Source organism: Nuphar pumila, chromosome 6 (assembly GCF_984573655.1).
Source record: "Nuphar pumila chromosome 6, dmNupPumi1.hap1.1, whole genome shotgun sequence".
NCBI classification, from domain to species: Eukaryota; Viridiplantae; Streptophyta; class Magnoliopsida; order Nymphaeales; family Nymphaeaceae; genus Nuphar; species Nuphar pumila.
The window spans coordinates 34,329,969-34,402,057 of NC_143254.1; the positions used below are offsets into that span (position 1 = coordinate 34,329,969).

Consider the following 72,089-nt stretch of genomic DNA (forward strand, 5'->3'; position numbering starts at 1 on the left):
ATATGTGGATGATATTTTATTGGCTAGTAATCATTTGGAGTTTCTAAAAACTATTAAAGAATGGTTGTCTATTCATTTTGAAATGAAAGACATGGGTGAAGCATGCTTTATGCTGGGCATAGAGATAAAAAGAGATCGTTCAAAAAGACTTCTTTCTCTTTCACAAGAGTCATATATAAAGAAGGTCTTAGAAAAATTTCGTATGCAAGATAGTAAACCCATAGATACTCCTGTTGCAAAAGGGAATGATTTAAGTCTTGAGATGTGTCCAAAGAAATCTAAAGAAATAGAAGCTATGTTCAAAGTCCCTTACTCCAGTGTAGTAGGCAGCCTTATGTACCTTATGATGTGCACCCGACCTGACATATGTTATGCAGTAGGGTTGGTGAGTAGATATCAAGCTAATCTAGGACAAGCCCATTGGAAGGCTGTCAAGAGGATTATGAGATATCTTAAAGGCACATCGGATTCAGTTCTTTGTTACCATGGTGGTAACATGCGTGTGGTAGGCTATACTGACGCAGATTTGGGGCGGGGACCCTGATGAGCGTAAGTCTACGTCTGGCTATGTGTTCTTGATGAACAATGGTGCTATATCTTGGTGTAGCAAGAAGCAGACGTGTGTAGCCTTGTCCACAATGGAAGCTGAATTTGTTGCAGGCTCATTCGCAGTGCAGGAATGTGTTTGGTTAAGGAGATTCATCAAACATTTGAGACTCTCTTCTGAAGCAAAACTGCCAGTGACTTTATTCTGTGATAATCAAGCAGTAATTGCGTTTGCTAAGGATCCCAAGTTTCACAATAGAACTAAACATATTGATACGAGATGCAAGTATATGCACGATATTGTATCTAAAGGCAAGGTTGCCTTGGCATATGTTAATACCCAAGATATGGTGGCAGATCCCTTTACTAAGCCAATCAATAGGGATTCTTATGTTAAACATGTAAAATCTATGGGTATTTATAAGATTTGATATGCTAATGTTATTCATATTTTCTTTCTATGATCATTGTATAGCATGTTGCACATCTATATGAGTATGCTATCAGGTTTGAGATAAATTTTCTCACACGGATTTATCGCCTCAGACGCTGCTTGTGGACGGGCTGAGATGAGATGTAACAAAATCCAGGATTGCTGAATTAAGAAGCATGTCGGATTTTGGGGATATCATGTGATAATAACTCAAAAGAGTGGGAGTACAATGAGTTATGATATCCGCCATATATACGTATATGGGATACATCGCCCTAACCGGGTTAGGATGAGGTCTTGTGTATATTTAACTATATGGAGAGACCGACCTTGATATCTAAATGTCAAGGGTAACCTGGTTGACTAGATCTGAGGACTTGGATAGACATTGCATGGGAATGTGCATCCTAAAGGACTCAAGTTAGTTTCTCGGGGAGGAACTGAACTAGTAAAGATCTGTACGGCAAAGAATTTATGGTGTATGCATACACTCACTGGAGTGAGAAAGTCTTGCCGTAATACGTGAGTCATACCACGTATGTCGCACCATGACTATAAGTCGACCACAAAAGGAAATAAAGAATGATCCCTGCTTCTTCATTGTGTGAGTCCTTAATATATATATATATATATATATATATAGATATATAGATATATTTTGATGTCCTTATTGACTTTTAACCTTATTTTAAGGAGAAAGATGAGTGTTGCTACTTTAGCATGTTGCGTAAGACCATGTATGATTCAGTCTAAAAGAACATGTCTGGGAAAGCAACTTATTTTGATTCAAAGAATAAGAATTGGAAAGGAAGATCATTTGACATTTTCAGATTATGCACATGTTAAAAGCTAGCTTATTTTACCGCATCCTGGGGATGTTTGGGTTTATGATGAAACATGTGGCATAATGAAAGGCCTTGTCTAGCATAGCTTAGCACTATAATATGTGCAGAGGGATTCAGTATGCTAGAATATGAAAAATGTATTTGATCTAGGACACAGTGAGCTTCTTACTTGGCTTGTGTAGGTATACCTTGTGTTATCTTATTGTTTGCAGGTTTAGGCTATTATGTTACACTAACCGGTACATAATATGTCTCCACTTCCTAAGCTCACGGGTCGCACGGTCCATTTGCTAGTATGAATACCCGATGTTATTCACCATATGAACACGTTTGGTGTTCCTTCTTCTAAGATCTCTTCCCATCATGTGTGAGTGGGAGAATGTTGGGTTGGGTACCGGGTCCGCCCATGATGGGCAAGATCCAAACCCGGCCCACCATTTGAGGAGGAGACGGTTTTGGACACCGCCCACTCCTAAATTTTCTTAGGCTCTCTCTCTCATTTGGGTGTAACACAGAAAAAGAAAAGTGTAGCAAAAAAAATACAAAAGTAACAAAGTGAGAGAGAGGGGTTGTGTACGTTGGTTGTGATTGTGCACAGTGAGTGAATGTGCACAGTGGAAAGAAACAAGTAGAAGATGGTGACATTTGAGAATCGGAGGGCATTTGGACTGTGGATTTGTCGTTCTTGAAATTCCACTAGAGGGGGGTGAATAGTGAAATACGATAAAGATCGATAAAATAAAATGAACAGGCAATAAGGCAAAACACATAAAACACAGAATTTATACTGGTTCGGTCAATACCCAGACCTACATCCAGTCCCCAAGCAAACGACTTGAGCTTTCCACTATAACATCCGAGTCACCGGATAAATAGTACATCACCCTCTTCCTCAGAGGTCTTCTTCTCTCAACAGAGAAGGGGCACACCCTCTTCCACAAAGGTCTTCTTCTCTCAACAAAGAAGGACAACAGCCTCTTTCACAGAGGTCTTCTTCTCTCAACAGAGAAGGGCACACCCTCTTACACAGAGGTCTACTTTTTTCAACAAAGAAGGAATACAGTGAATGACAGAAAGTTACAATACTTCCTATAGAACCTTCAGAATGATATGAATGCACGAATGAAGGGTTCTCAGAATGTTCTGTTTGTCACTCAAAAGATACTCTTTGTCAAAGAGCTATACTTGACTTTTTCTCTTTTCTTTCTTTTCTTTTTCTCTTTCCTTTTTTTTTTCAAGACTCTCTTTTCAAATGATGAATAGGAATTTTTCTCATTGTAAGCTCACACGTCCATTCCATTCTGAATAGTTTATTTGAGTGTGTTTATATAGCTTTTTAAAAAAGTAGTCGTTACATTTTGAAATCGTAGCCTTTTTGAAATGTGAAATGTTATGTCATTTCAAAAACATCTTTAGAGAAATTTGAGAAAGCCTCTTTCCATAAAAGTAAAATATAGGGTACACTAGTCGTTGTAATTGTTTTAGGTAATACATATTTTATGTAAAAAGTCTATGTCTTACAATAGTACATTGAACGTTGGATTGTAGTTTTGTCTTTATTCTAATTAATGATTTGAGGTACATAAATACTTCTTTACTTTAAATGAGTGTAAGTACACTGAGTGTTTTGAGATATTTATTTGTACATAGTCATGTCAAGTGTTTTCTTTATGTTGTGGTTTTCAAAGTCTTTAGAGAGAATGAGGACTACAAGAAAGTCGACATTCTTGAGGAGGATATTAACAAGGATTTCTTACAGGAGGTATTTAATGCTATACAAAGAGAATGATGACTTCAAGTAAGTCGACATTCTATGGGTTTGTAAAAAGGTAACTAGAGTCTTTTCAAAAACTTTATTATATTTGTTTTCTTTGTGTAGCCGATTTTCATGTTTTGTCTTTTACCCATATTTGAAATCATTTCTTTAAAGAAGGTAACTAGAGTCTTTTCAACAACATATTATATTTGTTTTCTTTGTGTAGCCGATTTTCATGTTTTGTCTTTTACCCATATTTGAAATCATTTCTTTAAAGAATGTAACTAGAGTCTTTTCAACAACATATTATATTTGTTTTTCTTTATGTAGCCGATTTCATTGTTTGTCTTTTTCCTACATTTCTTTTCATGTTGTCTTGTATATGATGTAAGGTACAATTATTACATTTTGAAATCATGTCAAAATACATTTTTCATAAAGGGTTGTAAGAAGGTACAATTATTAGTTTTTCAAAAAGGAGCTTTTTGAAACTATCGTATACTTTTATGATATAGTTTTATGAATGAGTATGTAATATGCAATATGCATGTTCCTGAAGGTTCTGTTACATATGACTCTAAAGAAGAAAAAAGTCTTCATCTTGAGGTAGCCGATCTCTTCAGTTGATCTTTAGGAATGCATGGCTCATCAAGCTTTTTCTTCAAGGAGTATGATTGCACTAGTTGTACTTGAACAAGAAGTCTTCATCCTTTTTGGGTGAGATATCCTTGCATCAAATACTCGTTAAATTTATGGCAAAACATATTCAGTCATAATATAACATTTTTCAAGAGGACATATTATCATATCATATAAAATCAACTACGACAGTGTATCATATTATGTGACATTAAAACAGAGTTTCTCAACAGTTCTTTCCAAGTGAGGGCACGCATCCGTTGAGCAAAACGAGCATCAACGATCGGGGTTTTCCCGTTTCTGTTTCATCAAAAAGGTATGTAGCAGAACCTTCAAAATATATTAAGGTTAGCCAAGTGTTTCTCTCAATGGAAAAAACATTTATTTTTTAATGGTATTAGGTTTATTTCATAAGGATACTATAAATGTGTTGTCAAATTAATTTACTGTTCAAGGATTAGACAGATATGCAAGTAGTGAAAGAGATCCTTGTTAGACTGAATTAGTCGACTGTAATATTTGAATTTTTATTGAGTTTATACGTGGATTTTTAATTTGAATAGTGGAAAGCAACCGGAGACTAATTTCAACTTAGTTGAATTAATGTCCCACCAGACAAGAGGGTTCCAATAGGAGTCGACTAGACCTTTATTATTCACAATCCAGTATGAGGCTGGATACAAATCCCGTAAGCTGCCATCTTTCTTTCCAAAACATAATACGCGAGGCGTCACCTAAGGAGACAAAAAATGCATTTAGCCCACCCTTTCCAAATCTCGGATCCATTAGACCATTTTATACCCCCAAACCCATTCCGATGGCCAACCATGAAGATTGTATTTTGATCTAACCATCACAGTTTAAGGCTTGTCAAGTGTAACGATCAACCATATTCAGTTGATTAGGAGGGCTTTGTTCCAACGACCCACTTCACCGATTTCAAGCCCGCCTTCCTTTTGGGTTCTAGTAATGATATCCCATGACACCAAGTGCATGTTTTTTTTTTTTTTTTTGAGATTTTCCGGATCAAGCGAGAATTTGAAAGGCTCGATTAATTCGCTTGCGGGTTTTGGAAGGAATTTAGAACAATTGCACAAAATAAAATTGACAACATTATATTTTTACACCATATGGTACGGAATGTTGGGCTGCCAAGAGACATCATATTCAAAAAATGAGTGTAGCTGAGATGCGGATGCTTAGATGGATGTGTGGAAATACAATAAAAGATAAGATTCGGAACGAAGAGATACGTAAGAAGGTAGGTGTTGCACCCATTGAAAATAAGATGCGAGAGAATCGTTTACGGTGGTTTGGACATATTCGGCGAAGGCCTAATGATGCTCCAGTTAGAAGGTTGGAGAAATGGGAAAATATATTAGTTAAAAGAGGTCGGGGTAGGCCTAGGAAGACTTGGATGGAGATGATAGGAAAGGATATGAATGCTTTGAACCTCACCGAGGACATGGCGTTGGATAGAAATGATTGGAGGAAAAGGATTCATGTGGAAGACCCAAAATGAATTTCTTTTTGGTTCATATCGCTGACCCCAATTGTTTTGGGATGAAGGCGTAGTTGTTGTTGTTGTTGTTGTTGTTGTATATTTTTACACCAAGACAACCCAATCCAAAGTGCATTTCCTAGTAAATGAACCGTGTTGAATGCATTGATAGGTTGAAATTGTCCAAATAAAGCTTGCACCTATAAGATTCTACTAGGTACTCTCTCTCTCTCTCTCTCTCTCTCTCTCTCTCTCTCTCTCTCTCTATATATATATATATATATATATATATATATAGAGAGAGAGAGAGAGAGAGAGAGAGAGAGAGAGAGAGAGAGAGGCAACTTACTGTTAATTGCGCACCATGCGGTCTTCCAATGCACAAACTGAATAACTCTATCCGCAATAACTAACATATGCACGCATTATCCATTGCCTCTATTTCGGGGTCATGACATGCATCATGGTAGCTTTTCCCAGATGTCTTCCTATGCAAGATAGTTTTCTGTTCTCCTAAATGTTGGCCTTCATCTTTGAGTTTTGCCCACCTGATTCATCTCATTTAAGGATAAGCTATAGGGTACGTCTGAGAAAGCTCTCTACTGTTACATCAAACTGAAAGCCAGATAACAAGTCAAGCATGGAAGTGAAGAGACTCGATTCTACTCTTGTCAAGCCATCTTCAACAAGGTACATACAAGAGTTGGGAGAGATAATTCCATTGACCATCTTTGATCAAGCAGCCTCTTATCTCATGGTAAATGTCTTTTTGGCTTTTTCCCCTCCCACACCTAGCAATGATGCCATGAAACTAGCCCTAGCCCAGCTCTTGGCTAGCTTCCCCCTTCTCACAGGGAGACTGTTAATTGATGAACACAGACACCCTTGTATCATTCTTGATTCAGATGCATGTGTGCTTGTTTCCGAGGCTAACGTCATCGGGAACCTCACGGATCTTTTACCTATTGAGCCTACCCCCGAGCTCACTAAGCTGCAGCCAACAATTCCTGGCTTGGACAGGATCATGTCAATCCAACTTAATCGATTTGATTGCGGGGGACTTGTCATTGGGGTTGCTGCAAACCATAGAGTAGCTGATGGACAGTCTATGAGTAACTTCTTTGTTGCATGGGGCCAAGTCCTTAGAGGCTTGGCTATTGAGCCGGTGCCGATCCACAACCGATCGCTTTTCGCACCTAGAGACCCTCCTGTTTGTGAATTCCCTCACCAGTTTATAGAATTTGCCATGGACCGGAATCAAGCAGTGCCTAAGGTTGTTGCTGAGGAGTCAATCGTGAACTTAGTTGTGAATTACACTGATGAGTTCTTGAGCCAGCTGAGAGAGAAGGTGAGCCAGGCAGCTAGTCCAGCGTGCAGGCACAGCCTGTTCCAGTGCTTGACAGCACACGTGTGGAGGAAGGTGTCCCTTGCACGTGGGTTGGGAGAGATGGAGAGGATGAATGTGAGGATAGCAGTGAATGGGAGGCCAAGGCTGATGCTTCCAAATGAATTCTTTGGGAATCTAGTGCTGTGGTCGTATCCAACTGCTACTGTCAAGGACATCCTGCAGGTAGGCATTCTTGTCATCACTCTTCCCTTATTCCTTTCTTTTTTTTAAGAAACAGAATAATTGATGAAAAAACTACCAAATTTATCTTATGTGATTACATTCAACAGCATGCTTTATCCTAATGCATTACAAAGACGTACCTCAGGCGTATACATATGAGAACTGAACATATCAGGCCCCTTTTCTCGTTCTGCCCCGTTAGGCCCCATAGTTTGAAGTGGTTTATGATAGATCTGAACCGTTTGATATATTTAGCATGCTCGATTTAGTGGGAATCAACTCTTGGATCAAGTTTTTTAGACAAAAAAATTTGTAGTTTTATGAGCCGAGAAAAATTTATGCCTACATATCCATTGATTTTGAATCACCAGAAAAACCTGGATAAAGGTCAGATTTCGGTGATCCAAAAGGCGGTTCTCACTAAACTAAAACTATAGATCACATCTATGATGTTAGATGTGAGAAAAAATGTAAAAAACTATTATTTTTGAAGGATCCTAAAGGGGCAGAGAGAGAAAAGGGGAAGCATTATTACTATATATATAACTCATCTTATGCCCTTTAGTTAAAGAAATAAACAATTAGGATGTTTTAGCCTCTTTGTCTAAACAAATGTCAACTGAATGGTGTTAGGAATAAGTATGTTTTTAAAAGATAAATTACAGATTCAGGTTGCTAAATGTAATAAGAAAAAAGTTATATTGCTTTAGTAAATAGTTGATGAGCTAAGCAGACTTTTGTAACTCAGAAATTTATAGTGTAAAGTTTCTCTCTTTTGCTATGTTAGCATATTCGGACCCCAAATTTCCATGATAGAGTTGATCTGAAAAGTTATATATGCAGTAGATTGGTTTAAGTTTTCTCACTCGCATACTTTTCGATATTTAACAGGGGAAAACCCCGGTTCACTTGTGAGGCCCCAGAGAGAATGATGCCCTTCCATATGGTTATGCAAAAATTGGTGGGTCTGGATTTGGATCTATGTAAGAGGTGTTGGTACTGGATCCAGACTGTCGGACCTGGCCAACCATTGGTGAAAGCATACCCAGGTTCAATTTAGTAATTTTTTACACATATCTTATAGTTAACCTCAGTTACACCTACCTAGGTCTCTATTTGACAGTTTCAGTGAAAAGTTAGGTCTTGAAATATTTTTTCAAAAATACGGAACCCTTTTTGGAATATCCAGCAAAAGATATGTCTCGAAATGGAATTTTTTGAAAAATAAAATTTTGATCGGCTGAAATCCATTACATTAGTCAGATTTCATCCGATCGGAGTAGAAACTATATTCATTTTTGCCCATTTTTTATTCAAAGTATTAACATTTGTTCCTATAAGTGTCAATGTGGACTCCTTGCAATTAAATTACAGAGTATTGGTTTCCCTGCCCATAATTATTTTTAATTACTCGAATGAGAATATATATATTCAAGGTAACCGTATGCTTAATCTTGGGGAAATTTATGGACTTTTTCTTAGAAATATGAGAATTATGACTCCCAAACACAGATTTTCACTCTTCTTATGATACGTGGAATTCTAGAAGTGAATTACTTTGCCCCTAAGGCTCTCTTTTGGAGCCATTGTTGGGTTGGGAGCAGTGATGAAAACGATGGATTTGGCAACAACATCCTTGTGAGGACGATATTGCTGAAATCTGCCCATTTATAACGCCATCTTTCATCGATATCCATCTTCTCTCTTTTTCTTTTTCTTTTTCTTTTTATATCCCGAAGAAACCACCCCGGGCACGAAGACCTGGTCACACTGGCTCAGCCTGTCATACCTATGGTCTTCGTGACAGCAACCTAAATCTTTGAGGCTTGGACCCCTGACCCAGTGCCTATGCTACGTGTTGGCTTGCGCAGAGGGGCGACACCCATGAGAATCAGACCTTGATTGCCCGTCTAGCAGCTAAGGCCCCCACCCCACTGCGCCAACGACTCCCTTGGGGCATCAATCTTTTCTCTTAAAAACGAGATACCAATTGATCGGGATGACCGGGATTTCATGAATCGCCCATGGCTTCTCTCAACTGAGGCTCCCAATCAGAGCCTCGTAGGAGTAGGAAACGAGACAAGCAGCTCGTAGCTCGGATGATCAACTCATTAAAAGCTAGTTTACACTCAAAAATTTGGGAAGCAGATCAGGTCATGCTGAACATGAGCGTTTTTGCTCATGCCGACATCGTGGCCGTCTGTTTGCATTTTGGATGAATGCCACATGGTTTTGTTGACTTTTGACCTTTTTAAAATGCAAATCGGATGGCCACGATGTGGGCATGAGCAAAAAGGCTCATGTTCAGCATGACCTGATCTGCTTCCCAAAATTTGAGCTTGGCACCTCCAGCCGCAAGCTGCTTTTCAAGGTTAGACAAGCTGAGCATGAACAGAGGGTGAGACAAACATAATATACCACTTATGTCATTCACCATATCGCAACAGTAGTGTGGCTAGGAAACCAATCCATTTTATATGATCCAGTTCAGGCTAGCTTGGCGCCTTACCATGCTTGGCTCTTTACAAGCTTGGGTTTAGCTCAGCTCATCACGAGCTTGGTTTCAGCAGCTTAAAGAGCCAAGCTCCTTACCGAGTTCGTTTACTAGCCGCCGCACCCAATGCATTTCAAAACTATACATACAAAGCCCCTCAACTCCAAGAATACCACACTGAACTAAGTCTCCAAATGCGAATGAGACGATGTGCCAAGTCTTTCAGAGAGGGAATTAAAGTCGAACCAAGTAAATCTCCTGTATATTGGAGACTACATTGACTGTGATCCACTGATCTCTTAACTCATCTCTTATGTGTGCACAGCCAATCACATGACATTATTCCACAGACCCACAGAAACAGAATGTAGATCCCACTTGAAATGCTGCATGCTGCCATATGATTGGTTGTGTGCACACATAGGAGATGAAGTAAGAGATCAGCCACCCGGTTGGAGGGGCAGATCACGTGAAATCACATTCCGCACTTTGAGTGTGCCACTGTATCTATCCCAAAGATGGAGAGCGGCCAGCTGCAGCAGCACACTCAAAGTGTGCAATGTGATTGCACCTGATCCACCTTCACATGGTTGGAGCTTAAACGTGCTACCAACAACCTAATAGACTAAATTGATCATCTTTGTTGTTATGCAGCAAGACGGCCTGATACATGCAGCAAGAGTTGTCAAAGAAGCTGTGGGGCAGCTTGATCACAAGTACTTCCAGTCCTTCATTGACTTTGGTGTTTTGAGTAAAGGAGAAGAGCTATTCCCTGCACAAGACATGGATGGAAATCTCATTTCTCCGAACTTAGAGGTTGATAGCTGGCTGAGCTTTGAGTTTCACAGAGTCGATATCGGTGGAGGCGGTGCACTCTGTGCTTTCACTCCCTCTTGGATACCAGTGGAGGGGGTGGTGATATTCATTCCCTCTCCATGCAAGGACAAGGGTGGTGTCGATGTACATGTTACTTTACTTGCTAACCATGCAGAGAACTTCAGAAGGATTGCTCATTCCATTGATTGATAATCATCGTCGTCATCATCAATATATATTATCAAGTTGCATTGAGAAGGCTGATGACCGACAGCTTTCCTAACAGTTCATTTTTCTTGTTTCAAATGGGTGAAGGCAATGAAGAACAAACATTAGGTTGGAAAAAGATATCCCACTACATTGTTTTTTTTTTTTTAAACAAACCCCACTATGGATTGATATCATCATCATCATTCCAACCTCTACCTGAAGCTAATAATATGTATATACCCCAATTGAGACGCCCTGCAGTAGGCTAAACTTCTTTAATATCTCTTTGGGTAAAAGGCAATTAAAATAGCTCTTAATAGTACCCTATTACGCTTTCAAATAAATAATATTTATTATAGAGAAATGCTACGAGGACCCCCTGGAAGGTCGAATAGAGACGTGGTTAGGTGATGGGGCTGAGAGACGAGTACTTTACAAAAGTATTTAGGCCACACAAATCACAGAAATTCTCTAATGCATGTAGTGATTTTCTATGTAAAATACAAGCATAGGAAATCGCTATGCAAGCAACGATCTTCTGTGTAAAACACAATACACAAATTAAATACAGAAAATTGCTAAACACACAGTGATTTTCTGTGTTTTGTGTGGCCCAAGTACTTAATTTCTGAAGTATTCGAGCCTGATCACTAGATCTGCTCCGGGTTGAATAAGGTTTGTAATTTGCCTTTTTGACATCTTATCTTGACTGGATGACACGTTTGACCACATATTCGAAGGACCTTAACTCTTCACTTCATCTCCTACCCTAACAACCATGTGGCTCTTAGTCACACACCTATTATAAAAACTAATACTATTACGAGCCTCCCACAATGATCGAACAGCCATTTGAAAAGCCACAACCCAAGCCTTGAATATGGATCTATCATTAAAGGAATGCTTACCCCAGCGCCTTCGAGCATCTACAATAGAACTACTTGGTGTTCTCCACTGCCCAAAATAATTGACTTCTCCAAATTTTCTGCACCACTTGGCATTCAATGACCACGTGTTGGATGGTATCTGCGTTTGTTTTACAAAGATACAGCTTCTGTTTGCCGTTGCAACTCCGATTTTTTGAATCCTCTTTAAGGTTTAGAGGAGGTTTGCAATATCAAACCTAAGGGTAATAGCCGCTCTAGAATAGTTATACTTTATGTTGTTATGCAAAACCACAATGAAAATGAAGCAAACCACAAGATAAAGACGAAAAAACAAGAGAAGAAACAAGATTTACCTGGTTGGACACTCAGGCCTACGCCAAAAGAGGTGCAAGAAATCCATTAGAAAATGCAAGTAATTACAGAGACGAGATGCAGTGCTCTCAAAACCCTAATCCCAAATACACCTAAAACTCTCTTACCCCAACTCTCAAAAGGAAGCGGCTGTATAAATGACAAAGAGGTCAAAATAATAATATGTAAAAAAGAAAAAATTATCAAACTGGACAAGTCTATAACATATTTTCGGGGCAGAGCCAAAAATATTTTCAGGCCTAGTCCAGTCTCAAGCCTAATGACTTGATCCCTACGCTACCACCATAAACCCCATTGAAAATTTGCATTGTACGATCACCAAAATATTTTCGGATTCAATCATGGATCGAAGCAGGTACAAAATTCAAGATACCCACGAAGGATGTGTTCCCTTCCACATCCCTATGTCTTTTATGACATTGAATCTACTTAATTAATTGAGTAGGCACGTAAACCATCTTCGACAAGATTAGCCTGCATGAATCTTATATATTTGGATAAATCATATTAGCTACCTTGGTCCCTTTCAACCTGTGAATACAACGATTAGTAATAGGATTTTCAATCTTTCAAATAAAAGGCAGGTTTTTAATATAATGCATATGGAGGATGCATTTTGAAATTCATTGGACTCAAACGTGCGAACTCAATCCATCTCAGACATCTGATGGACAATTTTGGTATTTTTAAAAATTTTGATATTTGATTTTTATCTAGAAATGTTATTTATTAGAATTTTGAAATTATTTTTATTTTTTAAGATTTTTCAAATCTGATTAAATAGTCAAATTTGAATCTAGGTCTGAAAGCCTGTTAGGATCTCCTTTGGGCTACTGACGAATGTAAGCGGGATGTTATGGTAGTTGTCCTTCATTTTTATTTTTCTCTTGTAATCAGCTAACTGGATCTCCTTGGGCAGGTTGGATCCAGTTGGGTGTGTATTTTGAGGCCCCTAATCGTTAAACCCAAGACCCACCCATTTGGGGTCTTGGGCGGTGGATTAATAGCCCAAGGAGAAAAATGCTTCTCCTCCCTCCTTTCTCCTTTTTGGCTGCTTAAAAGAAAACCTTAGAAGGAGAAGGATGCTTTGTTTTTTTAGAAGAAAGAAGAAGAACAAGAAGGAAGCTTTGTTAGTTTGATTGATGTGGTTCCAATTCTGGAAGACCTTGAAGACCCAAATCCATATTCAAATTCCCAAGTGCTAAAACTTGTGAAGTCCACCCATACGGTGGCACCTCCTAACTTGTAGACCAAGTGGGGCCCACTTGTGGATCCCCCCTTCCTATTTCTGAGCTTGAAGATTCAGTGAGAGCCACTCAAGTGAGGCCCCACCTATTTTTAGAACTCCATGAAACGTCAGTAGAGGGCTTCCAATGCCTCGCTAAAAAAGGAGAAAGGAAGTCAAAAAAAGATTATATTTCTGGGGTCTCTAAAACTGAGAGAATCAGAATTAGAGAGGAGCCAAGTGGGACCCACCTTTCGGGGCATCCTTCCTTATTTCCAGAGTCTCCTAAAATTTATGCAAAGGGCTTTGAAGGCTCTTCAAGAAAGAAAAAATAAAAGCCAAGGGTGTTGGCTAAAAATGGAGATGAAGACAGCTATTTCTGACTTGGTCTAAGGTTAACTAGATTTAGCCTTACCTCAATTTTAGACTTAGAAAGTTTTAAGTTTTCAATTATATTTGCTTTTGTAACTTGTGTAAGCATTAAGTGCCCCTATGTGGCTTATATATATTATATATATATAAGGGTTTTGTTTCATGCTTGAAAATTAGACTCTTGCATCTCTCACTCTCTCAAATTTGTCCTTCCTCTACCACTAAAGGTGACCATCATTCTTGTAAGGTCTAGTTAAGATACATATAAATTATATTCTTTATACAACTAAAAGGCATATAATAGATTATAGACTAAATTATCTTGTAATTGTCAAGCTAATATATATGCATTCTTACCACTCTCCGTAAGTAATGTAAGCATTAATGAGTTTCTCTTGTGCATGCCACTTATTGCATTCATGTTCTCTTTCATGGTATCAGATTTTGATACATTAGCAATTGGCTCAACTCGTTCAAAAAATTAGTTGTTCAAGCACAGCTTGAGTCAAACTCGAGCTTGGCTCGGCTCGACTCCAGCTGAGCATTTTTTTAGTTTTTAAAAAAATTAATGTGTAGTGAAGACCGTGGGTTTCAAACTACCCAACTTCCTGGAAAAGTATTAACACTTTGCCCGTTTATGCAAAGTCTTCTAATATGTTTACCTTCCAAGCATAAATTATCCATATACCATATTGGGTGAATTATATAACTACACAAACATAGCTTATTCAGGCTAATCAAGCTCAACTGAGATTGCTTTCCTCATCAAAGCTAGCTCGTTTATGTGTACCGAGCTTGAGCTTTTGCACAATCTCAGTTCATTTTTCTACGCGAATGAGTTCGAGCCAAGCTTAAACAAGTCAAACTCGAGCCGAGCTCAAGCTAGCTCGGCTCGTTGTGCACCCCTATCTGCCGCCTCTTCTCCCTCCCCCTCCTATATATCTTTTGCTTCTTGGCATTCTCTTCATCTTCTTCTCCTCATCCACCTCCTCTTCATCATCGTCTCCTCCTCATCTTCTCTGCTGCTCCTCTGCCTCCTCTTCATTGCACCTCCTCTCCATTCACCTCTTCTTCATCCTCTTCTCTTGTACTCCTTCACCTCTCAAGTGTAAATGGGTAGATATGGATTGGATCATGTAAGATCCGAACCCAAATCTATATGCACCCTAAATTCTCTTTCTTGTTATCCAAACAATAGACATTTGGCCATTGAGGATTCTCTACATACTTCCAATGAAACCAAAACAAAACAAAAAGAATTATCTATATTAAAAATTCTCTGAATCAAGAATTATCAATCCTATGAGAAATCTCAAGAATTTCTTCTAACGCGCCCTAATCCAGCTAGATTTTATGATTTTACAATTTTACAATTTTACAATACAATTTCTTATATAAGGTTTTACACTAATAATCTTTGGAGCTTCAGCAAGGCTTCCTTGGATCTTTATAATATGGTAAGCCAACCACCCAACCCAAACTGATTTGTTAGTCCATTAACTTGCAAGTGAAAAATGGGTTAATCGCACATTTAAACAGGTTCAATAAGGCATAAGCTCATCTCAATTTGTTTAATAAGAATAACTCAATGATTTAAATTAATCCTTTCAAGAGGCCTTAATGATCATTAATACATAACCTATCCATTCATGTTTCTTTTTATGTCAATATCAGTAATGTAGTTCAGCAATAAAATAAATAAATCTAATTCCAAGTATAGGGTTGTGACACACTCAAATTCGAACGAACAAATTAAAATGTACAAAAAACCGTGCTTTTTATCTATTTAAAATATGCACATCGGTTTGATTGTGTTGTATCAAGGTAACCAATCGTCTTGCATCATATATTTGGATGGATCACTCCCTTAAAGGCTCATATGGATCTGAACCGAGTTCATTGAGGTTTGCCTTTGGTCTGACCCATGTGCATCTGAACCTAGTCCAATGAGGTATGCTTTGGGTCTGAATAGCTAAGCCAACTGTCAAGGGCTACATTCCAATATGCCTCAATAAGATTGAATTTGTTGCCCTTTGGCATGTCTTTAAACCAGGAAAGGTGGGCCTAGTAAGCAGAAAATGTCAGTGTAGGTGGTCCGTATATCGAGTCAGGTCTAGATCCAGAGTCGGCCCTAATTTGGATATCTGGACCCAAAATCCAAATTTCAAATTAAAATACTTTGAACATTAATTATCCCCAACAATAGTCTCAAATATCGTTGTATTTTTTAAAAACCACATGATTTTATCGTGATATTCTGAAAAGCAAATACCACCTTAAAAGACGCTATATTTTCAAACACCGTGTTTCATCCTACTATTATCACGTTATTAATGTGATACTTATATTTTTATATATTCTGTAAGCTAAACCCGAGAGGCGAGAGTACAAGTGATAGCCGCCGGAGAACGACGGAGCGGGTTCCGACTGTGAACCTGTGATCGTGTTCCGGCTAGCAGCAGTTTCCGGCGCCCTACTTCAGATTCCGGTGGCTCTTATTCTCATTGAGGTAGGTGGTAGCCCTTCTTCTTCCTTATCAACGTTGCTACAAAAATCGGATCATTGTTACCTTTCTGATCGACCACATACCAAAATCTTGAGTGATCCTATTTATCTGAGATTTTTATGGTGGTGGTGAGCCTTGATTCGACTTGGAGCAAGAGATGCCCCCACAGAACAGATTTTAGTGGATGAGTTCGTGTGCAAATTTGCTCTAAATCTTTGTGTTTTTGTTGGTGTTTCTTAGTGCTATTATCTATTTTTAGGAAATATAGTGTTTGAGTTCGTGGTTGGATCTGTATAATTTCACTTGTATGGACATTGCATTCAATGCAGCCTGTAAATTTTCGCTTGGTGCTTTCTTTCTTTTTTCTTTCCTAATGGTTTATTTTGTGTGTCGATTGTTTCGAGCCTGACAAGTTAGAACTAAGTTCTTTGTTTCGATGAGCTCCAAATTGGGTTGAGTTATGGCTTCGCTTATTGCAACGAACGGGTTGTGAATGTGTCGAGACAGAATACCTAAAGCTCACAACACCCATTGTTTGGTTTGATTCATTCAATAAAATTTTAGTGGAATTGGAACCCAGTTCTGCCAAAATTCTTCCCTTGTTTATTGATGAAAAATGTTTTATTGATTTGGACTCCAGATCCACTTGAATTCATAAATTGAAATTCACCCTGCTGGGAAGGGACGAATTAGCAGAGGTTTTGATTTTCATGTTTAGCTGGCCAAGCTTTTGATGTTCAAGTTAAGCTCGTCAAACAACATGGGCAGCTTGGGCTTGGCAGGTCATTACATTTAGCTCATCTTGCGTTTAGATTGATGACATCTGGTGGAATAAGCATTCCAACAAATTTCTATAAAATAGCAGGGCCTATCAACTCTTTGAATCCAAATACCCAGGGATTCTCATGGTTCCAAATTATGAGCTTTGGACCATCTCAAAACTGATCCGACAACAACCCTACATGAAAAATGGAAAACATTGATCTTGTGTCTCAGGTTGCCAAGAAGAGGAATCTTTGGAGAGCTCACCTTCTACCATGATTTCTTCTTCTCAGTCATCTGTCTGCATGTTGTTGATCAATAAGATAGCCAATCCACTCAAAGTCTTCTGTACATCGCGTGCTTTCTCCACCGTGTCTGCTCAAAAGCTAGAATTTGTAGTAGAGGAGGAAGAGGAGAAGCAAAATAAGAGAACGGAGGAGAAGGATGAGAAAGATGATGACAAAATCTATGTCCCCGCACCAGTTTTTGGGGGGTCTTCTGTGGCCATGACTATGTCCTCCATGACAGGTTCCATAATTGGGAAGAGGTTCTACAAGGAGGTCACCACCAGGTTGGCTGATGATGGGAATGGTTGGACTGTTATGCTTGATTACAAGACCCTCAAAACCCCCTCCAAGAGGCCTCTTAAGCTCCCAACCTTGGCATTAGCCAAGGCAGTTGCTGCTGAATGGGAGTACCAGGTTGGTTCTTTTTCTTCTTCTTTTCTTTCATTTGTTTTTTTAATCTGGTTTTGGTTTTTTGCGTTTTTAAGAAGCTTTTTGTGTTATTGCGGTTAAATCTTCATTGACTTGGCTTGCTTTAGTTTGTGGAAGGGGTACATGTTTATGATGAATATTTTTCTCTTGTTTGTTTGCTTATAGTAGCCGAATTGGTGGGAAGAAATTTTTTCTTTTTCATGTTTTCTTCTATCTCGTCATATTCAACTTTTTGTGAAAATTGAGTCCAAGAAAAATGGTTCTTTTTCTTTCTTTAGGTTTGCTGGATTCCATTGGTTCTCTTTCTTCGGGAGAAAATTTAGCTTAATTCAGAAAAAAATAAGTTGGATGTTCTTTCTTTCTAATTCTTACCCTTTGTGGTTAATTGTTTCCTTTTCTTATTTAAAATCATCTGATCAATGGTTCCCTTACTGTTTTAAGAAGTGGGGAATGACATAGTTTGTTATTTGATTTTTTCACCTGTAGTGTTATTTTCCTTTTTGGTTATTAATTGAGTTTTTGGGTGTAGGAAGCAGATGGTATCAGACCTTTTACCATGCCTTTCATGAAACTTGCATGTACTGCAATGGAGAGAGTTCCATTAACTCGACCTAAAGTGATTGACCATTTGATGAAAAAATTTCATCAAGATTTAGTATTTTGCCGTGCTCCAGGTGACAATGACCTAACAAGTGGACTTTTCGGTATGTGACCTCTGAAATTTTAGCTTTCTCCTTTCACCTGATATAATGGATAAATTTTCTGAGAGTTTTGTTGTAATGATTTCATTAAATCATCCTGTTGGTGATATCGGTTGAAGTCCTCTTCCAACGGTTTGATTGTATGGCTGTTTCGCTTTTATGGTGCAAAGAATAATATATTTGTATTTTCATATAATAAGTTGATACCAAATTGCCAATCTATGCCAGCATCCATAAATATTCACATTAATGTTCTTATATTAAAGAGTAAGTGTCAAGTCCCATCTAGTAATTGTCCTTATTTGATTCTAATAAATAAATAAACAGTAGGAAATGGAGTGAGAAATTTTGATTGGTTATCAGTGATGTTTTATTCATGCAGTTTTTTTATGCAATATTACCCTTTAGAAAGACGTCCAAATTTTTGGAGAAAAACTCTTTTCCTTTTGTAATTCATAGTAATCAATTTGTGCCGTTTGTATAGAAATCATGAAGACCCCAGTGAACTGACATCCATTTTGTTTGCCAGTTTTTACTCCATGCCATAATGGAAGGACAATCCAATGCACGAGAAAGGGAATGTTGGATTTAGACCAGAGTTACCGGAAGCACCATTGGCAGTGGGGGAAGCGCGCTTCCCTGAAGCACGTTTTGGAAGCATGAAATGTCATGCTTTCAAAACGCGCTGCGAAGTGTACAAAAAATTTGGGAAGTGTGCTTCCCAATTTATGGGAAGCGAGGGAGATCTTTTTTTTTTTTCCTCTTTTTTTGCTTCCGGTTTGCTTTGTAGGTCGCTTTCGGGACGATTCCTGGTTCGCTTCTAAGTCATCCCACGCTTCCCGCTTCCTAAAATTTTGAAAGTGCCTCACTTCCCGCTTCCACTTCACGAATCGCTTTCCACTCCTGCTTCCTTGACTGACAACTCTGATTTAGACAACCAAATATAGACTTATGCCTATATGCTACTGAAACCAAATAGTATAAGTGGGACACATTTTAATAATGATGAGGATGAGGAGGAATTAAGATTAATCACAATGAACAGTGTAGTCTTCAAACATGTCTCTTCACCCATAGATTGTATAAGTGCCTGAAAAACTATAGTAAATTGTCATACTCTAGCGAATATTTTGAATGCCAAAATAAATAATAAAGAAGGCTGATAGTCAAAGAAATCTTTAATTACTATTTATTAGAACGGGTCTTTTGATTTTAGAGCTGAACAATACCAAACAATATTTTGATACCATGCGTGTGGACACCAACCCATGACACAAGGTGTTACGCCCAAACTTTTTGCGTAGTTTTGCTTTTTACTAAGCCTGCTGAAAGCCCTGCATGGCTCACATGGGTCTTTCGGCCTTGTAATGTTTGTATAACTTTACATACCTGTAATTTGCATTTCTCTTAATGAGATTGTGATGCACGACACTATTGTATTTACCCCGCGTTCAATGAATTGATTGTTATTGAACGTTTCTCTCTCCCCCTCTATTTTCTCTTTCTCTCTTTGCTCTGTGTGATTGTTGCCTCCTTGTAATTGTGTGTTTGCTTGCAATACTGCCTGAGCACTTGTTGCTTCGAAAGATCCGTTGCGTTCACTTTTGGAACTCGCTAAAAGGCTTGTTGGGTCAAGGTTCCTCAACGCCGCACGGGCATCTGAAATTTAGCCTGTGACAAGTGATACCAGAGCTGACTTCACCCTAGGCATGGTGAAGTTTGTCGAGTCTCACTCGACCAAGCAACAATCGTTGATCATGGCTTCTGGAGATTCTGGTGTGGTGATATCACTGAAGCCAAAGAGTAAGAAAGGAAAGGGGACATGGATGTCTACCGCCGAAGAAGCTTGGGAAACTTGTTCGGCATACCCCACCAAGTTAGAAAAGATGGTGAAAAAACTCTTGCGAGAAATGCAAGAGATGAAGGATACAGTGTGTGAAGCCTCTCTCAGCTATCAAAAGCTCGATGATGAGCTCAAGATTGCGAATGAAGAACTCTAAGGAAGTATCGTGTTACTCGAAGATAGAGTAGACTCGATCGTTGTCGAGTTGGACACTGTGATGGATAAAGGGTAAGAATTAAATAGAAGAACCAGGCTCTGGAACGCAAAATTCTAGCTCTGGAACGTCGTCCAGCGACCTGCGGTTATGGTGTAGTCAAGACGTCGACTACTCGTTTGAAGGTTACCGAGCCCAAGAAGTTCACTGGTTCTCACGACGCCAAGGAAGTAGAGACTTTCCTCTGGCATATGGAGGAATTCCTCGAAGTAATCTTTGTCAAGGATGAAGCAGTTAAGGTTCGAGCCACCACGGCGCAGTTGGCTGATGATGCCATTGTCTGGTGACGAAGAAAACACACTGACATGGAGAAGGGTCTCTGCGCAATTGATACATGAGAGGACTTCAAAAGAGAGTTGCGAAGTCACTTCCTTCCGATGGATGCCAATTACTTGGCATACAAGAAGATGACAGGCCTGAAGTAGACTGGGTCGATCCATGACTACGTCAAGATCTATTCAGCCCTAATGTTGGAGATTACAGATAGGGGGGAGACAGACCGCCTCCTCCATTTCATGATAAGATTACAGCCTTGGGTGGAGCAAGAGTTGCGGAAGCAGAAACCTCAAGATCTTGCTAGCGCCTTAACTGCACTAGAAGTACTCTCAAAATTTTAGTGAAAACTTGAGTTAAAGGGAAGACAACTGAAAAAGATAATTTTTGAGGACAAAAAGCAGAATGATAATCGGGAAGACAAACAGAATGCCCAAGGGCAGAATCGTCAAGATAACCGAAACCGAAATTATTGGGGACGGTATGGCAGAAACAGGAACTACCGTGAGAATCACAAATGTTGAGAATAGATGGTTTAAGTTTAAATCTTCTTAGTTTGGAGGTTATTTGAAATTTTTATTTAATAAGGGACTTAGATGTAATTTATTCTTTTGGCCTCTCTCTATTTAACATAGAGAGCAACCCTAATTTGAATTAACGAGTTTTCTTGTGCAGCCGTCTTTCTCTCTCTCTCTCTCTCTACCCAGGGTTCGGTGTATCTAATCTTTCCTTCAACATGGTATCAGAGCTGCCGATCATGGGAGCGTGATCGTCGATCGTGATCAATCTTCGAATGATCTACACCAACGAAAAATTGTATATCTTCAAATTAGGTCAGTTGTTCTTATTCTGTGTAAGATTTGATAACAGATCTGGGATTGATGACCGAGATCTGTCATCAGATCTAAGGGGAGCAGATGTTTTGTTCCTGCCGTGATTTTATGTTGTTTGGGAGAAGACTTGTCGTGATTTCCTGCTATGTAAACCCTTGATCCCGTGAGTTCCACCTGTCATGATTTTTTGGGTTTGGCAGCTGATAACAGATTTTAGGTGCTGCTATCTGTGATCGAGATGTGCTGCTGCCGTGATTTTTGGGTTTGGCAGCTGATAACAGATTTATCGTGTCCCTTGTTAGCTGTCGTGAGATCTTGAAGAAATGAGCTTCTTTTTTGTTGTCGTGATTTACAACATCTGTCAATATGTTTTCAGCATCTGTTGTGATTCCCTGGTATCAAATTTCAGCATCTGTCGTGATTTCAGCATCTGCCGTGATTCCCTGCTAGGTCATGAATTTTTTTTTCATGCTGTGGTGATTTGTTTTCCTTTGCTATGAAAGAGTTTCAGTTGTGCTCATGTCGTGGAAACAGCAAGCGTGTTTCTCTGCTGTGTTGAAAAATATCTTGTTTATGTGAAAGTTTTTTTTTTGTCGTGGGATTCTGTGTTGAGTATAGATGCTGGTCGGGTTCTAGCTGATGCGTGATTGTCACACACGCTATTTTATGTGTTGCTAGAAGCCTGTCAAAAAAATTTTATCTCTGGTGTGGCTGCTGGGTTTATAAAACCTGCTATTCAAATGGGTAAATCTGATTTTTTTTGGCTGAAATATAATTAAATATTCAGTATGGTTGAAACTTCGAAATGTGATTCCAAAATTGAACATATTGGAGAGTATAAGGCTTTTGCCCATCCCTTCTTGTACGGCTCCTCTGTAAGGTTGAATGAAACTAACTATGCCAGGTGGTCCAGAACTTTTATGATGTCAGTGTCTGGACATCGTAGAAAACATATTTTGTTGGAAGACGAACCCAATGAAAAAGTGGGAAAATACGTTACTTGGGATGAAGATAATGACATAGTTATGTCATGGATCATGAATAGTGTTGAAACCCATATTGCAGATGGTTTAATTTACTATAATACAACCAAACAGATGTGGGACAATCTTAGAGATACGTATTCACAAGAGACTAATGTGAGTCGTATCCTGCAAGTCGAACAGGAGATATAATTTACAGCAGGGAGATCAGACCTTGGCTCAGTACTATGCATCAGTAAAAGCTGCGTTTGAAAGACTCAATGCTCACAGGCCTCTTTGTTGTTCGAAGCAGAAGGATAATCAAGAACATACTATGGTTGCTCGGTTTCTTACAGGCTTATCTTCAGAATTCTCTGTTGCAAAAGTCCAAATGTTGACTGGATCAGATGTATCTACTCTTGCTTATGCATACAATCGCCTGAGTAGACTTGCGATATCTCCTCCACAATCACAGCCTGTAACCCAGTCATCTGCTCTAGTTGTCTCCTCTGGTTATGGGCGTGGAAATATTCAGAATATCAGAGGACGAGGTCGTGGACGAGGTATGGGAGGTAGAGGAAAGCTTTAATGTACATTGTGTGGAAAATCTGGACATTTAGAAGATCGGTGTTGGGATAAACATGGCCGACCAACCTCTTCTTCATCAAAGTCATATGCTCTTAAAGCAAATGTTACTACTCTTGAGGCAACAAAGGTACAGAAAAATATCTCTGCTAGTGACAGTAGTATCACCCTCAGTCGTGCTAAATATGATGAGCTGATAGCTCTTCGTCCTTTGAGTTCCACCCCTCCTGTAGCTGGTGTTGCCTATTCAACCGGAAATCATCTTCATCCGACTGACAGTAAGTGGATTATTGACTCTGGTGCATCCAGACATTTGTGTGGAAATTCACTTGTTTTTTCAGATCTAGAGGATATTAATGCTCATCGAGGAGTCTCATTAGCCGATAGGAGTTCCTCCCTGGTTGTTGGTCAGGGAAATATTTTTATATCCTCCTCATTACAGTTGCAAAATGTTCTTCATGCTCCAAACTTTCCTCAAAGTTTACTCTCTGTTAGTTGCCTTATAAAAGAACAAAACTGTAGAGTAATATTTGATCCGATGGGTTGCCATTTTCAGGATTTGCTGACGGGGAAGAAGATTGGTGGATGCTATGAAGAAAATGGAGTTTACTACCTAAATCATCCAATGGGTAATGTTCATGCTGCAGTGGAACATTCATTCAGTCCTGTTTAGTGGCATCGTCGTCTTGGTCATCCTTCATTGTCAAAGCTTCGTTCGGTCTTTCCTCAAATTTCTTCCACCACATCATTTCAGTGTGAAGCATGTCAGTTGGGCAAACATCATCGAAGTTCGTTCCCTTCGAGTCAGAATCAGTCTAGTAATAAAGTTTTTGAACTTCTTCATGCAGATGTATGGGGTCCTAGTAAGATTCCTACTAGGAATCAGTGTCGATACTATCTAGTTATTGTTGATGACTTCTCTAAGTTGTCATGGGTGTTTCTAATAAAAGAACGATCTGAAGTTCCAAGTATTATCAAATCCTTAATTCTTGAAATAAAAACTCAATTTGAATCTATTGTCAAGATTGTTCGCACTGATAATGCTCTTGAGTTTAAATCAAAAGTTCTGTTACAATTTTACCAAGATCATGGCATTCAACTTCAAACTTCCTTTGCCTATTCATCTCAACAAAATGGGGTTGTTGAGCGAAAACATAGGCACCTGCTTGATGTTGCCCGGACCATTATGATTCAATCTAATGTTCCTGCGTTATGCTGGGGTGATGCGATTACCACTGCTTGTTATCTGATCAACCGCATGCCTTCTTCTTCCGTGGGTGATCAAATTCCATTACATATCCTAAAACTCAATACCCCACTCTTCTCTTTCTCGCCCAAAATATTTGGATGTGTTTGTTTTGTACACAAATTTGACCCTGACCGTGATAAATTAGCTGCTCAAGCTACAAAATGCATATTTATAGGTTATCCCAAAAATCAAAAGGGATATCGATGTTATGATCATATTTCTCGCCGAGAGTATGTCAGTGCGGATGTATCTTTCTTGGAATCCACTCTATATTACTCTAGTACCGGTTCTCCGCTGCAAGTTGATCCAGCTGAGTCTTTTACATTACCTATACCTCCTTTTCCTTTGGAATTCATGCCCTCATTACCGAACCAAACTTCATCCTCTTCCAGATTTCATAATCCTCCATTGGTATATGTGCGTAGAGCTCCACCTCCGCAAGTGCCTTCATCTTCTTCTTCCCCTGAGGTAAGTTCTACTGACAATAGTGATGTTCATGATGATGATAACAGGCCTATTGCTCTACGAAAGGGGACACGACAATGTATCTTATATCCCATATCTCATTTTGTCTCTGATGCTAGAATTGGAAATCAGATGAAGTCTTTTATTTCAGCCTTATCTGCTGAAACTATTCATCTGAACTATCAGCAGGCAGAGCTTGATAATCGCTAGAAGCTGGCTATGCAAGAAGAAATGGATGCTTTAGTATCTCAGCATACATGGGATCTAGTTTATTCCCCAGCAGATGCTGACATTGTTGGATGTAAATGGGTATATACAATAAAGTACAAATCTGATGGTTCTATTGAAAGGTATAAGGCCAGATTAGTAGCAAAAGGGTATACTCAGACATATGGTATTGATTTCTTTGAAACCTTTTCTCCTATTGCACAGATGGGTATCATTCGTCTTGTTCTCTCAGTAGTTGTTGAGCATGGTTGGAGCTTGTATCAATTAGATGTGAAAAATGCATTTCTATATGGGGATTTCTATATGGGGATCTATCTGTGACCGTTTACATGCAACAACCTCCAGGATTCGAGGTTGAGGGGGAGTGTCAGAAGGTGTGTAGATTGAGAAAGGCTATTTATGGCTTGAAACAAAGTCCTCGTGCATGGTTTCAAAAGTTGTTTGAAGTGATGTCACACTTTGGCTTTAATAGGTCAGCAGCAGATCATACACTATTTATCAAGAAAACTAGCTCTGGCATAGTTGTTATGGTGGTATATGTGGATGACATCATTCTTATAGGAGATGATGTGAAAGCTATTGAAACCACAAAGGCTCATCTTCAAAAACACTTTGTTACAAAAGACCTTGGTTCACTCAGGTATTTTCTGGGTATAGAAGTTGCCAGGAGCCGTGAAGGGATGGTTTTGTCTCAACGGAAGTATGTTCTTGACTTATTAAAGGAAACAAGAATGTTGGGAGCTAAACCAGCAAATATTCCCATGGACCATAAGGTTTAGTTGTTTGAAGAAGGGTCAAAATCGGTTGATAGCAAAAGCTATCGCTCCCTAGTAGGGAAGCTACTGTATGTAACTGTGACCAGGCCGGATATTGCTTTAGCAGTAAGCAAAGTTAGTCAGTTTATGGACAAACCAACTGAGGTACACTGGAATGCAGCTATTATGATTCTCAGATATCTAAAATCTTCTCCTAGAAAGGGGTTATTGTTCAGGAAAGGTGGAACTCTGGAGATAGTGGCCTATTCTGATGCTGACTATGCAGGATCTGTAGTGGATAGAAAATCTACCACAGGATTCTGTGTGTTTCTGGGAGACAACTTGATTTCTTGGAGAAGTAAGAAACAAAATGTGGTTTCTAGGTCGAGTGTAGAATCAGAATATCGGGCTATGGCCCAAACAGCTGTTGAATTGATGTGGGTTTGTATTGTTCTTCATGATCTTCAGGTGAAGGTTTCCTCTCCTATAACCATGATGTGTAATAACAAGGCTGCGACATATATAGCGAACAATCCTGTCTTTCATGAGAGAACAAAGCACATTGAGGTTGATTGCCACTATGTAAGAGATATGGTTCAAGTTGGACATATCACTACCAAATATCTAAAGTCGGAAGATCAAGTTGCAGATATGTTTACAAAACCCCTTGCTAGACCAAATTTCTCAAAATGTTGTGACAAGCTGAGCATGATTGATATCTATGCTCTAGCTTGAGGGGGAGTGTTGAGAATAGGTGGTTTAAGTTTAAATCTTCTTAGTTTGGAGGTTATTTGAAATTTTTATTTAATAAGGGACTTAGATGTAATTTATTCTTTTGGCCTCTCTCTATTTAACATAGAGAGCAGCCCTAATGTGAATTAACGAGTTTTCTTGTGCAACCGTCTCTCTCTCTCTCTCTCTCTCTCTACCCAGGGTTCGGTGTATCTAATCTTTCCTTCAACAACAAAAATGATGATAGAGAGTTGTTAATGCAGCTCAAACGGAAGACCCACCCGAGAACCAACCAAGGATGGGCATGCTACAAAGAGTATCATCGCTCAAAGAAGCAAGTGTTGGTATACCTTTGTCCAGCAAGGCGCTCATGTACGTGGATGTCATCGTGAACGGAGTGGCCACTCAGGCCATGGTCGATTCAGGTGTCACCCATAACTTCATCTCTCAAGAAGAGGCAAAGTGAGTGGGCTTAAAGTCCATGAAGAAGGCGAGCCACATGAAAGCGCTGAACTCAAAAGTGAAGTCAATCCTCGACGAGGCGAAAAATGTCACTGTTAAGATGGGAGATTGGTTGGGCACAACCAGTTTCTTGGTAGCCCCACTCGACGACTTTAAGGTGATCCTCAACATGGAGTTCTTGCGGGTGAACAAAGTCTCTGTCATGCCTCACTTGAATGTAGTGTCTATTATGGACAAGCGATGCCCATGCATGGTTGTTGCTCGTCTTGTTGACGCTTCGCAGATGCAGACGATCTTTGTGATTCAGTTGAAAAAGGGCATCAAGCAGGGTGATGAGACATTCCTGGTGGCCCTCCGTGAAGCCGAGCCCACAAAGCAAGTAGACATCCTGTCTAGTCTGGTCCTCGTATTGGAAGAGTTTAAGGAGGTGATGCCTCCCGAGCTTCCAAAGAGATTGCCTCCTCGAAGGGAGGTAGATCATGAGATTGATCTTCTGTCGGGCGCGAAGTCCCCTGCTATGGCCCCATATCGCATGGCTCCACTAGAGTTGAAGGAGCTACGGAGGCAGCTAGATGATATGCTGGCCTCTGGCATTATTCGTCCCTCAAAAGCACTCTTTGGTGCACCCGTGCTTTTTTCAGAAGAAACATGACAGGTCCTAACGGTTGTGCGTGGACTATCAGGCACTGAACAAGGTGACGATCAAGAACAAGTACCCTCTATCATTGATCGCCGACCTGTTTGATCTGCTAACCAACACCTGAGTGTTTTCGAAGCTAGACCTGCGATCGGGTTATTGGCAGGTCAGGATCGTAGAAGGGGACGATCCCAAGACTACGTGCATACGAGTTCTTAGTTATGTTCGGTCTGACGAACGCCCCTGCAACTTTCTCGACCTTTATGAACAAAATCTTCTACCCGTACCTGGACTAGTTTGTAGTTGTCTACTTGGACGACATCGTTGTCTACAACAAGAATTTGGAGGAGCATGTGCGTCACTTGCGTATTGTATTTCAGCTGTTGAAAGACAATGATTTATAGGTGAAATGGGAGAACTGCCTATTCGGGCAAGCGAAAGTGGAGTTACTGGGCCATGTTCTACGTGGCATGTTGCGGATGGACCAGTAGAAAGTTCAAGCCATTGTGGAGTGGAAGCCCCCCTCCTCTGTGTCGGAGCTGCGGTCATTTCTGGGACTCGCGAATTACTATCGCCGGTTCATTGAGGGGTATTCTTTGGCCTGTGCTTCTCTTATAGATTTGCTTCATAAGGATCGAAGTTGGGATTGGTCGGATGCATCTCAGACAGCCTTTGAAGAGCTGAAGAGGGTTGTTACTAGTGATCCAATGTTGAGGCTACCCAACTATACGAAGACATTTGAGGTCTACACAGACACTTCAAATTTTGCCATCGGTGGAGTGCTCATGTAGAAAGGGCATCCCATCGCTTTTGAGAGCCGCAAATTGAAGGACGTTGAGCGACGATATTGCGTGCACGAGAAAGAAATGACTGCAGTCGTGCATTGCTTGCGGATTTGGCTTCACTACCTCTTGGGATCTCAGTTCGTCGTTAAGACGGACAACATAGCCACTAGCTACTTCTAGACACAAAAGAAGCTTAACCCTAAGCAGACTAAATGGCAACAGTTCCTGGTAGAGTTTGACATGGTCTTAGAGTATAAGCCCGAAAAGATCAATGTCGTAGCTAATGCACTAAGCAGAAAGGCCGAGTTGGCGGCCTTACAAGAGGAGGAAACTTCGTCTGCTCAGCCTCAGAGTGACCTCCTCGATCGCGTCGGAAAGGCATCCAGTCTAATCCATCAGCTCAACACTGGTGACCCTAGTTCAACAAGGGAAAACCAGGAGATTCTAGATGCAAGACGGCCTCCTTGTGATGAAGGGCAATCGCGTTTTTGTACCACGATGGGAACCATTGCAGAGATTGGTGATCAAGGAGTGTCATGATACCCAATACTCAGGGCACTCGGGGCAATATCGAACACTCGCTTTAGTAGAGCAAGCCTACTACCCTCTTTTTATGCGGGATGACATTGAGGGTTACATTCATACCTGCCTGATCTGCTAGCAGGATAAGCCGAGTAATCAGAGGTCTGCATGACTACCCGAGCCTCTTCCTGTTCCAAGTCGTCCGTAGGAGAGCATCTCCATGGACTTCATTTTGGGACTACTGAAGGTGAATGGCTGTAGTTTGATCTTTGTGGTGGTGGATTGGTTTTCAAAGTATGTTATCTTCATGTCGATGTCGCCCACCGGTACAGCCGAGCGAGTCGCATGTTTGTTCGTGAGGCATGTTGTGACCAATTAGGGGATTCCAGAAAACATTGTCAGCGATCGCGACTCGCGCTTTACAGGAAAGTTCTGGCAGAAAGTGTTTCAATTGTTGGGGTTGGAATTGCACTTTTCAATGTCCTTCCACCCCTAGAAAGATGGCCAAACGGAGAGAGCCAACGCTCTTCTTGAAGAATATTTGCGATACTTTATAGGTGCAAATCAGAAAGACTAGGTAGACTTTTTGGACGTTGCTCAGTTCTCCCACAACCTGTAGAAGTTTGAATCAACTAGCCATAGTCTTTTTAAGTTGGCAACGGGGGAAGCAGCCCTAAACGCCGCACACTATCGCGACGAATTATAAAGGCAAGGCGCCACTTGCTCATCGTTTTGCTCAAGACTGGCAGGATCAAACAGAGCTGGCCAAGGTGTTCCTGCACAAAGCTGCCAAGAGGATGAAGAAGTGGGCGGATCAAAAGCGTCGCCCTGCGGAGTTCAAAGTCGTAGACCTAGTATTGGTCAAATTGCATCCCGAGAGAACCATGATCTTTCGGGGTCTACATCAAGGCCTCGTCTGCAAATACGAAGGCCCCTTTTCTATCATCAAGCGTGTAGGCAACCTCACCTACAAGCTCGAAGTTCCTCCGCACATTCAAACACATCCAATCTTCCACGTCAGTAACCTAAAGTCATTCCATGCATATGAAGAAGATAGCAACCGTAACCAGCCGACGCGAGCGCCAGCACCTCTCCGCAAAACTGATACAAAAGAAGTAGAGTACATCATGGATCATCTGTACAATCATCAAGGACAAATCAAAGAGTATCTTGTTAAGTGGAAAGGATTGCCAGAAGAAGAAGCCAGTTGGGAGAAAGCAAAGAACGTCCAATAGTTTCCCTTAGCAGTGGACAAGTATGAAGCATGGGCCCTGTCGTCGAAGACATCGACGGCTTAGGTGGGGGAGAATGTTATGCCCAAACGTTTTGCACAATTTTGCCTTGTACTAAGCCTACCGAAAGCCCTGCATGGCTCACACGGGTCTTTCGGCCTTGTAATGTTTGTACAACTTTACATACCTGTAATTTGCATTTTCCTTAATGAGATTGTGGTGCACGACACTATTGGATTTACCCCGCGTTCAATGAATTGATTGTTATTGAATGTTCATCTTCCTCTTTATTCTCTCCTCTCTCTACTCTATCTCTGATCTGTGTGATTGTTGCCTCCTTGTAATTGTGTGTTTGCATGCAATACTGTCTGCGCACTTATTGCTTCGAAAGATCCGCTGTGTTCGCTTTTGAAACTCGCTAAAAGGCTTGTTGGGTCAAGGTTCCTCAACCCTGCACGGGCATCTGAAATTTAGCTCGTGACACAAGGGGCATAGTCTATGTGTTTATGTTTACTCCATAAGTTTTACTGCAGACAACATGATCACCAAAAAGTTCACAAGAGTGTACTGATGTTTCACGTGGCCAAGCAACATGTTTCAATTTATGCTTCTCACCCATACTGTAGACATGAAAATCTGGATCTTCATCTTTTGTTTATGGCGCAGTAGCTTTAGGAGCTCGGTCATAATTCTTCATAGAGTAAATAAAGTTCCAAAAATCTTTTTCCTTGTATGGAAGATGACCATTCTCCACATTATCATCAATCTCAATCACTTCAAGTAAAACAATAAATAAAAAACACTCCACACCATACTCTCTCTCTCTCTCTCTCATATACAGATACAACTCTGCCCTTATCTTAAAATTGTATACATAACAACCTAGGTCATGCATATGCTAGTCCAATTAAACCTAGATAATGCTAATCCTACCAGCTTGAGTCTATAAATGCAGTGTCTTTCATGTTATTGATCCTTCCTAAACTGGTTCAACCGAACCTAGATCGGACCAATATTGGTCTAGCTAAACTCTCGTGAGGATGCTACAAGCATCACAAGATAATGCACACTTCTTTGCCATTTGGTCATACAGGTTATTTTGACCTCTGTGCAATTGGCATTTTTTCCTGCTTTGCATCTACTGGTGATTTCACATTATGCTCTCTGAAAATGGAAAATAATTTTCTTTAGATACTAAGGCATGTCATAGTTGTGGAATATATGATAATAATTCCAAGTTTCTAACCATGTTGTCATGCTAGAGTATGGTCAAACATACATAGTCCTTAGCAGTGAAATCATGAACTTTTGCAAGTGTACATGTCATAGCTATTTTAATTGATTAACATTGGCAGCTGTCTTTCTTTTTCTTAGCAGCTTTCAGGGAGTTGACCTTGTGAAAATAAAAAATGGAATGACAATGGAAGTTTCTGTTGTTTTTTTGTTTCCTGTTATGAATGCACCACTTATTCAAACATCATTCAACCTTGCGATTTCCAGCAGAATTGTTCCAAGCAGAGCCCCAAGTATTTGAATGTACTAAAGAATTAATCACCCTAAAAATAAATGTTTATTTTAGATGATGACTATGCAGTTTGTGACTTTTCTACCATTCCTTTCAATACTGGTCTATAGAATCTATTGGCTTGTCATACAGTTCACTGTTTGTGATGCTCTTCAGGAAATGCACACTGGGATCCGGTGCACACTTGGTTATTGTCAACTGCAGTTGCATCTGTTAAATGAATTATAGTTATCTGCTTCCCCTTCTGTGTTTTAGATATCAAAACCTTGATAAATACATGAAGATTGCCACCAACATGCACTTCTTTTAAATTGCATGTATTTTTTTTATTGATCGGAGTGGAGAAGATGAAATCAAATATGTAGCAGAACTTGACTTTGTCATTTGTGCCCCCGATGGCAAGAAATTTCACGGCTGTTAACTTTCATAGGAGCCAAGCTTGTTTTCTTTATCTTCCATATGGCATCTCAGATTTCTATTTGGAGAAATGATTCGATATTTTAGCATATGCTATCGTGCTGCCAGTAGCTATCTTGGTGGCATTTCACCTTATCTAGGAATTCAGTTTCTTAGCATATCCCAAAAATGGTCTTTCAGGAAAACTAGTAGTGACTTGTTATTTTCATCCAAAACCTGGTTTGCAATTGTCGATTTTCAAATTTTAGTATCTAGATTCTACCGCTACTGCAATTCATTTTGTATGAGAATTGGTAGAGGAGTGTGCATAGGATTCCTTAAAGTTTTGACATTTGTCTTGATAATGACAATGCTGCTGCTGCTGCTACTGCTACTGCTATTGTATATTCTTTTTGCACACATTGCTTAAACATTAGTTTTTCACTGTTTCACCATCTAGAATAACAATTGAGCTTACAACAGAACCTAGAAATTGGTTTTTGTTATAATCAAATATCCATTACGTATTGCAGAAAAACAAGTGGAGGTAATAGATCCTCTGTTTGATTGGGTAGAAAAAGAGTTTGGTTCCAGGCCTGTTGTATATACTAGCCTTTTTGGTGGAAAACAAGATGTTGGTCTTAATGCTGCTGTTGAAAACTTCCTGGAAAAAACTAACAATTGGGAATTGGCCTCAATTGATGCCATGGCTGCTGCTGCTCACTCTTTGCTCATCTCATTGGGAATCTTTCGAGGGAGACTTCAAATAGAGGAAGCAATAAAGTTGATAAGACTTGAAGAAGATATCCAGGTTAGTAGCACGTGCACATGCACACACATATGGGTGAACACCGTTAAAAAACACAGCACACTTTCATGAACATGCAGATACATATGTACACATGCATTTGTGCATACATACTTGCACACCAAGATGTGATTGATTTAAATATCCCATTAAAGTCTTGTAGGTAATGCACTTAGTGGGTTGAATAGACCATGCTATTTACAGGAAATGGAATTTTGTGTGCTGCACATGAACTAGGCATTTCTGGCACCTTTTTTGAGACCAACCCCATAGATGTGTTCGGCGTGGTCCATTTGCTCGGAATGGACACTTGGATTGTGTTTTTTTCGAAAAAAACGTACTTCTTGAAGCTTGAATAGTTATGACAATTTTGGACTGTTGATTTTCAAATGCTATAAAAGCCTACCCATATGTCGTAATCAGATGATCCAAGGGCTGATTCCTATGAAATCAATCATGTAGAATCCATCTGCATAGTCAACTTTCAGAGGAAAGACAAACCTAAAAACTTGGCTCCTAGGGGAGTAGGGAGGATTGCATTACTCTGTCATTTACGAGTGATAATAATTATGGGAATTTCTCGTAAACATTATCCTTGTTGTTAACATTAATACTTTCGTTACCTTTAATATATGCAGGTTGATAAATGGGGTCTTGTTGAGGGTGGTCATGATGTTGATGTGGCAGATCTTCGGGTTCAAATATCCTCTGCAGCTGTGCTTTTAGGGCTTTCACAACTGCAATAAATTTCCTTTTCCTTTTGTCCTTATATTAGGATCATGTGCCAATGTTAATAAATTCAGAGTGAACAGAATTGTAGGTAACGGGGAAACTGTAGTGCTTATGTTGTAATTTAACAGCCGGCTAGCTTAAAAAAGTTTCTTACAGCATGACCAAGCACAGTATTTTAAGAATCATAATAAAATAATTTGCCTTCTTGACTTTAAACCGTTGTAGTTGTAGATCCAAATTTAAAAAATTTGAATGTCTGCTTGCCAATCTTTAGTTTTATTCAGTGAGAAACTGTCTGGCATTGACTTTTCGGGCACGTTCTGCTGCTCTTTCAAAACATGATTCCGAATCACATGGGGTGATTTTGAATCTCAAGCAAATTAGAAAGTGACTCATTTGCAAAGGCAAATGAGATTCACTTTCTCACAGCTTACCTTTTTATGTTGGGCTGCTTATACAAATGAGATTCACTTTCTCATTCAAATGAGAAAGTGAATCTCATGTAATCCAACCGAACATGCCATTCAAGTGCCTCTAGCCTTCTACGCAGACTTCAGAGATCTGGCGAGCGAGTTAGTGTTCTGAGATTTCAAAGGAAGGCATTGCTCTGTATTTTATTGGTGCTAAGGAACTCTACAAGTGCCTGTACGTTGTCAAAAGCTAAAGACCAAGTAAAAATAATCCTCCAAGTGGGATTACATGTGAGGTCCCTGGTTAAGTTAGTGCTCTAGCACATTCAACCGGGTTAACTTAAATATTGTATGATAATTTAGTACAAAAATTTTCTTAATGACACATACTTTAGAGGGCACGCATAAGAAAGTATACTGGTCAAAATTCAATTCGATTATGTGGTGTTTGCCCGTAGAGGTGAGCTCATGTAGGGATCTCACATCCACCTTCCAAAATCTAATGCTTGTTTCACATCCAATTAAAAATTGGTCAGGCTTACTAAACTAGATCGAGCGCCGGGTTTGATTGGAAAAAAGGATGGTCTAAGATGGGTGGACAACCTCTTGAAATGTGTGATGTGCGTGGACCAGGCGAGTATGGATGCAGCTCCATGGACTGTTCGTCGGGCCTGATTGATGGTGGTATATGTGATTTTGAAATCCAAATCCAATAAACAACTGACAGTATCATAATCCGCACCTAAGCTGATTATTAGAGTTGGTAAAGCCCACCAAACCTGAGTCCAAGCATATGTTACAAATGTCTGATATTTTGAGAGCCAATACAATGCCTAAAAAATACTATGAAATGTCACCTATTTTAAACATATCATGTTTTTATCAAGATATTTACACAATAAAATCACTTTATTGATATTTTCATATTATTTGTATTATATATTAATCTATGTTTTTATATATGCTGATTTCTTTTGAGGACAAATGTATATTAAATATATCTCACGATTTTCTCACCCGAGATTTTCCCAAGAACGAGATTTTTGACAATTGATCGAAGCCCAATGGAAATTCAGTCATCTTTCAATTAGATCCGGTGTGGCTATACCGAAACCACGTAGATTCCCTGTAGGGATATAAACAGTTTGAGTTCAGGTCGGACATCCGGCCGAATCAGAATGTTTAATCTGATTCAGTGGCACAAATCAGATACAATAAATGAACAAATTCAGATTCCGTATAAAGCATTAAACCAAATCCAATATAGATATGAACCCAAGTATATGTAAGTATTGCATCTGCTATCTAGTTAAGCTAAATAACCCGTGATTTAGCTTTAGTTTTTCCAATGTGGATCTGAATCTGTTGATGCAAAATCAGATTAATTTCCAAGACGTTTACATCCCTAAGTGCTCGTTTGTTAAAAGATCAGGAAAGGGGAACTCCCTTTCGTGTGAAAGGAGGCACGTGGTTCAAAAAATACCTTCGCGTGCCCCCCTTTCGCTGGGAAACTTCTTCCCCACTTCTCGTGATGGGGAAGAATTTTCAAGCAAAACAAGGGATTTTCACAGGAAATGTGAGGCCCGATGTTGCATGCATGACCCAGCACTTTCCTGTGGGACTGTTTGTTTCATCCTGCTAGAAAAGGAAGCCCCTTTCACATGAAAAGTTTTATGCATTTGTTACACCTAGGGGTGTCAACGGGTCTGATTGACCCAGACCCGACCCGGATCAAACCCAGGATCCGGGTATGGTGATAAATAAGAAGACCCAATAAGACCCTGGACCGGACCCGAAGGTCTGATTAATACATGGACCTGGGTATGGTTTGTGAAATTTTATACCAGATCCAGACCCAACCCGAGTTCTGATTAAGACCTGCAAATTTTTTATATAAAATTGATAAAAAATTTATTATTTTACTGGGTATGGTTCATATAGTTTTTATCGGATCTGGGTATGGATTCTTTTATAGTAGACTCGGGTCCGGACCGATACCATACCCGAAAATCTGGTCTATGTCTGGTTTTACCTGGGTCCCAACCAAACCTGACCCGTTGACACCCCTAGTTACATCCCCTCCAATGAAAAGTTATTTTCTCTTGAAAGGGATGCCCAGGAGGGAAAGTTTCTCCATTGTGAGAGGTTTGAAACTTTGAATACGTCTTGAGAAGAAAAATGTTTTTTGCATTTATTACTTGCGCTCACTACATATTTCCTATGAAGATGTTTGTTAAATTGTTTCACTCATGTTTGGAAAAAAAAAAGGCTAGCTTTCCTATAAAAGAAAAAATGGCTCTTCACAGGAAACTGGAAAGGGTAGGAAACAAACGCCTTCTAAATTTTCCTAGGTAAAAAAGGGACTAGCTGAAGATTCCCTTGCGGGGCCGGCAAGGCAGAAGCCAATGTGGAAAGAGAAAAAGATAAATCAGAAACTTATAAATTAGAAAGGAAAAGGAAAAAGGAAAAGGAAAAAGGAAAAAGATAAAAGGCTGCCAACCGTATGGAGTCTCACAGCTGATCTCATAAGAGACCATAATAATAAAAATACAGAAGTCTGGGTCAGACCTCCAAACTTTTCCAAAAGAGCCTTCTCACGCAGTCTGCCTCTTGATTGTCTCTGAGTTCTGCCAACCCAGACCATAAGAGCAGCACCAACAACAAGAACACCGCCAAAGCCTCTCTCTCTCTACAAGGTAAGCAATTTTGTAGACTCCTTTTTATTGGATATGAAGTGTGTCTTTGTTGGTTTATCATCTTCTTTGTGATCTTGATTTTCCCTTCATTGCTTTCTTTGCATGATTGGTGGGTGTTTGTTGGTAGTCTTGTTCTTTTCTTAGTTGCTTGGGGAGTAGTCTTGTTTGATTCTTTGGTATAATATTTTGCATAGATGTTGAATATGGAATGGCTGGATGGATCGTTTTGAAGTTTTACTTTATCCCTCTTTTGCTTTTGTGATAGGCTGTTATATATTGGTGGTGGTCTCTCTTTTTTTATGCATGGGAAGCAATGAAAGCATTTGGAGTCTTGGTTTGGGTCTTACCCCGTCTTCAAGATTGCTATGAGATTATGGTTGTTAGAAACATGAGGAATTAGTATGAGAAATTTTGAGTTTTGGGTTCGATCAGTTCCTGATTATTTTCCCCGTTCTACTTTTCTGAATGATATTCAAGTACGAAACATGACAGATTAAAACATAAAACCCTTATAGATTTTTGAGTTTCTTTTCTTCATGTTTCTGTTTCTTTGACTAAATATAGATACCCATAGAAAGTTTTTGTTCTCTTTTGTAGGTATGTGTCTTTTATTGGATGATGAAGTGGTGCATGAATTTTGTTGGTTCTATCAATAGTGTCCAAATAAATTTGTTGCCCATTTCAACTTGGTCTGACAACACTTCTGGATGTTGATCATGGTTGACTGTTCTCTGTTTCGTTTTGTCATCTTTGTAGACATATAAACCTTATATGTTTTTAGCAAATGATGTGCCTCATTAGTTGGTGCATGGCGGTCTTTTAGGACTTGAACAATATTATTTTTCATTTCTACTTTCCTTTTTTTATGCTCTCTTTCTTTTGGTTGTGGAAATACTGTAGATTTTATTGATTGAAATAGTCAAATGAAAAGAATGAACTGGGTATCAGGGCAACCACCATAATTCCAAGAAAAATCTATTTTCATGTTTGTCATGTCGGTTGTCCCAACACTTTCCTGTTTCTGTATCATCAATGTTTATCATGATTGAAAAACTCCGTATTATCATACTGTGAAAGGGAAAGCTCTAGAGACCATAAGTGGAACTGGTTCTATGACTTGATTCAAAACCTTGTGCATCCCACATAGTGGCAATATGTGTCTGACAAGCCTCTTGTACTGCTTAAAGAATCTAGGCTACTTATCATCAAATATCTAATTTCAATTAGTTCTATATCTATCTCACACATTACAAAGATTCCAATATGACATATATGGAATGAGAGTTAAAATGGAGTATATGTGTGACATAGGTGTTCAGCAAATTAAGAGGATCTCTTCCAGCTATCAATTTTACACGCTTCACAGTTTATTTTATGATTGACTGCATATTGAGAGAGACTGCCTTTCTATTGTGCTCTGGAGCAATCATGTCACAAACATGAACAGAGGGATCCAATGGTGATTTCTCTTTGATTTATCCAATGAAACAAGAAGTTTAGCGAAAGCTTAGTTTTTTTCCTACAGGTTCTCAGTCAACTGCTCATACAAAAGCTTGTATGTGGCTGTCAATGTCGTGTGGAATCTCTTTTATGCACATGAGGTATCAGGGATGCCTACTCTACGATATCATGCCTGAAATATATGTTTCTATTGAACTATATCCTAGATACAAACCTTTTTGTGTTTACCAAGTACCCCACTGCATTGAGAAGAACAAAACACTTCCAAATATCTTTTACATGAGAAACATGTCTTTATTGTTGTTTCATGTAACTGATATGCTCTCAGCAGAAAATTATTGAGCATCTGCCAATTGTTTCAGTGAATGATATGATTTTGGTGAAAGAACAGTATTCAAATGGCCACTACCTTGTGTACTTTCTCCATGAAAAGATTATGGAGGTTTTGACCATAATTACAAGGTTTGTAGGTTGTGGATAAAGGATTTCTAGAGGTGCCAAAGATCCCAGTACACAGGGGTTCGGATCATTGAACAACCTGTGCGCTTGGGCACCTCTTATGGGTATCTCATCCCAGTACAAAGTGCAGAAGCCAGTAACTGTTGTCTCCTCACAATCAAGGTTTAACAATTTTGCTGTCTATGGGCATACCAGTGAACTTGGCACATAACAGACCAGTTATTTAACAATTTTGCAGAGAACTAGTTTCTCATCTTCCTAGTTCTAAAATGACTTCTTAGTCATCTTTGGAAATTTTTGTACCTGTTATCTTAACTTCACTCAAAATTTAGTGATGTTATCAACTTGACAACCATAAATATGTGGTCTATGCTTTATAATTTTGTCGAGCTAAAGATTCAGGATTGCCATGGGAACCCCATCCGGCATCTGTAATAAGGTTTTGGATTTAGTGTCCAGATAATTATAAGTAATTCTTTGAAGTCGCACATTTAGATATGACCTCAACAAACTCTATATTTCTCCTTTGATCAGAGCTACCTCTAGGTGCTACATTGAAGAACCCCATTCCTTGGTATCCTAGGCTATCTGCTAGCATGGCAGAAGGTAAGAATCTTCTGAAAACTCATCCATTTTGAAAGGCACCTTTGTAACTTTCCCAAGTTTTAAGAGGTGCCCTAGAAATAATTTACCAGTATCAACCTAAATAATGCTTAAAACTATACGGATAAGTGATTCCCTAATCAATCAGAAAGTATCATTGTAAATTCTGTGTGAGCATAGTTCAGTCATGACCTAGAATGCCATTGTGAGTATTACAGATAATCCTTGCAGTGCCTGCAGGTGATCTCAACATGTAGACTAGTAGCTAATTGACCTTGCAGTTGGTAAAGTTTCTTTTGCTTGATTGAATGAACAATAGAATTTTGTTCGCTTTAACATGACATCACTTGCTTATAATTCATATTTCTAGGAGTCAGCTGCCTGCTTCTTGTCAAGTTTCTTTCTTTTTTTTCTGTATTTTACTTTGACGTGTCAATTTCTTAAATAGCCATAATGGAATTGAATCTTTCCCTAGGTGAGATCCCTGGTGATTTTGCAAATGTGACTGTTGGAACCCAAAGAAAACTAAAATCCCATCTTCATTCAACTTTGTCACTTAAGGGCCATGTGTTCTCAAAGCTGAAAGCAATTGGGGCTGTTCTCTAGAAGGAATATATTATTTTGGGCTGGCTCTCTCAGCAAAATTTTCCTTAGGAGTCAAGGAGACAAGTGTATCACCTATAGTAGTCCTCTTCACTTATGGAAGACTAGTCACCGTGCACAAGAGGTTTGTCACCTTTAAATTGTTGCTAACTTAAAGAATTCCCTACTTGGTCACGTCAAATGAATTCATTGTGGCCAATTACTTCACTTTTATCTATGATTGCTAGCCCAACAAGGGATGTATCAATACGAAGATGTTTCAAAAGGATGCAGATATTTGAATGAGAGCTTTTATCATGGACCAAATTCAGATCTCTTGGATCTTAAGTTTATGCATGTAGTTTCGATCTTTTGCCAAAGTACTTTCTGTGTATCCATATTTTCATGCATGTTAGAGAAAATTGCTAAAAGCCAAATGTCATCTAATCATAGCCACAATCTTGACAATTCCTTGTGGCTCAAAAAGAAAAAGAAATCCTGAGAGGTCACCAAAACTATGTGGACAACTCAGTAAACTGTCATCTTCTTATGGTGTTCCTCCGTAATTTCCCATGGTCTAGGTTCTGTATGGAATTCCACAGGCCAACAACTCCTCCCATTGCAAACAAGCCCAACAGTTCTTGATTAAAAGTGTGCAAATCCAATTTCAATTTGAGAATACGTGTTCTTGATGGGACTCCAGACTCTGTCCATCATATACTATTGATCATGATGTGATTTTAATTTCCAGGCATACCGAGTGCAGTTTTTGTTTTTTCTTAATTTATAACCCGAAGAAACTGCACCCGGCACAGAGACCTGGTCCCGCTGGCTCAGGCTGCCATACCTGTGGTCATCGTGCCGGCAGCGTAAAACTCCAAGGCTAGGACCCCTACCCCCGGAGCCTATGCTACGCCCACGAGAATCGAACCTTGAATGCCCATCTAGCAGCCAAAGCCCCACCCAACTATGCCAGCCCTCATTGGGGCTAACCAGTGCAGGTTAAAATGGAAAATGCTTAAATTTGGTATCAATTCCAACTTTCATGTTTTTTAAACAATATAAAAGCTTAGTATTGAATCTTTGTGTCATTACTGGGTGATAAAGAAGTTTCCTACATAGTCTGTTGTATCATATACAGTCCTTTTTTCTTTTTGTATTATGCCAACCTGTCCTGAACAATCACATGTACACCTACCTTTTCAAGTAATCTAACATACAAAGAACATGATGTGGTTGACTATTCTTATTTTCAAGTTATTATTGCCTTCAACTGTTAGGCAGTTTTCAAATGATAGTTTCCTCCTATTCTTATACATTGAGACAAGAAGAACAGCCTGTAGGAGATAGGGTAATTTTTTCTTTCAGTGCATCAAACCTGGCTTAAGATTTATCAGGTTTATTTGAACAGCAACAAGTACCAGGCGTTGTGTTCTTTATAACAGTGAAATTACAAGTGTAGACACAATCACTTGATTGCCGCGAATATTGAAGATGAGATTGGTGTACATTTGCATTCTTCATTTCTTAAAAAAGGGTAGATAAAATAATGGTTCTGTGAAAGTTGTTGATAGCTTATAAACCCTTCATGCATTGTGAGACTGGGGAGATGAAATGTTGAGAAAATAAACTGAAACTTAAAACAATTAAGGGTTTAACTGTCAGTTGATTCTAGAGTTTGGCTTTCACCAAACATAAAATTCTTGCAGAAATTGGTTTATCATATTGATTATAGAACCAATTTTCTCTTCTACTGCAGAAAATATGTCCTTGTGTTGACGATCACATGATTGTTGCAGGTTAACCTATCATAAAGTATCCCTATCAAACATTCTTTGCCATAATGAAACATTGCTGCTCTTTTTTCCTCGTGGATTTACTGCATGTCTACATGCATTTCCACTGTCTAAAGTTTAGGGTTACCTTAAAAATTCTATTGGAACTAACCAAATCTTTTGGCTTGAACGGATTTTGAAGTGGAAGCATGGGTTCTACCAATGAAGCACCTACTTGGGCTGAACTGTGGGACAACAATGACACTAGTGTGGCAAGCAAACCAAAGGCAAAAGATCATGGTAGCAAGATGTCTGATGTGAATGCCAAGATGAAGGCTGCTGCTTCAGTAAGCATGGAGAAAGCCAAATCTGCAGCAGTTGTTGGTGCACAGAAGGTCAAGAGTGGGACAAGTGTTGGTATCAAGTGGGTGAAGACTCAGTACCAGAAGAGAACATCCAAATGACTGGCTTGTCACTGAACCTTCATTTTTAGTTTCTGTTTAGTATGTGATTCGACTGCTGAAAATGCTTGACATGCATTTTCTTTCTATACAGATTGTGTTTTGATTGTGTATATATGTCGAGATAGTTTCATTTTTTACTTGAATTTTGAGTTCCTCTCTTTGTTAATAATGAACCATAGACATAAATCTTGCTCTTAGGAAATTTTCCTCGCTGATGTGTCAAAAATCCCTTGTTCGGACCGAGTCAGACCCGGGTCCATGTTCGGCCCTAGACTACTGGGTCCAACCCGGGTCCACTTAAGATCGGGTCAAATCCGGGTCCTTGTTCGGACCGGGTCCACTTAGGACCGGGTCAGACCCGGGTCCAGCTCAGACCGAGTTAGACTCGAACCCTATTTGGAACAGATTGGATCCATACTTCTGCAGGATCCAGACACTATTTGGTGTGAACCGGATCATGTACTGATTTGGCCTTTTCTGGGATCGGTTCAGAGCTGTTTTTGACCGGTTCTTTCCCATTTTTTATCGGTTTTGAGATGCTAAGACCCTATTTTCATAAATATAAGGCGGTAAAAGGATTTTGGCATACGGTTATAGGGTTTTATGAACTTTTGTTCATATTTGGTACCGATTCATAAGGTTCAGAATCGGTTCGGACCCTTAGATGACCGCTTTTGGGTTGTTTCAGACCGGTTCAGAGTATTTTCAGACTGATTCCTACTTGAGGACCCTGGGTTTTACCCATATGAGCATGTCTTTGTTATTTTTCGTGCTTTATAAAGTATTTATTTTAAATAATGCATGACTTATGCATGTAAATTCATGTATTTTGTGTTAGTTAAGTTGTACATGATGGTTTTAAGCATGAATTGTAACTAAATTCATGATAGTTAGTTTATGTATATTAGTTGAAGCATGAACTTGCATTATGTCATGAATATACATCATTAAAATATGTGCATGGGTGTGCTCTATAATATGAATAGGTTTTCGGTAAAATATCTTGATTGACTGATTCATATAATCACCAAAGTGATCTAAGTTGTGTTGATTAAGGATTCTTTGGACCGTATTAAGATTTGTTATTATGATTGTGCGTGAATTTATGAAATATTGATTTTTCCCAAAGGTAGGTCGTTGTATTTCAAATTTACACAGGGTGTGATAATAGATGTGTATTCCAGCCCATGAAGCATGTTTGTACCCAAAGGTACAATGTTGATTGCCTCTAGATACATGATCTGCTAGTTTTATCAACTGAAATCAATTCCTTGAGAATTGAAAAGACGGAGCAACTATGAGTATTATCGTTTCCACAAAAGTGGAACGATAATGGCTGAACTATGCTTGTCTCAGAAAAGGTGAAAATAAAGGGTCTCACTTTTACCTTTTCAACACGAGTCTCGTCTGAGCAATAATAGTAATGTCTTTTCATTTTTTATTCCTTGTTTTATCAGGTTCTTTTCTTATCAACGGTTCTAGTAATATCCCCTTTTTAGACGTATTTAACTTTTCAGATTGGAAAAAAATCATGTTATTCACTTTGGGCTATATGGATTTAGATCTGACCCTTAGAATTGACGAACCTCTCGCTCTTACAAAGCAGAGTACAGCCGATCAGAAGGCTACCTCTGAGAAGTGGGAGCGCTCGAACAGACTTAGCCTATTGCTTTTGCAATCTCGGGTGGCTAAGAATATTCGAGGTGTCATTCCTCACTGCAGGACAGTTAAGGAATTTCTGGGATCCATTGAGGCTCAATTTGTCACTTGTAATAAGGCAAGGGTCAGTACGCTCATGTCCAAATTGGTGTCTATGAAATATGTCAGTGACAGTCACATCCGACAGCACATTTTGAAAATAAGGAATATTGCAACTCAATTGAATGACATGAAGTTCGTCATCTCTGACTCTTTGGTTCATATGATCTTAACCTCATTATCTACTGAGTATAGACCCTTCAAAATCTCCTACAACACACATAATGATGAGTGGTTTTTAATGACCTCTTGGCCAAGTGTGTTGAAGAAGAAGAGAGATTGAAAGGTGAGAGGGTGCCAAGTGAACATATGGCCTCTCATAAGAATAAACAGAGGTCGAGGCCAAAGAAAAGCTCCTTCAAAAAAAAAGAATCAGAAGAAAGCCATTGGTGAGAGTTCAAACTCTCACGCTAAAGCTAAATCTCAGTTAGGAGGCGCTTCTATAAAGTGTTTCTTCTGCAAGGAGAAGGGGCATAAGAAGGTGGACTGTTTGAAATACATGAAGTGACTCGAAAATAAATGTAATAAGTCATTTGTTTCTCATGAGTGCAATTTAATCCATGTTCTATTGCATAGTTGGTGAATTGATTCTGGTGCCACGATATACATTATCAACTCTTTGCAGGCATTTCTGAACAAGAGGGAACCAACAGAGCATGAGAGAAGCATCTTTTCTGGAAATAGGATGTGTTCGCATGTCAAGAATGTTGGGACCTACAAAATTGTGTTGGAGTAAGGATTCATATTGGATTTGGTCGATACATTTTATGTTTCATCCTATAGTCAGAATCTGATTTCAATTTCAAAACTTGATAAGATTGACTTTGTATTTAAATTTAAAAATTCCAAACTTATTATTATAAAAAATTCAATGAATATAGGTTCTGCATATATGTGTGATGGTTTGTATCGATTAAGAACCAAATTTCAAATTCGAGAGTCTCACTCAATTGAGCACACAATGATTGGCAATAAACATGGCCTAAAGGATGATCAATCCTATCTGCTTTGGCATCGAAGGTTAGGACATATCTCGAAAGAGAGAGTCAAAAGACTCGTGAAAGAAGAAATCATCGGATCCCTTGATTTTACGAATATAGAGCCATGTGTTGACTGCATAAAGGCTAAACAGTCTAACACGTATAAGAAAGACGTCAAACACAATAATGGAAAGTTAGAAATAGTGCATACGGATGTGTGCGGCTGTTTTTCACCGTGTTATACGGGTGAAAATATTTTGTCACCTTTATAGACGATTTACTCACGGTATATGTATGTCTACTTATTATCTGAAAAATCAGAGGTCTTTCAGGTTTGTAAGAACTTCAAGAAAGATGTAGAGAAAAAACTCGGTGAAGTTATTAAGGTTGTCAGGTCTGATAAAGGTGGCGAATATTATGGTCGTTTCACTGAGATGAGACAAAAGAAAGGTCCATTAGCGCGGTTTCTAAAAGAGGAAGGCATTATACCTCAGTATACCATGCCTGGTAGTGCTTACCAGAATGGTGTAGCTGAAAGGAGAAATCGTATGCTTAAAGAAATTATTCGAGTGATGTTGAATCACTCAAACATTCCTTTGACCTTATGGGATGAAGCTCTTAGGACAACAATACATATTTTGAATAAGGTCCATATGAAGGCTATTCAAAATATTCCTTACGAGTTTGGACAGGTAGAAAACCCTCTTTGTCATATATGCGCATATGAGGATGTCCAGCAGAAGCTAAATTGTATAACCCACATATAAATGCTTTTGATCCTAGGACAACTAATGGTTTCTTCATTAGTTATTCAAAAATGTCAAAAGGTTTTAGGTTTTATTGTTCAGCTTATACACCACAGATAGTAGAAACAGATAAAATAATATTTCTTGAAAATGGTTCTGTTGGTATAGATGCGTCTCAAAATATTAATTTTGAGAAAATGTAGGATACAGATTTCACACCTGCTAAGAATAAAGACTTGATTTTTTCTATCATTGTTCATTCGGGTAATGTAAGAGAAAGTCCCGTCAATGAACATCAATCCCAACTAGATCTGGTTGTTGATGAAGATATACAACAACAACAAGATACAAAGACTCATTTTGAACCACCTGTAGCACCTGTATAGAGGTCCACTAGAATTAGAAAATCTGCTATCCATCTGGACTATGTGGTGTATTTACAAGAGTCAAATGATTTCATAGACATTGATGAAGATCCCTTCACATTTGCAGAAGCCATTAAAAGTGAAAGATCAACACATTGGATCAATGCCATGAAAGAAGAGTTTGACTCTATGGCAAAGAACCAAGTGTGGGATCTTGTACCTCGACCTGATGGAGTTAGACCTGTTGGTTGTAAATGGGTTTATAAGACCAAAACAGACTCTAAAGGTCATGTGGAGATATACAAGGTCAGGCTTGTTGCAAAAGGTTTCATACAGATAGAGGGCATTGATTATAATGAGACTTTTTCTCATGTCTCAACTAATGAATCATTGAGAATAATCATGGTCCTCGTAGCTCATTTTGATTTAGAGCTACATCAGATGAATGTAAAAATTGACTTCTTGAATGGGTATCTGGATGATGAGGTATACATGCAACAACCTTCTGGTTTCAGTATAGAAGACTCGAATAACTTAGTTTGCAAATTGAATAAGTCAATTTATGGACTTAAACAGACCTCTCGCCAGTGGTATAAGAAGTTCAATCAGGTAATTATGAACTTTACATTCACTTAAAACATTGTTGATCAGTGTATTTACATTAAGACTAGTAGAAGTAAGTTCATAATTTTGGTTTTATGTGTTGACGATATTCTTCTTGCAACTAATAATTTGAGTCTATTACATGAAACAAAAGATTTTCTTTCCTCTCATTTCGATATGAAGGACATGGGTGAGGCCACATATGTCTTTGGAATTGAAATGTGTCGCAACAGAACTAAGGGTGTCATTGGTCTCTCTCAGAAATCCTACATCATTAAGGTTCTTAAAAGATATGGGATGGAGAATTGTTCTCCTGGTTTGGCACATATAGTGAAAGATGATAAATTGAGTTTAAATGACTGCCCTTAAGATGATATTGCGAAGGCTCAGATGGATGTTGTTTCATATGTTTCAGCAGTTGAAAGTTTGCAGTACGGGCAGACCTGCACTCGACCTGATATAGCATTTACTGTGAGAATACTTGGTAGATATCAGTCAAATCCAGGCATTGCACACTGGAAGGCAGCGAAGAAAGTCATGCGCTATTTATAAGGTGATCAGATTTTTGTAAGTGTTATTTTAAAACATATTTTATCGTTGAAAGCGTTTTGGAAAATCACCAATCAAGTAATAAAACCGATTTCCCACGTAAGTGGTGAGTCAGATCGATCCACAGAGAATGAGATACACTCAGATTAAAACTAAATATTGCATTTTATTGATATAGAACTTGTTCAATTACATAGAATATTACAATGAAATCAAATTTGAACAAGAACAAAAAATAAACACGCAGTGACTTAAGTCCGCGAGTACAAGGGCATTTTCATCATTTCACTGATGTGACGATTGACCACTGAGACGAATTGCTCTTACTGTAACTTAATATCACCTGCACGATATAAAAAAAAAGTTAGAAAGCGATTTACAGGAATGGAAACGACTATATTTAAGTTAATGCTAAAATTATTCGCTAACCTAATTCTACGTAATACGAGAAAATACCAAAGCTAACTTCCTAAACTAATTATCCTAACACTATCATTAACTCTAGACTAATGTTAGAAACCTAATAAAACCCTAAAAATCGAAATTAGAAAACTATGAAAATTTGTAAATGACTATTTTGCCCCTACGCTATGTGAAACCCTAATTTCTGATAGGCGGTCAGAGAATGAATATTAGACAGCTCAAACAGAGTCCGATTGGAGTAATTTTTGTTTCGTTGTGTTTCTGACAGAACCAAAAATTTAGTGAAGCTTATGGATCACGAAGGTCACTCTCGAAACTCTGGATATAGATGTCACAAATTCAGACAAAAATACGTGATAAGCCTATTTAGGAAATCTAAAATTATGAGAGGCAAAACCGTGATAAAACAACTCTAAAATGCAAATCATAAAACTAACACCTATGTGAACTAATTCTAAACTTAATCAGAGGGATCTACAGAATAAACTACCTCAACAACGAATCCTATGCTCACAGCGTGACGAACCCGGCTAGATACGTGGTTCTAGTTAGATTTGATGTATGAGTCGAGATACATTGTGACGAAAGGCTAAAATTCGAATAAACCCTAATCTAACTACTCTACATTAACTAGCATCTTAAATATTAACTAATTAAAATCTAAAACATGGTAGAAACAGTAAGCTACCCGAAAATGAATTCATCCTATCTATTAAGCAAAGCTAATATCAGCTAACATGGAAACCTAATTCGAACCATTCTAACACACCACTTGTAACACAAAACCTATCAACATAAAGCTACTGTAATCTAGTTTAATTCATAAGCTAACAACTACCCTAATGAGGACCTATTGCTAAATAGCAATTCAATCAAATATCCCTAGTTGAACAAGACACCTAAAATCGCCTATCATGGAAATGCAATCAATCGACTCTAACACACATTCTACTAATTACGTGCATGTAAACATCAATAAACAACATTATTACCATCCACATTGCGCTGCTAACAGCGAGGAGATAACTACCATCACTAGGCCAAAACAGAAGGTAACAGTCTAATTGTCAAAAACATAATATTAATATCAATTAAACAGAAATTACACCTGCAAATGCTAACATGGACCCTAAACCAATTTGTATATCTTATTAATTAATTCCTCTAAGCTAATACTGAATCCATGCACTAATTAACTGGTAGAACTACTGAAAATCACTGCTAAAACATAAACCACCCAGCAATTAGTAATCTAAGTCAGTCCTTGCAAAACGCCCAAATCGATTGGACAGAATTCCAATCGGAATTGGATACTAAAAATTAACTATACTAATAACTAAATTATGAATTAATTCCCTGCCTACAGATTTCAAGACATAACAGAATTTATTGTTGAAACTAAACAGAAAAACCTAAACTCATTACGTTGATCTATAATGCTCAAGACACTTAAATCGGGTAGCATGAATCTACCCGATTTTTGTGACTTGATCGCCTTTCAATCCAAAACAACGATCAACAAGGCTGCAAGACTAAAACTAATTAAACCTAAATAAAAACTCATTAATCTATGCTATTTTAATGACTAGAATCTAAAGCAAACGGCTCCAGCCGGTTGGAACCAGTCCAGCCGGTTTGGGCGCCAACAACAAAAATGGATTTTACAATCTATAAAATGCAAATCAATTTTAAAAGAAATCTTAAATGCAATTACAGTGTTAGCTTAAGCACTAAGGCGCTGATTCTATGGCTAGGTAACAGAGGAAACTCGCATACAACAGAAAATAAACGAACACACCATGGGGTTTACCTACAAGAAAATAAGCTTACAGGTGGCCGACCGGTAATCCGACGATTGGAGGGGCGAAGGTAGAATGGTTCAAGCCATGGAGAGGGCGTCTACCAGTGTGCCATGATGCCTAGCTGCTGTGTGCTCCACGGTATTGCAGTTTAGAGGTGCGCTGAGTTGGATGGAATGCAAACCGAGTCTAGCTCGGGTGGTGAAGAGGCCGACAAGAAGAGACCGACGTTTCGAATGATGTGGGCGTCACACCGGATGGAAGAAGCACCCTCTTTGTGCTGCTACACCTGCAAAACACAACAATTTGACATTAGAAGTTGCTGAAAAAAATTGATTAGGGAATGAGATGGAGAAGAAATGAAGGTGGGAGGGGCGACTAAGGGGAAGACGGTAATGGAAAACCACCAAAACCCAAGAAAATGGAAGAAGGGCTATGGAGGGTTGGAAGAGAGGATAGAGGAGAGGGCGACTGCTGGTCGGTGCAGATTCCAAAGCAAGAAACTTCTCTTAGGATTTCTTCATTCGTTTTATGCAAAAGACCTCTTTTCTGGATATTCCAGAAAGAGGATTAAAATGATTTTATTGTCTAGGTGCGTAAAGTGGAGGGGGTTTCAGCAAATACTTTCAAAAATCATGAATGGGCTTGGATTGGGTTGGATAGTGGAGTTTCAGCCCAAATCCAAGGCCCAAAGGACCCTTTTTTATCCGAAATGACCTGTATCGCTTCGAGGTCTGACCCGTTTTACTAAAAATGTGATATCTCTCTCGTTTTAAGTCTGATTCGAACGAAATTCGAGCCGTAGCTCAATGACATCTATTTGCATCTAAGTGCAGGTTATAAACCTATAAATGATGCATTTATGCCATAAAAATATATTATAGTTATGAATAATTTATACATTATCAAATACCCCCATGCTAGAATAATTGCTAGTCCCTAGCAATACACCCTACCCTCACGATGAAAATATGGACTACCCAAATAAAATGCAAACTTATTAAACAACTAACTCACTTTCATAGTAATTACGCTTGCATTTAGCACATGCAACAAGCCCTTTTTGAACCCCTTGGTTACCCCAGTGGACGAGCAAGGTCTCGTGAGGGTTTATAGAGATGCTACCCATAAACATGAAAAATCATGCAGAAATTCAAAATTTTCTTCTAAAATGCTAGGCAATTTTAGAAATTAATTTTAGCAGACATTTCATGTGATTTTCATTCTCAAAACATAATTAGAGATTTTATGCCTCCACGATAAAAAATTTCCTTTCACTCTTCTAAAAATCGCATTTATCTATAGTTGTTTCTCAGAAGATCATATATTGTCATGCTATTGTTCATTTTTCATCACTTGTATCTTTTTCTGTACAGTCTTTCATTCTACTTCTAAGTAATGACTTTTTTCTTTTTATTTAAGCTCTTATTTTCTTTTTTATTGGATTTTCACTTTTCCAATCTTTTAGATTCTTTTCTTTTCATTTGATAGCTTGCTTGTGGTTTGCTTTTGTGCCCTGTGCAATGTTAATGTCTTCTTATACCACTATCTATATGTCGAGAGCATTAACTAGGAACAAAAGTGACTTCCTTCATTTACCCTTTCGACATGAGATTCAGACACTTCAACTTGTGTCTAATCTCAGCTTCTGAGGCTCACAAAGTTTTCACTCTCCTTTTCGGGTGGAATTCAAACGCTTTAACTAACGCCTGAACTCATCTTACTCGGGATTGTGAAATTATCCAAACAACCTAACACAGACTCTTTTCTTTTGAGCTCGAGCTTTTTCTTATATTTTTCATTTACTTAGTAGTTTATTTCAAACTGTGCTTATACTTTGTGATTCAAAATTATCTTTTCACATTCAAATACAACCTTTTCTTTGAACTTCACATAAATACTCACTCTTTTTAGCTTTGTTCAGAAAAAAATTTCTTCATGGGGCTTCTAAAAATTTCTAACATATCAGATTATGTCAAAAACATTCATATATGCTAAAAAAAATTCTGAAACGCCTAATTTATGAGTTTTAGTTACCGAAACAGGATAAATAGAACAAAATAGTGTGTATCTACTGAACCATCCCCCATGCTTAAATGACACTCTCCCTAGGGGCATGCAGAGATATAAATGCAAATCGAGTCTAGCTCGGGTGGTGAACAGGCCGACAAGAAGAGACCGGTGTTTCGAACGATGTGGGCGTCACACCGGATGGAAGAAGCACCCTCTTTGTGCTGCTACACTTGAAAAACACAACAACTTGACATTAGAAGTTGCTGAGAAAAACTGATTAGGGAATGAGATGGAGAAGAAATGAAGGTGGGAGGGGCGACTAAGGGGAAGACGGTAATGGAAAACCACCAAAACCCAAGAAAATGGAAGAAGGGCTATGGAGGGCTGGAAGAGAGGGTAGAGGAGATGGTGGAGAGGAGAGGGCGACTACTGGTCGGCGTAGATTCCAAATCAAGAACCTTCTCTTAGGGTTTCTTTATTTGTTTTATGCAAAAGACCTTTTTTATGGAAATTCGAGAAAGAGGATTAAAATGATTTTATTGGCTAGACACCTAAAGTTGAGGGATTTTCAGCAAATACTTTCAAAAATTATGAATGGGCTTGGATTGGGTTGGATAGTGGAGTTTCGGCCCAGATCCAAGGCCCAAATAACCCTTTTTGATCCGAAATGACTCGTATCGCCCCGAGGTCTGACCCGTTTCACTAAAAAATCGATATCTCTCTTGTTTTAAGTCTGATTCGAACGAAATTTGAACTGTAGCTCAATGACATTTATATGCATCTAAGTGTGAGTTTAAACCTATAAATGATGCATTTATGCAATAAAAATATATTATAATTATGAGTAATTTACGCATCATCACAAGGAACAAAAGACTATATGTTGATCTACAGGAAAGCTGACCACCTAGAGGTCATTGGATATTCTGATGCGGACATAGGTGGGTGTATTTACAGTAGAAAATCCACTACCTGATACATTTTACTACTAGCGGGTGGTGTTGTCTCATAGAGAAGTGGAAAGCAGTCTACCACTGTTGCTCATACCATGGAGGCAAAATTTATTGCTTTATACGAGACTTCGTCACATGCCATTTAGATAAGAAACTTCATTATAGGTCTTGGTATTGTGGACTCTATTGAGAGACCACTAAAAGTCTTTTGTGATAATGAAGCGGTCTTGTCCTTTTCAAATAACAAGAGCTCAACATCGTGTCGACACATGGAGTTAAAATATTTTATTGTTAAAGAAAGGACCGAGAGTCATCTGGTATGTATTAATACAATTGGGTCGAAGGAAATGACTGCGGATCCCCTTACTAAAGGGCTAGCACCGGAATTGTATTCCCAACATGTAAAGGAGATGTGTCTTTTTTATTTCTTCTGATGTATGACAACACATTAAATGATCATATTTGTGTATATAAATTTGATTCTCTATGGCTTTGTATATTATTGATTTGGCATAAAGGATCTCTCATATGGGTTAGAGAGAATAGCATAATAACAATATTAAAGGATCAATGAAATAGGTAAGAGACAAACCTATTCATAAAGGTAATTTTCTACATGCCTAAGCACTAAAGGTGAATTGTAGTGTAGTACATGAGAATATGATATTTCATAAAGGAGTGTTCATATCCATGACTCATATGATTCATTCTTGTGATAAAGGGTGGCATGTGAACCCACATGAAGAATTAAATTAAGATAACGATATACACCTCGATTTAGTACACTTTTGGTGTCAATGGGTTAAGTGGGAGAATGTTGGACATAATAAGTCTGGGTCCAACCCACAGGGTGACCCGGTTTGACAGTCATTAGTGGGTCACATTAGTGGCCAGATAATGGGGTTAGTGGGTGGGATTTATGTGAATGTGGAGAGACCACATTCACGTAACTGCCTATTTCTCCCATTATATAAGGGAGTAGGATGCTACGAAGATCGTGAGAGATTCGTGGCTGTAATCCTACCCAAATCCCACATCCAGTTTACGTGGTATAGGGTCCTGCTCACCGTCGACCTAAGGCCTGGGCTCATTGTGGGCGTCGATCGACTGAGGAGAACGCTGAATTCTCTGCACGTGCTCTATGGCGAATACAAGTACGCTTTTTGTGTTTGTTTTACAGAAAACGCCAACACTAAATCTTATTTGAATGCCCAAAACCACATAACACACTTATGAATCAGATACATAAAAATGAAAAAGAATATCGTTCTAAACCCTATTCTCTGCTTCTTATTGTGACCTCAGAAATGTGGACTGCACTTGATCTTAATCTTATAAACCCGCTAAAAGATGGTTATCCAATTAGGTATGCTTATCCTTTAACTTCCACCAAAATAGAAAAAGGAAAGAAATGATCCAACGTGTTACTATCCGGATATTATAAGAAGAAACTAAAACTTGGTGTGGTACGCATAAAATATGGTTAATATCACATTACTTTGGAAAATGACATCCTTATCTTCTGACAAACTTGGTTTGACTTATATGAATAACACAACCTCTCTACACCTAATAACTCTTGTTGCTCTTATATATATATATATATATATATCATTGATGTTATTTTTTCTCTAATGATTGAGCTTTTCATCGATCCAACTTTACATATTGGATTTTTATCATTCATTTAGTGAGCAACATGTTTTGGTACTTTGTATTGTAAAGTTTTAAATGCAATGGTAGTCATGGATTTTTAGTATTTAAAAAACATACCTATATGTCGAAAAGTGTTTATGTAAAGCATATTTTTTACAAAATAAATTATAAAGAACAAATATATATGAGGTCTGATGGATAAGATGCTCAAGCATCGGAGAAAGGGAGCCTTCTCTCTCTCTCTCTCTCTCTCTCTCTCTCTCTCTCTCTATATATATATATATATATATATATATATATATATATATATATATATATATATATATATATATATATATTAGAGAGAAACCATCTCTCACATTGACTGTAGCCCTATTTAAGTGTTTGCAGTGTAAAACTTCATGAATACTCTCCCTTGCCCACAAAGAAAAGCTTTCTACGGACTATAATCTTCTGATAAGGAACATGTACCCTAAGTATGGAATTCACGATATTCTTTAACTTGAACTCTTTGTGCTGACCCACTTAGGCAGTAGGTCATATACACTAGTCTCCAAACCAGGTGTGGAGATCTTTTGGATCATATAAATTTAACGTCACTACCATACCACGAGCATTCTAATTGCAAACATGAGACTTTTGCTCCCAAAACACCTGTTATAGAGGCAGAGCTAAGAATCTAAACTAGGGTGGGCACAAATGCCCCCCTAAATTCTAACAACATGATTGATGGATACGTTAATTGAAAAAATATAAAACCCGAAAAATTATAACTAAAATCAAGCATGTATTCAAGAAATCATGTTCTTTGATTGAAAAAAACAAAAAAACAAAAATGCTTAGTTAAATATTAATAGCATTTAAGAAACCAAATAAAAAATTTAAATTAAAAAAAAAGATTTAGAGGTTTAATAAGTAATAACCAAAACCAAGCATTTATCAAAAAAATCTTGTTTAATGATATATAAAAAATAAAAACAACACAAAAACCAAAAAAATGTCAATAAACATTTACATCATTTAAAAAAATGCTAACCAATACCCAATCTCTCAAAATTTCATGAATTTATGTTTATTGAAAAAACAAAAAAAAAAACAAAACCCCAAATATTGTAACTAAAATTAGGTGTGGGCAGTACGCCGGCCCAACCTAGACCCGTTTAGAGCTCCCCTCACCGGGCTTTAAGTGTGACTTGACTCGGAGATGGCATGGCCCACTTTGGCCCAGTTCTTAACGAGTTCGGGTTTGAAGAGCAGCCCATGACTCGGTCCATTGGCCCAATGGGCCCATGTGAAGTGCCCGGGCCCAACCCAAACCCAACTAATTAGTGCAACTCAATAGGTAAATAATAAATAATTAACAAGTTCTCATGTACCTAACTAATTATCTTTCATAGTTTTCATAAAACTAATGCAACTAATTAGGTAAATAATAATAGTTACCAAGTTACTATGCAATTAATTAATTTTTTAATTTTTATATTACTAATAATTAATATATAGCTCCGGCCCATTGAGCTAGTCCAGTAGCCCGTCGGCTGACCCAGACAGACCTGTCCCACATATATAACGGGCTGGGTTTCAGCTCGGTAGCTAATGGGTCCAGGCCTAAAACCTAAACCCAAAAAATACATATAAAATATAAAAAAAATAAATTAAGAAAACATGCAAAACTCGAATAATTCTTAAAAAACTCACCACTCAGACGAGTTTCACTGGTTTATGTCGAGTTTTCATTGGTTTTAACAACTTTCAGTTTTACTTCAGATCAGAAATCGCTAGGGTGTTGGCTCAGACCGAGTCACTGAGTCAATGGTTTGACTGAGTCAACGATTTGACTCGAACCAGTTTGCAAACTATATGCCCTGACCCATTTGGGTCGAGCACAAGTGGTGTGCACCCCGACCCAGGGCAATGCCCACCTGCAGTTTAGGTCAGGGTGGACACTACCCACCTACGCTCTGGGTTAATTAAGGCTCACCCTGACCCATTACTGTTTGAGCATTTTTTCTGAGTCAGGGTGAGCACGTGCTCACCCTTCCCACCATGTGGCTCCGCCCCTGTTACGCACCATGATTGTAAAATATTAAGCTTGGCCCTCCTCCTTTGCTTGTTCCTGTACAAAAGGTGGGCCAAGCCCTAGGCTCGGTGGAACAGCATGGTGCAGATAGGCCTGTCTAATTATGTTTTAACCAACCAAACAATTGAAAGTTTGAGATGGGTACGAGGGAATCTTGCTATGGTAGGTTTCATAAAGCCTTTGCCAGCATGCCAGCATGCCTGCAGGCAATCAAAACTGGGGACAGTTTCTTCAAAACAGTGTGACAGCTTCCACAGCGGAGACAAAGGTATGCATATTGAGGTATCTAAAAGACTTCCCACAACAGCCAAGTTAGGGCCATAATTCTTGGACACTTTTTGGCCCCTAGCTCATGTAGATTTTCCAATCCAAATTGTTTACCTAATTACTCAAACACTATCCTTTATCCACATTTCCACATCTGCAGGCAGCAGCCGGGTCAGCATTATAGGTAGGGGTGTCAACAGGGTACCTGATTCGGACCAAATCTTATAGAGTTTAGGTATGGTGACAAATAAGAAGACCCAATTAAGACTTGGGTCCAGACTTGAAATCCCAATTAATACATGCATCAGGGTATAGTTTGTAAAATTTTATACCAGACTGATCAGGCCCGACCCAAGTTTCGATTAAGATCCCCAATCTTTTGGTGTAAAATTGATAACGAATATTAATTTATCGGGTATGGTTTGGGTCTGATTTATGTAGTTTTTATCGGATTCCGGTATGATTTTTCTTATAGTAGACTAGATTAAACTTAGGTCCAGACTCAATACCATAACCAAAAATTTGGTTCAAATCTGATTTCACCTGGGTCCTAACCAAACCCCTAGTTACAGTCATAGTGACAAACATCGCAAGATTTATGAAAATCTGATGATAGTATCGCGAGAAATTGCCTGAAAGTTTAAATCGCAAGATTTTTAAAATATCACAAGATTTATGAAAAAAAAACATAAATACCATGATTTAAAAGCAATATTTATGTTTTAAACAGCTATTTATTATGATTTAAACGTGATATTAATAAATTTTATTAATAATTTTTTATAAAAATTCATTTTTATATTTTTCAATTTATTTTTTATTGCCGATATTTTGCCAAAAAAAAAACACAAGATTTATGGATTTTTTTCAATTTCTCACTAGTTTTTTAAAAACGAAAAATTGCCGATAAAAACTTTTGTCACTATAGTTACCGTACAGGCCTTGTCACATGAGAGAGGTTTTTGCCTAGCAGTGGCCTAAGAGAGAAAGGGAAGAGAAATACGGAAGGTGGATTGTATCCGTGTAGTGGTCTAGAGAGAGAAACGAGAGATAGAGATGGGAAAAGAGAGAATGGTTTCCTGTCACATCCATCACCACTGCTGCGGAGCCTTCCCACCCATCTGCGGATCCCAAGAGTAGAAGCCCATAACCAACATGTTTACCCTTTTCTCAAAGAGCACATCAATCTCTACATTCCCTATTTCAGTATTTCTCTTCGTCGTGATCCCCCGTCCTCCCTTGCTGTTCATCCTTTCCCATAAGTCCCTACCCCAAAAAAGAGGGTACCCTACAAAAAAAGGAAGGAGGGTAAAAAGAGAAAAAGAATACCTGCTGCAACATTTTTTATGTTTGAGGGGTCGAGGTGGCAAAATGAACTGGACCATATCCTTTCACATCAAACCCATGTACATCAATTAAAGGGCCGGGTTATAAGGCCCCCACCCTTCCTATCACGTTATAAGGCCCTGCCCTTTTTTCCATCCTGTGTAGGTCTGTTTTGGGGAGTGATCAGACATGGCTGATGGGGATTTTGACGAGGAGGAGGTGTGGTCTGTTGTAGGACATAAGGAGAAGAGGGAGAATGGGATCAGGAGTAAGAAAAGCAGTGATGCATCTACACCAAGGAGACTGACATATAGTTTCTCTAGGATAATCCCCAAGAGTGGTGGCACTGCCAATAACCCTGAGGTTAGAATCTTTAAACAATCTGCCCCTGTTAACATCCCTGACTGGTCAAGGATTTACAAGAAGGGCCTAAAGGCACCTGGGTATTTTGGTGATGATGACGATGGTTGTGGTGGTTATGGTCATGGTTTTGAGAGTGGTGGCCATAACAGTGTGAATGTGGATGATGGTGCTGATGATGATGAAGATGAAGATGATGATGATGGTGATAGAATACCTCCCCATGAATTGATATCCAAGAAGCTTGCAAGGAGCCATATCACATCCTCTTCTGTATATGAAGGTGCTGGAAGGACCCTAAAAGGGAGAGATCTCAGCAAGGTCAGGAATGCGGTTCTGACTAGTACTGGTTTTCTTGAATGAGGTTACACAACTTTTTTTTTTGAATTTTTCAAACCCATGTGAACAGTGGTGGTTCTTCTACCCTTTTTGTGGCTATTGATGTTGGGGTTCCGCTCAAAGTGTAATTGTTTTTTTTTTTTTACAGATGATACCAGAGTGTCAGGTGCCACTTTTTGAACCCTTTGGCTGCCTGAAGTTTTGTTTAGTTTGTGTTTTGTTTAGGTTTAGGGAGACAGGGATTATGTTATCTTTAAGGTCTATATGTCGCTGCCGTCATCTTGTTGCAGAAATGAAGGTTTTGTTATGAATATTTTTCTCCTTTCATCTTCTCTTTCCTTTTGTCTTCAAATGAAGCAGAAGCTATATTTTTGTTGTTTGGTTTGTACTTTACACTTTAGCAAATAACAGGTTTATTATGTGGAAACTAATTCAGAGAGTGGAATAGTTTCTATGTTTTCATCTCCCTCTCCGACCTACTCCTTTTTCTTCCCTTTTTTTCCCATTTCTTGTGTTGACTCCAAATGTCACGCAGTCTGTTCTGTGTTTTTGTGTCTTGCATATGATCCTCATATTTGATTCTGTCTCAAATGGGTACAAGCAAAATTATTTGTTTTTGCTAGAAAATATGAGAATACGAGCACAAGTTTGTATTTTCATGGCCAGGTTTAGGTATTCATGGATTTACTCTTGATTTACTCGTCCTTTTGTTTTAGGGGTGGGGGGCTGTTGTTGGGTTGATTTATGAGGCAGTGGCTGTATGCTTGTGCCTTTGAGTTGATCAATCAAACACCCATACCTGATGATCTTTGAGAGACTAAATGATGCTGCCGTTTTGTTGTGTGTATGCCTGGTTTCTTGGCTACTTTTCACCCCAGGAAATAGTTGAGTGAAACGTATATTTTTACAGTTGGTTTGCCACAATAAACTTCGAGAAATATTTGAGTGAAAGACTGATGAATTAAGAACTGTTAAACCATATTATTCTGCATAGTTTTTACCTGGCTTGCAGTGTTTGTATATATCAATCATACATCTGCTATCTCAGAGATGGTGAGACAGGGTAGTACAGTGAAAAGAGAAAAAAGACGAGGGAAAAGAAAATTGATTAGTGTTCCTGCATAAAAATGGCCTTCTTTTTCACCACAGTTCTCACCTTCAACCTCATTCCTTCTATGCTATCCATCCAATGCATTGATTGGCTAATGATTTTTTTTTTTTATAGGCAAGCTGGGGTTAGGCAGACCCCCACCAGATACACAATGATACCATTGGGATTCGAACTTGCAACGTCCCAACACAAGGTAACGTGCACTAGCTGCTCCTACCAGACAAGCGGAGCCGGCCCCCGTTGGTGATTGGCTAATAATTTCTTGATTCCACCATACCGGACAATTATTTGAAGCTTCCACCATCACACGTGATTTGTGGGTTCCATGCCAATCACAAGTGGATCTGCACCGTTCATTCAGATGCAGGATTGGAATAATCCTGCTTCCTCAAAAGCATAAAAGAGGCCATCCATAAAGACAAAAGAGTGGTACTGACGAATAGGGCACTTCTTGGAAGGCCCTATCCTGCATGCCAACTTTTCCAAAAAAAATCAAATGGTGTTAAATAAGTGGAAAAATTGGTTGGTGGGAGACACACTATCCATAGACTTGGATGCCCCTTCAACGAGGCGGAGTGAGTCTGTGTGCTTAAGAAAGAGCATCTTCAGTATTTCCCAAAGTCAATGGCCAAACAAATAGTTTTAAGAGATATGCTTCTCAGGTATTGCTGGGTGATAGAGCAGGAAAATCCAAATTTTCAACCAAGTATAAATTTAGATGATGTTCAAGATCTGTAATATCTTGGCTTTTCAACTTCTCTATTCATCATACCCGGAGTGCGCATCCCTTGCTACAAGATCAAAACCAAATTGAACCGGTGTTTTTTCCATGATAAATGAAAAACTGTTTCTAGTTAATTTAAACTTTAGATATTTAACATCATCTTGCAGCAGAACTAGTTAGGCAGCATTTGTATATACTGTCTGTTTATATTGTAAAAATCCATATTTGTTTGTACTTGAGAGTCCGATTCTTCCATGAAAATTTGCAGCTTCATAGCTTGTTAAAGTGAGCGGCAGAGTTTCACATTTACTGATTCTACACCAAAGCAATGTCAACCAGACTATGCATCCACCCTGAAGCGCTCTGCTCATTTGGTAGGGGCGACTTGTGAAAGTCAACAAGATGAAGGGATGTCACGAGTTAGAACTCATGAATGACATCCCTTGCTTCAATGTTTAAGCTATGTATATCCCCTAGTTGGCAAGGGAGATGAGTTTTTACACCAATGAGCTCGTGAGTGAGGTGGTTTTCCCCGATTATGTCAAGAGAGAGAGAGAGAGAGAGAGAGAGAGAGCCTATGCGTCAAAACCTGATCAATATTCCCTTGTCCAAGCTAAACCTTGATCTAACTTATGTGGGTTCAATGTGGATCCAATTCTAGAACCATATTCAGGATCTTTCTGTCCTATATGAAACCCATATAGGCCTTTCCCACTAAACCTGAGAGGTTCAGCCGAGTCTAGGACTGGTACTTGGCCTCTCTCTCTGAACAGGACCCGTATTTGGCTCTGCTTAGATTGTTCTATAACCCTAAGATTGGGTTATAATGTGTACCTAAGAAGCCAAGAAAGAGTCAAAATTCTTCGCTTTTACACTCCTAAGATTGGGTTATAGGTGTATCTGAGGAGCCAACAAAGAGTCAAAATGCTTCTCTAAGATTTCCTCTTTTTCTTCTTTCTGTGACAACTTTTTATTTGCAATTCAGGTTGTTTCTTACTTGACCACAGGCATTCCCTTACACCTTTTTAACAGTTTATTATCTGATATTGGATCCAACAAATCCTCTCCTCATGATGGAAAAAATTATAATATCCAAGCCTCAATTTTAAAGGATATATCTCCATTGAACTCTTTTGCCTTAATTGTAGCGAGCAACAGGTGATAAAAGTATTGCCTTGCCTCTCGTACCCTGTTAGTGGGATTATGACTTCATTCACCCTAATAATTGCATGTCCCTCCTTTAGGTGGAGCACACTATCTCCTTTATCTTTATAGAAGGATAAACAGGTGAATGCACATGCTCTGTTAGTGCTATCTTTGCCTTGGTTTTCAAGGTACTAAAGTTGTAGGTTGTCGTCCTTTATTACTGGTGAGGCGTCCAAACAATATATCCCTTCGCGTGTCAATTCCCCTGCTTTTCTGCCTTATAATTTCTTGCCAGATGGTAAGTATAAGGATAACCTTTAAAAATATTGATTGTGTTTTTTAATGGTTGGGGCACTTAAGCAGGGACGGGCCTAGAAACTTTTATTTGGGGTGGGGGCAAACATAAACAAAAAAAAAATTTCTTAGTGGGGGTCAGATTTTTTTTTTTGTTTTTGGGGGCGTGGGGGGCAGATTTTTTTTTTTACCTATGTTGAGAGCAGCCACATAGAGGCTCCAATATAAGTTTTAAATTCTTTGGTGGTGGGGGGAAGGGGGCAGTTCTAATGTAGGTCCCTCTGCAAGTAAGACACTTAAGTGGTCCAGTTCTTGGTGAGGATTTCTTGTAATCCAATATAATATTGATTTTGTTAACCTAAGGATTATGGTAACCCCATCATCTCTTGGTTCAGCTTTTTCACTTTGGAAGAAAAGAACATATTGATATGATAGTACAAGCATGGTTTTCAGGGTACAATAAGAGCAGCCACCGTGTGCCCGCTCATCTGGCTAGGGGCGGATGCAATTGTTTAAGGATTTGCAATTGTTAGAAAAACAAAGAGAAAGGAGGGAGAGAGATTAGGGTAAGAGGGGGCACAACACAAAGGAGAGAACTCATGTCCTTTTCGTGAAATGATAGCGCTTTATAATAATAGGGTCTCTTTAGATATCAAAAAATAAAAAGACAAGTATGTCCCTTCTTTATAGGGTATGTACATATTAACCTATTAAGTTGCTTTACATAACTCTATAATATACTATATTATATAGACTTTCAATACTCCCTTTCAAACTTGAAAGGTCGTAGAAGAATCGTTTTAAGTTTGAAAAGGAAATAACTGAAATGCACAAGAGAAAGACTTTTGTAAACACATTTGCAATATGATTTTTTAAGCTGACATTCTCCAAAGCTATAATCTCATCTTCATTAGTCCTTTTTGTATAATGACAATCTATTTAAATGTGCTTAGTGTACTCATGAAACTCTGAATTTTTTGTAATATGAATAGCACTCATATTGTCACAATTTTTCTTAGTTTTCTTTTCGCATAGAATTCTCAATTCCTTTAATAACCATCAAATCTAAAAATTCTCAGTCACAACTTGAGTCAGCACTCTGTATTCAGCTTTTGCAGTGGACAATGCAAATCTTTATTGTTTCTTACTTTTTTATGAGATCAAAGAGCTTTTAAAGAAAATACAAAATTTTGTAGTGGAAAGACAATCTCTAGTGGAGCCTTCAAAGTCTGCATCACAGAAGGCTCTCAACTCTTTGTTAGATGAAAACAAAAAAATTATGGTGTAGTACATAAAATCTCTGACATATTTGATGATCATGAGTACGGCTGCCAAGTGAACTGATATGAGAGCATTCATAAATTGACTCACTACATGAACTGCATGAGTTACATTTGGTATAGATATAGACGAGTATATAAGGCTCCCTACTAACTGCTTGTATACTACAAGATTCTCTAGTTCAACAACATCTGTTACTCTCATATTCAAGTTTGCCTCCATGGAGAATTTACTTGTTTGGAGTCATCTTTCAATCTTGCTTTCACAATCAAATTCGTAACATACTTGTGTTGGGACAAGTACAATCCCCTAGGGGAGTAGGCTAACTCAAGTCCAAGAAAATATTTCAAACGCCCCAAGTCTTTTATCTCAAACATATTGGCTAGTTTCTTTTTGGTCTCTTTAGTCTTCTTTATATCATCTTCAGTGAGAACCATATCATCTACATAAAGAAGCAATATACGTGTTGGAATATGAGGTTCGTAATAAAGCAAGAGTAGAAGGCTCTATTTGTGAGGCGTACACTTTAGAAGAGATTTCAAATTTCTCATCTATGTACTTCGAACCTCATATTCCAACATGTTACACATGCCCGCCCCGTAACGATGATGGAGAACAAGTAACTGTAGCTGACATGCTGTCGATATTTCAACCACTTAGGCATGCATTTGGTAGTTGCCGATCAAGGCTCTTGACAGATCGAGAGCAAGACGCAGCACACATCTATATTCTTTTTAATTGCTCAGCGATCGACCCATACATCGAGTAAGTATATGTAGATGCAACACAATTATAAATCCTTTTATGTTCTATACGTGGATACATGGCTCGATGATATAAGTATTTGTGGTTTACAGATGATTTGATCTGGAGTTGCAAAGAGAAGTTTCACATCTCACTGATGCAGAAGTACAAAAAGAACGTAAAACTAAGTTTGTGGAGTGGTTGAAACAGTTGGTAAAGAAGCTAACATAAATTTTGTACTTGTAAACAACACTAAGTTACTTAATTGGTCGTGATCACAATCATTGTTTATATCTGTGCGTAGGTCTTCCATGGTGATGTTAAAGATCAAGGAATATGTGATTTAGAGAATGGTCCGACCAAAGTTGTGCAATGCTACAACGGGTACATCGTAAATGGTTATCGATTCCATACAAAAGATTACTGTGTAAACAAATCAACGATGAATAGTGGCGTGTGTGTCAAGGGTAGCAACTACGGTGAATATGAACATGATTACTACGGTGTTATAGAGAAAATAATGGAGTTGACTTACTTAGGCATAAATAACAGGGTAACTTTATTCAAGTGTCATTGGTTTGATCCAACTGCAACAAAACTCGATAAAGCTTCATGCATTGTGGAGGTGAATCATAAATCCAGGTTTGGAACATATGAACCATTCATATTAGCCTCGCAAGCTCAACAAGTTTATTATACTTTATATCCGAGTATAAAAAAGTCAGATAGAAATGAATAGTGGGCAGTTTGCAAGGTGAAGTCCAAATTATACCCTGAGTATGATCAGTTACAGGAAGACAAGTTAGCTGAAGACAGTGATTACTATAAATCAGATGATATCTATGACTTCGCTTATGGTCACGATGTTGCGCATGATATGCATGTTATATCTCCATTGGCCGATGAAACATTAATAGAAGATTGTGATCCAAATGATATACCAAGTGGATGGGTAAACAATGAAGAAGAAGAATATGAAAGTCAAACAAGTGAAGAGGAAGAATTCTCAAGCTAGTGAGCAAAATCTTGTAATATAAACCTCTATTTGAATGCATTGCAATACTTGATGTGAATGATTTGAATTATTTGAATGTATTGTAATACTTGATGCGAATGAATGAGTTCTATTGTGATACTTGATGTGAATGATTTGAATTATTTGAATGTATTGAATTATTTGAATGCATTGTAATACTTGATGCGAATGAATGAGTTCTATTACAATGCTTGATGTGAATGATTTGAATGTATTGTAATACTTGATGTGAATGAATGAGTTCTATTGCAATACTTGATGTGAATGATGTGAATGATTTGAATGCATTGCAGTACCTAATATGAATGATTTTAATGCATTGCAATACTTGATGAATGATTTGAATTATTTGAATGTATTGTAATACTTGATGTGAATGATTTGAATTATTGGAATGTATTGTAATACTTGATGCAAATGATTTGAATGCACTGCAATGCTTGATGTGAATGATTTGAATGCATTGCAGTACCTGATATGAATGATTTGAATGCATTGCAATACTTGATGTGAATGACTTGAATGTATTGTAATACTTGATGTGAATGACTTGAATTATTGTAATACTTGATGTGAATGACTTGAATGTATTGTAATACTTGATGCAAATGAATGAGTTGTATTGTACTTGATGTGAATGCTTTGAATTATTTGAATGTATTGTAATACTTGTTGCGAATCATTTGAATGTATTGCAATACTTGATGCGAATGATTTGAATGTATTGTAATACTTGATGTAAATTATTTGAATGTATTGTATGACATATGTTATTTGTTAGAATATGGTTCGTGGAGGTTACAGTGGTCGCTCATTCAGTAGTAGCCAGGCCCAACCTTCATCTTCACGAGCTCCTGTGATAGGTATGTCATTTAAGTAATTGGATGCTTGATTAGTTGAAATGCGCATTCTGAGAATTTTTAACTTATTTTTTTACAGATGATGTTTCGCCTGTACACAACCCACCTACATCAGTTGATCACACAAGTCAGGAGCCAACACAGGAAGCAGAATCTTCTCAGTCTGGCACAAGAAGACTCATTCAAATAGTGTATATCGATAATCGACCGTAAGTATTTTGTTTCTAATTATTGCATATCTTATAAATATTTTATATTGATATTTACTGTGTACAAATTCATGTGCAGCACGAGGTTTGAGCCAAAACAAGTAGTACGTGAGATTAGGAATTCACTTCTTCCACATCTATCAGGATCAATCACTCAATGGAAAGAATATACAAAAGAGGTGATAGATAGATTGTGGTCCTCATTCACGGTATACAATTGTTTCTCATAGTTAATGTGTTCCCTATTTAAATTTGTTTTAGTCATGTCTACTAACTTTCTGAAAATATTTGTAGGCTTCAAATCGCTTCGCAACTACGGTAGAGAAAAATGATGCAAGGAAGGTGTGGCAGAATATGGCTGCCAATCGATTTGCAGACATGCTGCACAATATGAAGACTGCATAAAAAAAAAACATCTATCGTAATAGATGATCCACTACAGTGGAAGGGCCATGACCCTATTACTATCAAGAGAGATTATTGGGATGAAATGTGCGATAAGTGGGCAGGAGATGCATTTCAAAATCGCTCTGCGAAGGCTGCACAAAATCAAGCGAAAATGCCCGAAGCCCATCTACACACAGGTGGATCTAAGACATTTGAGAGTCACCTGAAGAAAATGGTAACTCATCAATATATAATATTAATTTTATAAGTATTATTGCAAACTTGTGAACTAAATCTTTTGTCCTTTAACTTCATAGGAAGCAAAAGAAGGAGGCATTGTATCAATTAAGGATGTGTTTGTTGAAACACATAAACGAAAGACCACATGAGTCTTCGTATCAGAGAAGGCGAGAACGACAACGGTATGTATTTATTTTATTAATAATCATTGCAATATGCAAGTTATCATAATGTTATCATTAATTATTAATGCATACTTTAAACATTATTTTGTAGGAGGCATATGAGCAACAGATGGTAGAGCGATATGGCGATGACGCTACTCAGCATCCATCATTTGATCCTGCAACATGGGTGACTGCAGCAGGTGAACCCAAAAAAGGTCGCGTGTTCGGGTTTGGAAGTAATATAAACACTTCACCAGTTATTGTTTCTTCCAGTTACAGCTCACAGACTTCTTTCGCCGACATAAGCTCCAAGCAGCAGCCTATTTTTTCGGTGAATATGTACGCCAGATCGTTAAGGACACATTGCGTGACTACTTTCATGAAACCGTCGTCGACGTTCTCCGAGCTGAGTTCAATAATTTTTTGCTGAACAAGGGAACTTCGATTGCAGGTCCCTCTCAGGTATGAAAGTTTCATGCAATATATTGCATGTCGTTAAATTTCATGTAACTTTGATTGCCTTAACATATTCAGTTTTTTTTACTGCCTTAGAACACATATGAGCATGCTATAATCATATATTGAGTTTTTTGACTGCCGTAGAACACATATGAGCATGCTAGAATCACATATACAACTTTTTAACTGCCTTAGAGCACATATGAGTATGGTAGAATCACATATAGAGTTTTTTTAAATGTGTTAGAACACATATCATTCATGATAGAATCACATATAAAGTTTTTTGCTTTGCCTGTCTTAGAGCACATATGAGCATGATAGAATCACATATAGAGTTTTTCTGACTGCCTTAGAACACATATGAGCATGCTATAATCACATATTCAAATTTTTGACTGCCTTAGCACACATATGAGCATGATCGAATCACATATATAGCTTTTTGCCTGCCTTAGAGCACATATGAGCATGGTAGAATCACATATAGAGTTTTTCTAGCTGCCTTAGAACACATATGAGCATGATATAATCGCATATAAAGTTTTTTTACTACCTTAGAACACATATCATTCATGATAGAATCACATATAGAGTTTTTTGCCTGCCTTAGAGCACATATGAGCATGATAGAATCATATATAAAGTTTTTTTACAGCCTTAGAACACATATGAGCACATGATAGAATCACATATAGTGTATAATTTATTTCAATATATTTTGTTTGTCAATACTAACTGTTCTTTTTTTGTGTAGGCTGCTAGCGATAATCAGCGTAGCGGAGCTGAAGGGACAGATCAAGGCAATGAACAAGAAGACACATAAAATCTTGGCGATGATTAGATTAATGTGTTGAAGAAGTTCTATTTTTTTTTTTCGAAATTGTAATTGTTGAATTGTAAATAATTAAACTTGTTAATTTTAAAGTGGAATGATTAATTGTTGTAGATTCCTTTTATATGAAATTTTATGTGTACTTTGTTTTTTATTTACAAGAAATATAAATTGTAGAGGAAATATAAATTGTACCGTTCTCGATATTTAATTTTCAAATAAATTTTTTTATTTTTTTTCCTTGTTAGCGACGGATTAGCGACGAATATATTCGTCGCTATACATACAATTTAGCGACGGCTTAGCGATGAATGTAAATTCGTCGCCAAGCCGAGGTCGCTGTTTAGTACCGGCAGATTTGCGACGAAATACGTCGTTCGTTATTCCGTAGCAATTAGCGACGGATTTATTTCGTCGCTAGTTAGCGTCGAAAAATTTGCGACGTAAGTTGTCCGTCGCCTCTTCATCGTTAATCCGTCGATAAGTCGGTTAGCAAAGGATTAGCAACAGAATGAGGTCGTCGCTAATCCACTGCTTTGTTGTGGTGAAACTTGAAAGGACGTAGAAGAATCATTTTAAGTTTGGAAAGGAAATGACTGAAATGCACAAGCGAAAGACTTTTGTAAACACATTTGCAATCTGATTTTTTGAGCTGAGATTCTCTAAAGCTATAATCTCATCTTCATTAACCCTTTTTGTATAATGACAATCTATTTCAATGTGCTTAGTGTACTCATGAAACTCTGAATTTTTTGTAATATGAATAGCACTCATATTGTCACAATTTTTCTTAGTTTTCTTTTCGCATATAATTCTCAATTCCTTTAATAACCATCAAATCTAAAAATTCTCAGTCACAACTTGCACTACAAGAAACCTGTGGATTAGCGATGACCTAAATTCGTCGCTAATCCGACGCTAAACTGTTTAGCGACGGATTAGCGTCGAATTAGCAACTGAAAACTTTCATCGCAAATTTTTCGACGCTAAGTAGTGCCAGAACTTATACGCCGCTAAGTCCGTCGCTAATTTGCGACAGATTAGCGATGGATATGATCCATCGCGAGTCCTTCGCTATTTTAAATTAGCGATGGATAATATTCGTCGCTAATCCGTTGTTAAATTTTTTAAAAAAAATTAAAAAAAAAATTGTTCGCTGCTGGCGCGTTCTCCGGCAAGGAGCAATTTTTTTTGCACAGAATCGGTGCGTTCTGGCAGGCTGCGACTCCGCGCGGATCCGGGGGGAACTCCTCTTCAAGTTCCAGGTCTGCCACGAGAACCAGCCGAAGAGCTTTACGGCAGGGGTGTGTTCCGGGGGGAGCTCCTCTCTTCAAGTTCCAGGTCTGCCACGAGAACCAGCCGAAGAGCTTCACAGCGGGGGCATTCAGCTTCAGCTGCGACTCCGCGCGGATCTTCACAAGCTGCAGGGGGAGGAGCAACGAGTACGGCATCTTCGCGACTCCGGCAGGCTCTTCGCGACTTCGGCAGGCTCCAGTGGCTCCCCAACAACAGCCACCTCTTCGTCGCCACTCTCTTCGACTCCGGCTGGCTGCAGTGGCTCCCCAACAGCAGCCTCCTCTTCATCGCCCCCTTGATGTCTCGGCTCCGGCGAAGCCACGACGGCTCCATCTACGACTTCTCATGGGGATTGACTCTTTGTGTGTGTCGTCAACGAGGCTTCTGGCGTCTTGAGAAGCGCCTCAACTGGGGATGGTTTAAATTGAATGGGGGGGAACTAAGGGCGGAAAAATTTTGAACGAAGGGAGGGAAAATTTCGTGCCTCAAGTGGGACGAAAATTAGCGAGGGAATTTTTCTGTCCCTAATCCATCGCTACTTAGCGACGGATTAGGGACGGAAAAATTCCCTCGCTAATTAACATTTTTTGTAGTGTTTTTGGTGACAAAAAAATGTTGTCGCTAATCCCTCGCTAATTAGCGACGACTTTAGCGACGAAGATATTTCCGTCGCTAATTTTGCAAATATTTCAAACGTTAGCGACAAATAGTTTTCCGTCGCTAATCCGTCGTGTTGAGTCATCACTCTGTATTCATCTTTTGCAGTGGACAATGCAAATCTTTATTGTTTCTTATTTTTTTATGAGATCAAAGAGCTTTCAAAGAAAATACAAAATTCTTTAGTGGAAAGACAATCTCTAGTGGAGCCTTCAAAGTCTGCATCACAGAAGGCGCTCAACTCTTTGTTAGATGAAAACAAAAACATTATGGTGTAGTACATAAAATCTCTGACATATTTGATGATCATGAGTACGGTTGCCAAGTGAACTGATCTGAGAGCATTCATAAATTGACTCACTACATGAACTGCATGAGTTATATTTGCTATAGATATAGACGAGTATATAAGGCTCCCTACTAACTACTTGTATACTACAAGATCCTCTAGTTCAACAACATTTGTTACTCTCATATTCAAGTTTGCCTCCATGGAGAATTTACTTGTTTGGAGTCATCTGTCAATCTTGCTTTCACAATCAAATCGGTAACATACTTGTGTTGGGACAAGTATAATCCCCAAGGTGAGTAGGCTAACTCAAGTCCAAGAAAATATTTCAAACGCCCCAAGTCTTTTATCTCGAACATATTGGCTAGTTTCTTTTTGGTCTCTTTAGTCTTCTTTATATCATCTCTAGTGAGAACCATATCATCTACATAGCAACGATTGTTAGCATTGTATGAATCATGATCATATAAGCGACAAAAGCAAAAGTTTCTGCCAAATCAATTTCAATATGCTAATTATACCACTTAGCTACCAATATAGCTTTATACATCTTTACTAACTGATCTGCCTTTGTCTTTTCCTTATACTCTCATTTATTGTCAATGACATTTTTCTTTGGAGGAGGCTTTATTAGTTCCCATGCTTGCATTCCTTCAAATGCATTTATTTTATCAACCATGGCTCTTTGTCACTCTTTCTTTTTTGTTGCCTCTACATAGAGATTGAGGCTCAACGCATGAATAGATTAGGGCTAAGAAAGTACAATGATGAGGAGCAAAGGACTCACAAGACACAAAACAAGACAAAAATACAAAAAGCCTAGAACTTTTACGTATATGAGAAGATATAAAAGAAAAAGAGGGTAACTCTAAATTTTGTTGTTTATGTCTCAGATCAATTGTCGTAGGAATGTGATCAAAATTGACTTCTTCACTTCCATGCTCTTTTAATTGATCAAAAAATAGAATTTCAATCACACCTTCATGTCTCCTTAAATAGGTTTGACCAAACATATCTTCTCTAACGAGAACTTACTCCCCTTGACTATCAATCCTCTCTCTCTCCCACCTTCTCTTTCTTAAAAAAAAAACAAAAATAACATGTCAGTCTCATTTTTTAATTTTTTTCCATATTGACTAATGTATAGCATATTCTCCTGAAAAACTACATGCCAGGATACTCACATTCTCTTTCCAATCGGATCATGACACTTGTATCTTTTTTTACTCTCGACAAAACTAAGAAAACAACATTTGACAACTTTAAGAGATAACTTGTCTCTGTATCTGCCATCTAGCAAAACAAAACATACACAATCAAACACCTTTAACATATCATAATTTGAAACTTTTTTATACAGAATCTGAAAAGGGGATATGCATTTAAGTACTCATGAGAACATACTATTTATTTGATAAATGCTTAGTTGAACTACATTTGGCCAAATTACTTTGAGCACCTCTCCTTCAAACAGAAAAGCTCTTGTAGTTTTCAAGATATGCTGATTTTCTCTCTCTGCTATACCATTTTTCTCAAGAGTGTAGGGACATGACTTTTGATGAACCACATTTTTCTTTTATAGAAATTTTTTAAACATGTAACTAATATATTCACCACTAGAGTCAATACATAGAGTTTTGATCTTAGCTGCAAATTGATTCTTAATCATGGCACAAAAACTCTTAAAGAATTCAAAAAAATTATTTTTATTTTTCATAAAATATATCTATGTAAACCTTATATAATCATTTATTAAAGTCACAAAATAAGATCATCTTTTTAACACAATAGGAGAAAGACTCCCATACATCTGAATGTACCAAATCAAAAAGACTTTTTATTCTCTATTCACTAGACTTAAATATCAAAGCCTGACTCTTAGCCAATCTACAACTTGCATAATCTTTGACATGAATTCACACAACTAGTTTGGATTTTTCAAAACTTTCAGAAGACACTAAACTTTGCAACCTAGAGCTGAAAATATGCCCTGGATTCTAGTGCCACAAAACCGACTCATTAAAAGTTGAAGCTTGATATTCGATTTGAACTTCCTCCTTCTCCCTCATATCAATCCAATTCAGATAGCACATGTCTT

The 72,089-nt window shown here is 38.4% G+C and overlaps 3 protein-coding genes and 1 long non-coding RNA gene across 4 annotated transcripts; all 4 read left to right on the forward strand.

Annotated features, from left to right (window-relative positions):
- The first annotated feature begins 6,360 nt into the window (after positions 1 to 6,360).
- LOC149834596 (tryptamine hydroxycinnamoyltransferase 2-like) lies at positions 6,361 to 10,810 on the forward strand. Its single transcript, XM_090009406.1, has 2 exons — positions 6,361 to 7,290; positions 10,439 to 10,810. Exons 1-2 carry the CDS (start codon positions 6,361 to 6,363, stop codon positions 10,808 to 10,810), a joined length of 1,302 nt encoding a protein of 433 aa, XP_089865532.1.
- Positions 10,811 to 16,039: 5,229 nt separating this feature from the next.
- Positions 16,040 to 33,799, forward strand: LOC149834597 (uncharacterized). Its single transcript, XM_090010206.1, has 5 exons — positions 16,040 to 16,175; positions 17,169 to 17,635; positions 18,180 to 18,354; positions 32,583 to 32,860; positions 33,496 to 33,799. The coding sequence occupies exons 2-5, from the start codon at positions 17,210 to 17,212 to the stop codon at positions 33,601 to 33,603; spliced, it is 987 nt and encodes a 328-aa protein (XP_089866332.1). The 5' UTR covers positions 16,040 to 16,175; positions 17,169 to 17,209; the 3' UTR covers positions 33,604 to 33,799.
- Positions 33,800 to 36,518: 2,719 nt separating this feature from the next.
- On the forward strand, positions 36,519 to 42,182 carry LOC149834598 (uncharacterized). The gene is made up of 2 exons (XR_016432549.1): positions 36,519 to 36,695; positions 41,778 to 42,182. It is a non-coding gene; the product is annotated as an uncharacterized LOC149834598 (long non-coding RNA).
- A 15,564-nt stretch (positions 42,183 to 57,746) lies between these two features.
- On the forward strand, positions 57,747 to 58,366 carry LOC149834599 (protein S40-4-like). The gene has a single exon (XM_090009407.1). It carries the CDS (start codon positions 57,747 to 57,749, stop codon positions 58,278 to 58,280), a length of 534 nt encoding a protein of 177 aa, XP_089865533.1. The 3' UTR covers positions 58,281 to 58,366.
- The last annotated feature ends 13,723 nt before the right edge of the window (positions 58,367 to 72,089 follow it).

What these genes read in the sequence shown, in the direction of transcription:
- LOC149834597 (XM_090010206.1), top strand. Translation starts at nt 17,210, where the DNA reads ATGATTTCTTCTTCTCAGTCATCTGTCTGCATGTTGTTGATCAATAAG. An exon ending in CTGCTGAATGGGAGTACCAG is followed by an intron (nt 17,636 to 18,179) that starts GTTGGTTCTTTT and finishes TTTTGGGTGTAG; the next exon opens with GAAGCAGATGGTATCAGACC. An exon ending in CCTAACAAGTGGACTTTTCG is followed by an intron (nt 18,355 to 32,582) that starts GTATGTGACCTC and finishes TACGTATTGCAG; the next exon opens with AAAAACAAGTGGAGGTAATA.
- LOC149834596 (XM_090009406.1), top strand. Translation starts at nt 6,361, where the DNA reads ATGGAAGTGAAGAGACTCGATTCTACTCTTGTCAAGCCATCTTCAACA. An exon ending in CTGTCAAGGACATCCTGCAG is followed by an intron (nt 7,291 to 10,438) that starts GTAGGCATTCTT and finishes GTTGTTATGCAG; the next exon opens with CAAGACGGCCTGATACATGC.
- LOC149834599 (XM_090009407.1), top strand. Translation starts at nt 57,747, where the DNA reads ATGGCTGATGGGGATTTTGACGAGGAGGAGGTGTGGTCTGTTGTAGGA.